Source organism: Lactuca sativa, chromosome 9, assembly GCF_002870075.4.
Source record: "Lactuca sativa cultivar Salinas chromosome 9, Lsat_Salinas_v11, whole genome shotgun sequence".
In the NCBI taxonomy this organism is placed as follows: domain Eukaryota; kingdom Viridiplantae; phylum Streptophyta; class Magnoliopsida; order Asterales; family Asteraceae; genus Lactuca; species Lactuca sativa.
Genome location: NC_056631.2, coordinates 155,009,905 through 155,081,993, shown reverse-complemented (window position 1 = coordinate 155,081,993; position 72,089 = coordinate 155,009,905). Strand labels below are relative to the sequence as shown.

The window sequence follows — 72,089 nt, the reverse complement described above, 5'->3', positions numbered from 1 at the left end:
TTTCTAGAAAGAGGAGGTGGAAGCTTCAATGGCTTTGGCAGCGTTGGAAATAGAGGAGTCATGCTCCTTGACAAAAGTTGCCAACATAGCCTTGATAGCAGTCTCTGAGTAAGTCTCGCTTGGAGTGGAAGAGGAAGAGGAAAGCAACTGGTCAAGCTTCTCGTTAAGATCCTTTAAATGCCGTTTCGTTACAGGAGCATCATCATCATCATCGCTCTGAACTCTGTAGGGGATATAGTAGAAAGAATCAAACTCAACATTCGCTCCAACGAGAACAGTGTCAGATTCGTTTGAGTTATGTGGAGAAAGCGGTTTAGAGGTAATGGAGGTTTCGGTTCTTGAAGTAGGTGCCCCCGTATCAAATACGTTGACACGAACTTGAGGTTCAGTTGTAATTGGTATAGTGGTGGTGGTAATTTCGGTGAATAAGGGGGTTGGTATTGGTATAGAAGTTGTATTTGGAGTGGAGATTGGAGGAGGGCATGGAGCAATTGTGATAGGAACAGAGTGAGTAGGAGAGGAAGGAGGCGAGGTTCGGTTACCCTGATGAGCTGGTGAAGGTGGAGGTGAAGCTCCTCGGAGCAAACCCTCATCTTGAGAATCTTCACTATCACTTGACTCTTGTTCGGGCATATGGTCAGAGGGAACATATTCTTAATCCCTTGAAGACTGAACCCTTTGCTTGTGCGCCTTCTTCTTGATCTTTCACTTCTTAGGAGCGAAAGGAGCCGCTTGTTCTGACTTTCTCTTTTTAGGCACATCAGCTTTAGACGATGGTCCTTCCTTCTCGCCCTTTCATTGATCAACCTTCTTCCCTCGTTTTGTTGGTTTATCAGCAACATCCAACGATCTTTGCATTTCAGGGGTTCACTGCCTCAGTCCCGTAGGATGGATCTTCTTGTATTCTTAGATAACCTTGATTTCCCCAGAAACACATTAATACATCGACTCAGGGATGGAACCAATCAATGCATACTTGGTTCGGTCAGCTACGTTGATTTTCGTCGTGTGAAATGTGGCAATTGAGGACAGTAAAGAGTCCGCCATTACTGGAATGTGAAACTTCTCCATTGCCCATTAAGTAATAGTGGTCCAAAACCTTCCACATGAAATTTCGTAATGACGAGAAGCCAAATTTAGGCTTTGTACCAGTTGAATCCAGAGAATCGACCCATAGTCCATGTCGATTCCATAGTAGAGACCATAGAGAATGGTCATAAATGACTTGCTTGGCCCATATGATCCTGTAACCCTTTCTAATAAGCCCTTGAAGAGAAGGGTAAATAAACCATTCCACTGTGGAGGAAGACATGACTTCTTGAATTTGGTCACAGTAGAAAGAAGGTCATTTTACCCCATATCGTAAAACATGGTGAAAAGTTGAGTCGTGGTGATCGAATCGGAGTTCATCATGGAGTCGTTAACGACAAGCCCTTGCAATGAACAAAACCTAGCCTTTGAAATCGAAGTCTTTAGATTGAAAATCTCAAAGAAAATCCTCTCCTTGGCTTTATCGTATATCGTTTTTGAATAGACTTGAGAAAGGAGAGACATCGGAACAGACTCCACCTTGGTTAGAGCAATAACGAGTGGTGAATATTTGAGGCATTCAACCATCTGAAGCATGTAATGATCGTACTGAAAAGGAGAGAGAGTTCGATGATGAGGTTTTGATTGGGCTTGATAGTGAGTAGCGAGGACTGTGTGCTTTGATCTTGAACGAATGATGAGTTTGCCATTGATGAAGCTTGTAGAAGAAGATGAACAGTAAGAGGAGATAGATCGTTGATGAATGCTCGAGAGGATTTTGGAAGTGGTAAAGAAGTAAAAGCGATGTGAGAGATCCTTTTATACGATTACCATGAGAGAGAAAAATCTGAGTGATGATTGCTCGATCCTCTGAAGCGACGCCTGAAAAAGCGCGATTTGACAACTGTTTCCCCCAATAGTGTGTCAGGCGGCGTGATCTTAGGTAGCCATTTCGAATTCACGCGCCCTTTTTCAACCTTATCTTTTCACCTTCTCTTTAATTTTGAAACGGTTTAAATTCCTGTTGAAATGTTGACTCAACCTTTCACTTCATACATATTAAATAGCTTTCGCTCCCAACATAATGTACCATCACAACATATTGAACCGAACTGTATATCTGAGAAATAGCCATTAGTACCATAATCAAGACTTGTGGAAAATCATAAAGTTCTCTGTGCAAGAGTGTGCCAAAGAAAAAGAAATAAAACGAATTATTTGTGGGATATAAGTGATGTCAATTAAGACACGAAACAATGGATCCCGGGCACGAATCTCTTCCTTCAAAGTCAAGAGAGACTTAGAAGTGTCTGTGTGGTTTCCTGTTAAAATACAATCAAATGCTTATTAAGAAGCATTGAAAGGCATCTTTTTAGTATAAGGCTATTAGGGTGGCTTTCGCTTTAACCACACTACGGAGCTTGATATAAGACCGAAAGTGGGATGAAGTACTTGTAAGACTGATGTAGCCTATAAAACAAGTAGGTTTGAACATATTTCAGTGACTTGGTGATATTGTGGAAATCTTAAAAACAAAATTAAACTGGATCTTTTGTGTAGAAAAGTCTTGTGTTAGACAATTTCATAAAGATCACGCAATAAATAAAAAGAGATTTCTTGGTATCTCCCACTAAAGTGGTTTCGTTTATACTTGGGTGAAAACTAAAACGTTTGATTGTTCACCGTCAATTCATTATAGGTGTTGGATTTTGAGTTTCACTTAGCACGTGGTGAAACGAAACTAAGATCATTAACGCAGATGTTGTGTAACCATAAACCTCAGTGGTAAATTCTGAGAGTCTCAAGGGTTACAAACATGAATTGAAATATGATGGAGAAAGATGTTGAGGTGGTTAAAGAACCAAAAGTACCTTTGCTATGCGAAAGTGACCAAACAGTTAACTCTTGACTCAATATGAGAAGAGTAAGGTAGCTCGTGACTTAAGTGATTTTATCAGCCTGATTGGGAAGAATCGATTTGTATATATCAAATCAGTAAGGCTTCACTTGAAGTCTTTGAGACTTTGGACAACATACAACAACTTGCTTTTAGGGACACGTAGCTAGAGCAAAGAAAGAGAGTTATACCTGCTCCAGCTCCATCATGTGAAGTTGTCCAGGAACCATTTAGTGTGAATAAGTTAAAATTAAAACTAAGCACAAGAAAATAAATAAAACATAAAAGAAAATATTTTTGGATTTTGTGAATTTTCTGAAAAGAAATAAAAAAAAGAAAATATTTTTGGATTTTATGAATTCTTCTGAAAAGAAATAAAAACAGAAAAGAAAATATTTTTGGATGTTATGAATTTTCCTAAAAGAAATAAAAACAAAAAAGAAAATATTTTTGGATTTTATGAATTTTTCTGAAAAGAAATAAAAACAGAAAAGAAAATATTTTTGGATTTTATGAAAATAAATGAAAAACATAGAATTAATTCAGAAAAGATATAGATAATGTACAAAATATACAACCAAAATTTCACCTTAGAAGTGATGAAGCGAAATGGACCGAGCGTTCGGTTCATTTCGGTTCCCGGAAAATCTGGAACCGAAATAGACCGAGTGTTCGCTCTATTTCGCTTGTCCAATTTTAATAAGGCGAAAGTGGTTTTGGTACTGATTCAGCTTCCATTGTTCCCAAGCCTTGGAGTATTTTATTAAAAATTGCTTCAGGTTAGGCTTTTGTGAAAATGTCAGCTAATTGATCAGCAGATCGAACAAAGTGGATTTCAACGTTACCATCTTCTACGTGATCCTTGATGAAGTGGTATCTTAGTGCTATATGTTTCGTTTTCGAGTGTTGCACTTTGTATCCATATGACCTATGAAGTGCAAGACGTTGCAGCGATGTATTCAGCTTCAGCCGTGGAAAGAGACATGCACGTTTGTTTCTTGGATTGCCAGCTAACGAGTTTTCCATCAAGGAATTGACACTCACTAGCTGTGCTCTTTTGGTCTAGACCACATCCTCCAAGATCGACATCTGAGAATGCTTGAACAAAGAAGCCAGATTTCGCCGGGTACCAAAGACCGAGTGACGAGGTTCGCTTCAAATACCTGAAGATATTTTTCACTGCCACCATATGAGGTTCTCGTGGATTAGCTTGGAACCTGGCACAATAGCAGACAGAAAACATAATATCTGGTCTACTAGCTGTTAGATACATTGGAGACCCTATTATTTGAAGATAGAGGGTCATATTAGCAGCTGGTTTCTTTAGAGATGGTGTTAGCTTTGTTCCGAATGCCATTGGAACCTTTACTTTAGAATCTCCCATCATACCGAACTTTGCCAGTAGAGTCTTTGTGTAAGCCTCCTGATTAATGAATATGCCTTCTGGTCCCTGTCTTATGTTCAGTTCAAGGAAAAAGTTAATCGGACCCATTGAGCTCATCTCAAACTTAGTCTTCATTAACGTTTGGAATTCAACTGTTAATCTTGGATTCATAGAGCCGAAGATGATGTCATCGACATAAATTTGGATGATCATTAGGTGTTCACCCTCTTTCTTGCGAAAGAAGGTTGGGTTAACCGAACCTTGTTTGAATTTAGACATTTTTAGAAAGCGAGTTAGTGTTTCATACCAGGCTCTCATGGCTTGCTTCAGACCGTAAACCGCCTTGTCCAGAATATAGCAATGATCAGGATACTTCTCGTTCAAAAATCCAGGTGGTTGCTCAATGTACACAATCTCTTCTAGTTCTCCATTTAAGAACGCACACTTGACGTCCATTTGAAAAACTTCGAAATTCTTGTGAGCAGCGTATGCCAGAAAGATCCGAACTGATTCTAACCTTGCTACAGGATCAAAGGCTTCTTCATAGTCTATCCCTTCTTCCAGACAATATCCCTTAACCACTATCCTTTCCTTATTGCATATCACATTTCCTTCTTTGTCCATGTTGAGCCTGGATTTGTTCGTGTGTTTAGTAGGCAAGATGAGGTTTCAGATTCGTAGATGGGTTCATTTTGGTAAGTATTGTTCTCCATCAGATGTAATAGACCAGAGTGAGTTAGTTCGTTGGTATGGGAAGAACCGCAAAACGCATGGAATCAGTGGTTGGTAGACGACAGAGGTCGAAGGTGAGGCGATTTCAGATAAGTTGTAGTATTCTCTTGGGGTAAAGCAAACTATGTGACTTGTGTGTCGCGATGAGCTGAGATAGCTATTATGAGCAGGAGGTCTGTAAAGTCATTTTATTGGGTGTGCAAGGGGTATCCCTTGGAGGTTCAACCATTGGGTCAGAAGTTGACCTGGTACTCAGAGTTAGGAGTGTGTTATCCGACTCTGTTATTCGATGAGCGATTATCAGGGTGATATTCTGCATGTGCGGTCTGTCGGGGAGACAAACCACTATAGTTTCTAATTATAGAGAGTTAGAGCAGGTACCTTCATGGAAAAAGGGGTCCGTCCTTCTTCGGCTTGGGAAATTTCTATTTGGTTTTGGATGTGTTGGGAGAAGGATCGTTGAATGTTACGAGATTTTCCCGTTGTGCTTCTCGGGTTATTTGTTTCGCTCTACGCGAAGAAAAGGAACGATTTCAAGGGCGAAATATAATTTAATTGGGGGAGAATTGTAACATCCTTGTAACATCTCCCAAGTACTCTATGTTAAGTATTTATATTGAATTTGTGAGAGGGACTCGGCGAGCAGGCGCTCAGACTTGCCGAGTGGGATCGCGCATCTTTTGGTTTGATTTAATGAGGGACTCGACGAGTCCATGCTGTTTAATGAAACCCTAATTTCTTGGGTTTGGGACCTATCTAAGGACCCTTATAGCCACCATTTGTGGCTACCAGACCCTTGAGAGAAACCCTAATAGTGCCGGAGCGTTTGTGAGAGAGAAGAAGCCATTATTTGACGTTTGTGGGTTGGTTTTGCAAGAAGAAGATGATTCCAGCTTAAAGGAGGCCAAGGAGGTTGCATATTTGTGGATTCCAAGCAGAGGGCATCATCTTTGAGGTAGCATATCGATCCTATTTTTGTTTTGCTATAGAATCCATGGATCTAGGGCTTTCTATACCCTTTAGTGGGTTGATTTGTGGGGAATATGGTCCCTTATCATGTTTAGACTTCAGATCTGGATCCATAGTGGTCCAGAGAATGTTATCCATCTTGCTTTATGTTGAGTTATGGAAAAATGGACTTTGGATGTTGTATTTGGGGCTAAATGTCACATCCCAAAACCGGAACGGTGGAAACGTTCGGGGGTGGAGGACGTCATGTCAAGTATCACGAGATATGTATATGGTGAGCAAGTAATGAACAACCATTTCATTTAGAAAGAAAGTGTTTACAATGTATGTGTTCACAAAACATAGAAGTCGTAAACAAATAACAAAACAAGACTTAAATATATAATGCTCCATCTTCTGAAGTCCCAGCACGAGCACCTGTCTAATAGTCTCCTGAGAATACAAGTTATTTGAAAGAGTTGATCATCAATTAAGCTGGTGAGTTCATAAGATTTTAGTGATGTGAGTAAGCTGTAAAAATGTGGTTTAAAATGTATATGTAAAGTACTGTAAGCTGTAAGGTGTTGTTTTTTAAAGTTTCCCTGTTCCTCTAGAAAATCATATATTTCCTACTTAAAATGGGAGTTGAGTAAAATGACACTACAAGCCTTTCTATGCGTAATAAGTGGGTACAAGTTATATATACTTGGAGTAAACAAATAATCGATTATGCGCATCTGCCCTCAACCTACAACCCGATGGGGTACAGTAAGTAAGGCGGATAGCACATATTCCATTGGTTGTTAGATCGTTGTCATATATAACCTTGGGGTATTCACTTGATACTCATGGAGTTATTTGTAATGGTTCCTTTATGTCTAATGGAGAGTTCCTTTTAAGAAAACCTATATTTCTTATAATAAAATATTGACTATGGTGATTACTTTTATAATAGCGTTGTTTATACTGCTATATATAATTTGGTATTGGGTAGATAATAGATTGGGTGACCTCGGTGTAAACCCACATCCAACGGGAACAGGGCGTACAACGAAGAGCACACATCCTATTAGCTGTCGGATATTAGTCTTATATATAAACATGGTGTATAAACTAAGGTATTATAGGGTTAAATCACTTAAAGTCTTTAAAACTGTACAGGCTTAATAAAATGGATTAAGCCCTTAACTGGGAAATCACTACTTTTGTATATCAAAAGTACTGATTTTGAAACGAAAGTTTTGTACTAGAAAAGTTGTGCATTGACTCTGTGTCCTATGACCTGATCCATACCTGGTACCCTTATGATGACTTAATGTATACTAAGCATATATATATATATACATATATATTCAGGTAGATAATAGATTGAGTGACCTCGGTGTAAACCCACATCCAATGGGAACATGACGTACAACGAAGAACACACATCCTATTAGCTATCAGAATCTACTTAACATATATGTATCCTATAGTGTATACATTATGGAATTATAAGGTTAGCATCATGGTTCTAGCTTTTTAAAGTAGCCTCCTACCAAGACTCGATTGTTTGAAAGCAGTCTGATGGGTTTTGGTCATAAGACATCCTATGTGCTCATACAAACCCTAATGCTTGGATCTATGTTTCTCTATTGTACATGCTTTGAATCCAAGACTATAAACACTAATTCTAGCATATGGAAATCAATATTAACATATAATTAGGTTTATGATATTACCTTGATTGTTATGTAGCAACAACAATCCCAATTCCTCCTTGAATTGGCTTTGGAAGGCTTAGAGTCACAAGTGTCACTCCTCTAATGGCTTACAGACACCATAAGCAAGTGGAGAAGGTATATGGAGAGAGGGGAGGTATTGAATTCGTTTCTAGGACCTCTTGGGAAGGCTTAGACGAATTCATGAGCCTTGGGGTCTTTATATAGGGTTAGGATTAGGGTTTCAGTCCTTATCCTTATCTAGTTACTTGCCCATCAAGCAACCATAAGATAAGCCTTGAAAATCCTTATCTTTTGGACCTTGGACGATTTTAAGGATATCCTTATCCTTGAATTATTCCATCGTTTAACAAGGATAACCATTGCCCTATTTTGTAACTATCACATAATTACAATTCAGCCCCTTTAGTTTAATTAATTACACTTGATCACAAAATTAATTCTTAATTAATTATTGACCAATATTAATTAAACAAATATGATTTCTCCTTTAATATATTATTCTTATAACATATTAATAAATCATAATAACCTCTCTCTTTATTTATTTCTCCAATCAAGTTGCTTTGGTGAAGGCAACCCAAAAGGACCATGCACCATCGGGTCAAGTACATACCAAAATAGTTATGGACTTAGACACTAATCCAACAGTCTCCCACTTGGATAAGTCTAATAACTATTCTGCGTATGACTTCAGATCCTAATATGCAATCGTAGCTTTCCAAAGCCGTTGTCAACTCTGATCATATCAGATACGTGTGTCCTTAGATAAGGGATCATATATTCCTCCATTCTAGATATCATATGAGATATGATTTCAAATCATTCTCTTTGTACTATATCTCGATTCCCGATTTATGACGACTGACTAATTGAACAAATCAAATTAGCCCTAGCTCGGCCGAGCATTTACGTTTGTCATCACAAAACCATCGAGGGGCCCAAAGATATCGCTTTTATCCTACTTTGGATAAAAGGAACGGATAAACTTTGATACAATGCTTGCTTGCACTTACTAACCAAATCACACACAACAATATGTTTTATAACACCAAGTTACTAGTTCGTTTACATATTATCAATGTGCAACCGATTTGCAAGATACAACTCACACATCTCAGTTTCAAGAATATAAGATGTTATCGTCTCACCAATTACTCGTGATACAATCCATGGAGTGATCCAAGTGAGCGTGGGTTTAATCCAATGCTCAAATCATATTCATAAGCACTCATGAACGTTGCAGCAAACATTTGCTTATGCCTAATACTCTTTTAGACAATCCACACACCAATTCACGACAGTCTTCATTCATATCTACTTCCAACATATGAAGGACTGTGGCCCGTTTGAATAATTCGATTATTCTTAATAAACTCAATTATTCTGGAAGTCAAAACATGCAAATGTGAAACACAAGAATAATACTAATCCCATATGGCCTCAACCCTTTGAGCATAAATAAAACACTTTTTATTTATCACCATATTGATTACTCATTATTTGTCGTTTCGGGTAATCAACTTCTTACTTGAATTACAACACTTGTCCCATGCTCCTAGCATGCACACAATGTTTATCTATGGTTCTTACTTTGTGAAATAGATCACATTGAACACATTTCCAATTATTCTCATTTCACAACTCCAAATCCTTTTCATAAGTGAAAGAATATCAAATTCTTGCTACTTATAGAATATGCTAGATTCTAACATTTTATGCAATGATCTCTTTTGTAATGTCACTGCACCAAAGTCACAAAGACTATTTCCAATGATATTACAAAGTCTTCTATCGGAGATTGTTACAAGACAATTCCTTAGATATGATGTCTCTCACTCAAAGTACATTCCTTTGAACATCCTTTTGCATAAGAGTTTCTAATCTAGACATAGATTTTCAATATTCAATTCCCTAATATGGACACGCTTCCATATTTTCCATATGACAACTCATTCTTAATAGAATCTTATCTATTCGTAATGATGTCAATATGGTCCATCCGATATGGAAACATTTCCACAATTTCCATATGACAACTCATCCTTAATAGAATCTTTTCTATTCATAATAATGTCGATATGGTCCATCCAATACCATGCTTCCAACTACTCACAAGCGACCAATCCTCGTCGAACTTTGGATTGTCCTTTGATAGTTGTTTAATTATTTTAGCCAAAACCAATTCTTGTCCTTTTTCCTTCTAAATGCGCTAGACATTTGGAAAATTTTAGAATGGTCAAAACATTAAAGCATTCGCAATCGATCCTATACCCGAAGCGTATGAGACACGACACATAATGTTTTATTTGCTATGTTCTCAAAATTCGAATTGTGAAGAGGAATGCCGTAATCATAATCGAAATTTTAAGAACACACTATGTACCTTTGACTAAATTTATTAACATTTCTCAACCTAAACCTTTAGATTTGAAATGAAGCATAATATTGTCTCCCTTAATTATAGCAAAACAACTTTATAACCCTTACTACTTTGCAAGGTATAACTCTTGTTTTCTATAATTAATATTGCCATCTTGCAATACGTGCCTTAATAATCATACAATCATAACATTTATGCTCCCACTATCATGATGATTATTATAAAACATAGCACTTATGCTCCCACTAGCTTCGACATGTATTCATAAACATCTTAACTTTCAGAAAAACAATGCTTATTGAATTTCTTAAGTTCATGTTTCTAATACTTAGTGCTTTGATAATCTTTTATCAAGGTTTCTTGAACTTATACACCTTTGCCTTCGATAGTTCATATGTGTGTCTAAACAATTAAGACTAATTGTCAAACCTCACAATTCAAATTATGGAAAGGGATACCGTAACCATAATCGAATTCGAGAATGCAATTTTACAATCACTATCTTATTAAATCTTTCTTAGTGAAAGCATTTCCTCACAATCATTTTCATGAAGGAGGAAATCTTATGACACTTAGATTTGAGCAGTGTATGTGTTCCTATCCAAGTGAATTTGTTGAAACTAAGGTTTACGACAAATTCAAACTCATATGGACCGATGTTTCTTAATCTTGATTTCTTGCCTTATGGTAGCACAACTGCCCACCATGTCTTCCAAGCAGTTAAGCAGCTCACCTTTTCTTATCAATGTACTTTCCATTGATCAAGGTCCTTGCCTTTTATGCATTCAAATGAGAACTCATAGGACTCACATGCATAATTAACTCGATTGGATTGGCACAGAAACAAAATAATGTCAACACGATAGGTTGTAAACCTCAACTTGTGTGCTAGTGATGATCGATAAGGTTTATTTGATTTGTTCTTGAAACTTTTCAAGACCATTAAGACTCCCACTGACTCCTTGACATATAAGTTTCTCTTGTCAAAAAATTTATTGACAAACAAATATTCAAGAGTTAGTGTAGCTTTTATCAAAACTCTTCATAATTGGGTCCTAGTTGGTCTTTATCTTATCCAAAACATCACAACTTTCCACATTTGATGAATGTTATAAACCTTTTAATACCTGTCACTCATTGTCACAATCTTAACTCTAAGACTTGTTTTGGAACGAAGTATGATTGACTTCTTGATTTAACCATTTCTTCAATTCTTGATTCCTCTTCTTAGACATATAATTGTACTAAGACTCATTTAGAGGATCAATTGAGATATGGTTCTTAATCATTAAGACCTATCATAAAGCATAAAAGGTACTCTCCCTTCTTCTTAGAATGGAGAAACTTTTATGTTTCTGCCTATTTGATTCTTCTTATTCGTTCTGCTATTGATCTAAACCCTTCAATCAATTCAGAATTACACTTAATCTTGTAAGTATAATCATATTTACTAAACCTTTAGTAAATCATGACGAATATCTTTGTTACTCTTATGGTGGACTTGATCAACACGCAACTTTGTGTATTCGATCTCCAAGTCCTTCACTTGACACTTTGTCAATGAATTAGTCTAATTTCCAAATATGAAATTTCTCATTCATCGTGCAACCAAGTTGCATGATTCCAGGTTTCTGTCCAATTGAAACTTGGGCGATGAGAAACTCTCCCTATTTGGTAAATTCTCGACTTTTCCATAAACACCATAAATAAGAATCATATCCATTTGTTGTAGAAATATTCAAACACCAATTTTCATAACGATTTCATTAGAAGGAAATAAACAAATAAATAAATAAGTCAAACGATAATTTATTTTATTTATAAAAGCAGCGGAAAACATTTGTCCTTACAATGCAAAATCCATTGAAAACTATGTATTTCAAAAGAAAAATTTCTAACAACTCTATCATAACTATCTAAGCTCAAAATCTAATCTTCAAGTCCATGCGATCAAGATCCATTCCTTGTGATTAGATTCATCTTGCTCTTTCACCAAGCTTCCTTTCTTTTCACCGATCCTGTAAACATTCAAATGCAATCTTATTACATTATGTACTAAGAATTAATGAATAGGAACTTAATGGAGTTAGTGGATTTTACCTGAAGCGTAGCCATACTCTTTGACTCTCCCATCTTTTGGACTCTTCAGGCTCTTTGGGCAGACTTGTATCCAACGCCCTCTCTTTTGGCAGCAAACACAGGTCGGTTCTCCTAGAATGTCCTCGGAAGCATGGTCGGTTGACTTTCCCAACAAATACGCTCCATTGCTTCGCCAAATCATTTCTGATTCAGCAGCAATGAGCATGTAAGTTAGGTCAATGAGGTTGTCGTCATGATCCATCATATAATACTTTCTTTTGAACTCATTATATGATTCAGGAAGTGACTGCAAAACCCAATTCACAGCCAACTCATCTGGGAATGACACACCCAACATTATCAACCTATCAATGTGTGATTTCATTCCTAGAACGTGGGCACACACGGGTTTACCATCTTCATGTTTCATTTCTAATAGGGCTTTAGTGATATTGAACCTTTCAATTCTTCGATCTTGTGGGTTGGGGAGAACAATAGGAGGAGGAGGAGGAAGTGAAGCATGATTTCTTGTTCCTCGATTGAATCGTGGAATACCATCTTCATGTGGAAAGCTTGTTCCACGGGATTTGGGAAAACCATAGTTGTCGAACTTTGACATCTACAAAACGGGAGAAAAACAAATTCAAGTTAGTTGATAGATTGAGTCCTTAGTAAATCACCCAAATGAGATACTAAGGCTAGGACCCAACACAATATTCTACAACTCGGGAGAGGGATGCCGTAACCCTAATTGCATAATATTTGAAGGTAAGTGAATGACGATTCACTAATTTCCACCATGAGAAACGAAAAAGAAATTTAAGTTTTAAATCTATGAAAACTCCTAGATCCTTTGAGATTCATTGAACTTTCAATGGCATGTTTAAATCTCGATATGCCCCTCTTGTTTATGACTGGGATGCCAAGGATCACAAAGCGGGTGTGAATAACCATGCAAACTTATATGGTGCCCTCACATGTTACAGTCACCTATTCGATGTGCCGGTAAACCACACACGCTCCACCGAACTATGACAAACATTGAGTCACCCTTTGCTACCTTTGCTTAGAACCATTTAGTGTGCCGGTAAACCACACACGCTCCACTAACGTCTTCACAAGGGCACAAAATGTAATTTCATGGAATTGCATCTATTCACTTTTGCCTAAGTAACTTAGATTGGGAATTTTATAAAACATTTAGTTACTTTAATAATTCATTATACTTATAATGGAAGGTTTCGTCCTATCCTACCCGTTCGGCTAACGACCCTCCACTAGTCAAGAGTGGATACCCATTCAATCGCCATTTTATAGGCAATTTCCTTAAACATCCCTTATAGACCAGCTTCGTGAATGAGGCCTACTAACGGTAAGACTGACTTTTACTCATACATATATATAATGTTAGACTTTTAATGTTATATATAGTATAGGGTGTATTTTATACTTTCAAAAATACTTGGTGGTCTAATTTAACAATTATACTTTTAATTCAATTAAATTGTAAACCTAAACTTTTATGGATTTATTAAACCTCTTTTAATTATACATCCTAATTAATTAATAAAACCATAAGGGTGTGATTTGAACCTTTTCAAAACTATACTAGAGTTTTAGAATTTAACATTCCTAATTAAACTTTTAATCAACTTTTAAATTCCAAAACTTGAGGGCAAGTTTTGAAACATTTCAACACATTAGGGTTTAGAATTGAAATATACATCAAAATTAAACTATTAATCAAAATTTAAATTCCAAAACTTGAGGGCAAGTTTTGAAACCTTTTTCAAAACATTAGGGTTTCAACTATTTAAATTTCAAAACAACAAAACTTTTGGGTTCAAATTTAAACTATAAAACCTAAAGGGCAAAATATGCAACTTTTCATAACAACAAGGATCAAATAACAAATAATTTAAATTAACATTTAATCACATAATTATCCATATTTGATTTGTTTAATAATTTCTTGCAAAACAATTTATCAATTTAGTCAAAATAATTAATCAATTATCTTATAAGGAAACAATTATCTTATTAATTGATAAATATCTTCAATTAGATCAAAATTATAGTCAAATATATCATATAATCGGATTAATATTGATCTAACATGATAAGGTAACTATCCCAATGCAAAAACAACAAGAAATCCCGAGACAACCTCCATCTGACGAGTTGACTCGTCGAGTCAAGCCTGGACTCGTCGAGTCACCTTGGACTCGGCGAGTTCAGCTATGGACTCGGCGAGTCTAGCCTCCAGAAACCTAAAAATCGAATTTTTTAAACATGTAATGCATCAATACAATTGAGACCAAGCTAGGCTCTGATACCACTGATGGGTTTTGGTCATAAGACATCCTATGTGCTCATACAAACCCTAATGCTTGGGTCTAGGTTTCTCTATTGTACATGCTTTGAATCCAAGACTATAAACCCTAATTCTAGCATATGGAAATCAATATTAACATATAATTAGGTTTATGATATTACCTTGATTGTTATGTAGCAACAACAATCCCAATTCCTCCTTGAATTGGCTTTGGAAGGCTTAGAGTCACAAGTGTCACTCCTCTAATGGCTTACAAACACCATAAGCAAGTGGAGAAGGTATATGGAGAGAGGGGAGGTATTGAATTCGTTTCTAGGACCTCTTGGGAAGGCTTAGACGAATTCATGAGCCTTAGGGTCTTTATATAGGGTTAGGATTAGGGTTTCAGTCCTTATCCTTATCTAGTTACTTGCCCATCAAGCAACCATAAGATAAGCCTTGAAAATCCCTATCTTTTGGACCTTGGACGATTTTAAGGATATCCTTATCCTTGAATTCTTCCATCCTTTAACAAGGATAACCATTGCCCTATTTTGTAACTATCACATAATTACAATTTAACCCCTCTAGTTTAATTAATTACACTTGATTACAAAATTAATTCTTAATTAATTATTGAACAATAATAATTAAACAAATATGATTTCTCCTTTAATATATTATTCTTATAACATATTAATAAATCATAATAACCTCTCTCTTTATTTATTTCTCCAATCAAGTTGCTTTGGTGAAGGCAACCCAAAAGGACCATGCACCATCGGGTCAAGTACATACCAAAATAGTTATGGACTTAGACACTAATCCAACACAGTCTTCTACCAAGACTCTACTGTTATGAAAGAAATCTTCTACCAAGACTTTACTGTTCCCTTGTCAACTCAAAAGTACATTCTCCCTACTTTATAACCTATCTCGATTAGAGAATAGATCAACCTTCAAGTGGTACCGACACTTTTATGAAAGTAATGGGAGAAATGAGTACCTTGATGTCGTTTATAATGACATACGGAGGTACTAACAACCTAAAAACATATGTGTTTTATTAAGGTCATAATGTGCTAAGAAATTCCCATACTAAACGTTCTCCCTACGAGAGATTCTGGGAATCAAGGTTGACTTTCGCAAGGAGTTGCTAGGCCACGTTATCCACATTAAAGTTATGTGATCACGTATACCCAATATAACTACCACAATGCGTTGTGATTCATTGGTATAGTTAGATCCTGAAATTGTTCCATGCTATAGCACCTTATTATGTTCTGTTCTGTTTTGTGCATGCTTCATTGTACTAGAAGTAATGATTTGTATTCTCTTAAACCGTACCTATAATAGTTTACTAACGCTCTAACTGAACTGTTACTGAAAAGACTCATTTATCTACAAAGTTATGCTTATACTTTAAAAATGGAGTTTTGTATAACTATAAAGTAACATAACCTTTAAAAGAGTTTTGAAATGTAAAGACGACTCATAAATGACATAAGTAACATTTTGAAGAATGTTTAACAACAAATAATTACACAATTATCATTGTGTTCAACTTGTATTCCCCCCCCCCCCCTTAAAATAGTTTAAAATAGTTAAATGATTCATTACGGGGTATGAACTCACCTGATGTGGGTGATTCAAACGGGTATGCGCATACGGATGAGAAGTTCCACGAATGAAGTTCCGAGACACAATAAGTCCTAAATGATATTTAAGGACACATAATGACATGAATATAGTGTTTATAAACAACTATATGAAAGGAAACACCTCCCGGGACTAGGAAACACCTTCCGGGACTAGGAAACACCTTGACCAAGTGTTGGAATCACATGTGATTCAACATAGGAAGGTATAAGGCACACACATGAGTTTACTACCATGAGTTCATGGCCCAAGGGAGTTTACGGCTGTAAACTCATGGCTAAAGCAAGTATGAAAGCTAGGGAATTATTTAGGGACATTAGCTTTAGCCTAGGATGAGAAAGACCACTTCTTTTGGCACTTTTGGGGTGTTCATGGCCCAAATGAATTTACAACCATAAACTCATGGCCAAATATTCTTATGAGGGTCCTAAAGGTCATAAAGAAGCATTCTAAATTCATGCCTAAGCCCTTGGAAGTGTTTGTGGCATCAAAACACCTCTATCTTGAGTTTACGGCCCATGGACAATTTGGTCATGTGTTTGCGGCCATAAACACTTATGGGTGTTGTTATTTTGGTTGTTTTGGCTCCTAGACACATCATGGTAAAAAGCTATGCTAGTATCTTGGCTTAAGGGTGGCATTTAGGGCATTTTGACACCCTAAAATGGAGTTCACGGCCCAAGAACTTCCTTGGCCGTGAACTCACTTTTGGTCCTTGATTTTAAATGATTTTGATGCCTAAACATGTCAAGGTTTGTCCCATGTTTGGTTTCCAAGGTCTAGGGGAGATTGGGCACACTTTGGCCCTTGAAATGGAGTTTACTCCCCAAGGTGTTCTTGGGTGGTAAACTCACAGATCTTGGTGTTTTCCTATGATTTCTAGTGTATTAAGCATATATAAAGCTTTAAAACAACACTAGATAGAAGTACTCACTTTCCAGAACAAAAGTCCGAAGATCCTTGAGAGAGAATTTGGCTTTTCTCTAGTTGGAATTGTAACTAATGAATAATTTGGTTCAGAATTCAATATATAGCCCTGGTATTTTGGCAGAAAATATTTTATTCCCGGAAAAAACTCTAATATCATAGAGTTTTGGAATAACAGAGTTGCACAAGACCCAAGTGCAACCTCTCTCCTGATATTTCCTTAAGTGTAAATCCTGAGTTGCTCAAACTTGTCCCAAAAGTTTGAAAGTTAGCAGAAACAGACTTGGCTTTTATTGAAGTGGATATTATTGGGTTGTCATACTAAATCATCAAGTAGTGTCATTTGGACATTGCATGAGTATCAAGTTCAAACCTTTACGTGTTTATTGAGCTTGGGAAGGTCAGATCTATGGATTGTGGAAGCAGATCTGACCTCAGAAGGCCATTTGAGTAAGAGCATGGAATGAACTCGCCGAGTCCATGAGAGGACTCGACGAGTCGAGTCGGGGTTGCCTCGTGATTCGTGACAGGTATAACTCATCGAGTGGAAGAAAGACTCCATGAACTACGAGAGTCTAGAAGGATTCGGAGGACCCGCTTGGACTCGCCGAGTCACCTTTGTGCACTCGACGAGACGGGTCAAAGTTGACCATTGACTTTTGTTGACTTTAGGTTTTTGGTCAAGACTGATTCAGGAGAGTTCAGGGAAGGGTAGAATGGCCTTCTATCCATTCTATAGAGATGAGATCATGAGAGAGTATTGATCGGAATGTTATTTGAATAATAGGAGGAGGCTAAGTCGGGACGTTGAGCACGAGAGTTTATCCGACTTCATTGAGGTGAGTCTTCTCACTAAACTGTACCTGGAAGGGTACCTATGTGTGACCAAAAGGTCTTGTATGATGTGATGTATGTGCTATATGTGATTATGTGATATGTATGTGCCATGTATGTTATGTATGATAAGGACCGAAAGGTTAAGATGATATTTATGTATGTGCTATGTATGTTATGTATGGTAAGGACCAAAAGGTCAAGATGATATCGACCGGAAGGTCAAGTGGGTACGGATCGAAAGGTCGATATGGGTAGGACCGGAAGGTCTATCAGGATTTGGGACGGAAGTCCCCTGAGACACATGGATTGGAAGATCCTACAGAGTTATGGCCTGGAAAGGCGTATGTGGGGTATGTGGTATTTTGGGGAACTCACTAAGCATTTATGCTTACAGTTGTTGTGTTATGTGTTTCAGGTACTAGCGAGGATCGCGGGAAGGTGCCAGCATGATCCGTACACACTTATAGAGTTTTTGTCATTTAGATTCTGGGGACATGTTTTGTTATGATACAACGATACATTATGTTTTATGATTATCGTGTGAATGAAAGTATAATTTAAAAATGAAAATTTGTTTTGAAAATTTACGTCGTTACAATCTTGTTCCAGATTATTATGTGATTTAAGGCCCACGGGCCTTAATTCGAGTATGAGAAGGTTTTGAGGCTTTGAAGGAGAAAGGTTTATGTCTTTTTGGGTTATGGGTAAGGTAGGTTGTGTGATAAAAGAGTTCCTTTTGTGATTTAGAGCCCAAATGTATTGTTAAAGGAGCTAGTGCGGGCTTTTCATGAATTTTGGATCTGAGTTCGAGTGGGCTTCAGGATGAATAAAGTTGATAGAAGTGTAGGGCTTCTCGTTACCTTTTCGTGGATATAAGGATTGTCGGAAACGGATTTATAACGAAGAAGTTATGGCCTTAAGAAGTTTTGAGGTTTGCAGGATTAGCCGAGTACGCTGGGCGTACACAAAGTGTACGTTTGGCTTAATTTTGGAGTACGCTGGGCGTACTGACCAGGGGTGATCGTGAATGTTCTTCAGAGTACGCTGGGCGTACTATATGAACGTTGGGCGTACACCAATCAGACCTGAATGCTATTTTAAGGTCTTGGACCCTATTTAAGCTCCTTATCTCATAACCTAACCCTAATATCTTCAGCCTCCATCCCTCTAAACCCTATAAATCGACCCTAAGCCTCCATTTGAGTGATTCTTGAACATTTCGGTGATTTGGTGAGTTTTTGGTGCATATTGTGGAAGAAGGAGTTCCTTGAGGAAGCATTGCTTGGCTTGGAGCTTGTGGATCCAAGCCCTAATCATGTAGATCTAGCTCCAGAAAGAAGAAAGTTTGAATCTTAGTGGCTTTCTCATGTGGATCTAGTGGGGTGATCACTTGTTGTGTTTGGCTTTTGAAGAAGAAGGAGCTTTGAAAGAGAATAACTTGAGCACCTAACTTTTGGATCTATGTTCTTCTCTTGTTGGTGCATCTTCCAGAGGTATCAAGTTTTGAACTTGCTTGTTGTTGTGCTAGTTTTTGTTTTGGGTCCATTTTAGGGTTTTTGGTCCCAAAGCTTGAAGCTTTATAAGTTGTTGAACTCCAAAGCATAATATATGTCCCTTTGAGTATATTTAATGGTGTTATGTCATAAAAATCCAATCTTGGTTGTTGGAATCAAGCCATGCATGAGATAGCAGGTTTTTGAGATAAGGAAGTGAGTGTTTTGGGTGTTTGTGACCTTTCCAGCCAAGAAAAGGCTTAAAGTCACTGACTTTATGGAGTAAGTGCCATTAGGGAGTCCAGATTTGGGGATTGAGGTAATGTCTTAACTGTTTAAGACCAAATGAGTAGAAAGAGTGAATCTGGGGAGTACGCTGAGCGTAATTCGTGTACGCCCCGTGTACTGCCCCAGTGTCCCCGATGGCCAATATGGATTCGTGAGTACGCTGAGCGTACCAAGAGAGGTACACCCCGCGTAACCTTACTGTGGACTTTTGGGCTTAGTCTCATTTTAGGCCTTGAGTGTTGGGCCTAGAGTTTGGACTTGTTGCAATAGAGTCTTGGACTAGAGGATTATATATATATGTGCTTTGGGCCCTTGAGTTGGGCTTGCCATTAGATGTGAGAGAGTTGGGCTTCGGGAGAGGCCATTTATTATTGGGCCTTGGTGGGCCCAATGAGTTTTAGGTCATTGATGGGCTGGTTAGTGGACTACCTTTAGACCTAATGAGCGAGAGTTGAGAATTAGTCCCTAATTGGGATAATTGTGCGTTTGGCACAGAGATAGAGGGCGGTGCGTGGCAGCAGCGTTTATAGGGATTGTTCATCATCCGAGGTGAGTCTTCTCGCTATACATTACCTAGACTGGTATCTATGTGCAGACCGGAGGGTCTTATGTGTTATGTGTATGTTTGAGATTATGTGCATTGTGATATACGTATGCTATGTGATATATAGACCGAACCAGAGGGTCCAACGACTTATGAGGCCAAAGGGTCCTTGATCAGACCGGACCGGAGGGTCCAACGAGCTACGGGACTGGAGGGTCCCGCTGAGACACATTGACCGGAGGGTCATACCGAGTTATAGCCTCGAGTGGCTTATGTGTTGTATGTGGTATTTTGGGGAACTCACTAAGCTTCGTGCTTACCGTGTTATGTGTTATGTGTTTCAGGTTCTTATCAGGATCGCAGGAAGGAGACGACTAGATTGTACACACAAGAGAAAAGAGTCATGAATGAGGATCCTGGATTTTGATAATTACTTTTGAAAACTATTTTGAAATATGTTATTGTTGGATTAATTTCTAAGTCCATAACTATAATTGGTAAGACTTGACCCGACCCGGCATGGTCCATTTGGGTTGCATGGCATCATGCACTTGGATAGACTAAAATGAGAGAAATAACACTTAAGGTTTATTAATATATTATAAGTTCTAATATATTAATAAGATTATTTAATTAGTATTGATCAATAATTAATTTAGAATTAATTATGTGATTAAAAGAAGACTAATTAAATATATGGGTTGATTGTGTAAATCATTCATACTTATATAGTGGGCTAATGCTCCATGGATTATCAAGTTGGGCTCAAACCCATTGGATGATCCATGGATGCTCAATGGTGTATTTGAACTCGTGGATCCATGGAAATGGATAGCCATGACAATTAGGGTTTACCCTAATTGTAACACACTATATAATGATCTTTTTCTTGGGAAAATCGACGACTATGATATGCATGGAGGGCAAGCCGATTATTGAAGTGTTCTAATTTCTCTCTAAGTTATTCCAAGTGCTTATGGTGTTGTGTGAACCATTTGAGGTGTCACACGTGGGGCACTAGGCACTCAAGCTTCATGAAGACAAGCACCAACAAAAGGTATGTTATTCTAACTTGTGTTATTCAAAGTTTTGTATGCTAGAATAGAACAATACCTTGGAAAGTTGATATTTGCATGTATAATAGAGAAAACATAGATCCAAGGTATTTAGGGTTGCATGTACACTTAGGAGTGTTAGATTTCTCAAAACCCAACAGTGGTATCAGAGCCTAGGCTTGTTTTCTTGTTGTACTTGCTTAAACTGCTTAAAAATCGACTTTTTGTGCTGTCTGCCCAGCAGACTCGCCGAGTCCATGAAGGGACTCGACGAGTTTGTTCATGCACTCGACGAGTTGGACCCCCAGACAACATATTTTCGAGTTTTGGTGCTGGCATTGGTCTAGAATCATTGCCTTTGATTGTTTTGGGCTTATAAAACTTGTTTTGCATGTGGTAATGATTATGTTAAACCAATTTCAATGCTATAATAAAAGTTTCAAGTTTATATGTGTTCATGTTATTCTTGAAAATTGTTGATTAATTACGAATGATCATGCTTATGAGTTTTGCTAGATCAGAGGAATTGTGTGCAAATTGTTTGGTAATATAATTCATGATCTTGTTGAAAATTGTATGGAGTTCATAACATGTCCTCAAGTTATGAATTTTCAAGAATTTTATGTTTCCTTGATTTATGAGTTAGTTTAGATTGATAATGAAAAAATTATGTTTTAGTTGTTTTCAATCCATATTAGTCTAAAAGAAGTTCATAAAATATGTTTTTGTAACTTGTCTTCAAGTCATGTAAAAAGTCATATTTATGAATCTTAAAAACTCATAAAAGTTTTGTAGGTTACATAAAATGTCACTACAAGAAAAAAGGCCTTTTACGACGCTCATTGCGCGTCGTAAAATGCTTAGACGACGCGCAAATGCGTGTCAAGGAAGGCCCTGTCATAAAGAGAGACGACGCGCAATTACGACGCGCATTTACGACGCGCGGTTACGACACGCAATGCATATCAAGGAAGGCCCTGTCATAAAGGAAGACGACACGCATTCGCGTGTCGTAGCCTTACGACGCGCGTGTTAATGACACGTAATGCGTATCAAGAAAGCCCCTGTCAAGAAAGGCCATGTCATAAATGAAGATGACATACATTTTTGCGTATTGTAAATTTAAATGTTTAAAAAAAATAAATTTATATATTTAGTAATTTTTAAATTAAATTTTCATTTAATTTCTTATAATAGAAATAAAATACCATATACAAAAAATACAAGCCATTGCATAATATAAAATAAATTGCACAAATGATAATGTCATACAAAGAATCATTCAAATGTTAAACAAAAATAATACATTGCTAATATGTGTTATACATTCCTATAAAACTAACAAATAATCATACAACTCTGTTTCTTACTGGAAAGGAATGCCAAACATGATTAAAAATATCACTTAATCTTTGATTAATCACCTGCTTAAGTAGAATGATGTTGTTGAGAAGGTTACCTAGCAACAGAGAAAAACAAAACACCTCTCCCACAATCACAACATCATTTACAGAAAAAGGGTTGTCAATTACTTTCATTAAGACTTTCATTCAATCACAAAAATATTAAGTAAAAGGGTGAAAAAAATAACTTACTTTTGATAAGTTGATCTCCCTAAGAGCAAACACAGCTAAACCATTGAACAAGACCCTCGGGCCTTCTTCTAATGTAAACACAATGCTCGTCTGCAAAATTGAGGCGATAAAATAAAATTTGAATATTGTTTGGGTAGTTTATATATGATTTGATAATTTGATTTAAAATACAATAAAATAAATTATCTTTTTTGTTACCTTATGGGGCTTGTCAATTCCTTGGATTATAGGTTCTCTTGCTAGTATTAGAAAACGAGTTATGTTATCTAAATCATCTTGAACATTCAATATAAAAATTGTAAGACAAAAGGAGAAATGTATATTTGAAAATACTATGAGATGTGATTTTTTTTAATGTTATCAATCCATAAATTAAGCGCAACAAATAGTTACCTATCTTTTTTAAAAACTTTTATGGGGGTATAATGACCAAAATGCCCTTGTATTTATATACATGTTTACAAATATAACTTTAATAACTAGGTGACACCTGGATTGTTTGTGCTAGAATATCAAGCCTAATTTCAGCAGCCTGAGAACTTGCAACTGCTCCAGTGTCTCGTATGGATTCCGAGGCTACAATCTATTAAAAAAAACACTTAACAAATTTTAAACAAAGAAAAAAACACAATATTAAAAGTTTAAACGCAAGAATTAGCAACTAGTTTCATTTACCTATCCATAGTTTCAGTTTATAGTTTATTTCTTTTCATTCTCCTTCTGTTACGAATCTTCTTCTCCTTCTACTACTTTTTTTTTTTAAGATTTGAGTTTCATATATCATCTTACTTTCATTATGTATACATAGTATCTGTTTTCTATGGTATCTATTTCGTGAGAAGGAGATAGCATACAACAGAAGTGTGGTATCTGTTTTTTGTTTCATTTGTTTTTGTTTTTTCATAAAGTATAAAGAAAAAGGCATATTTGTCCTTTTCCCTTTAAAGAAATAATGTTAGGTATCCTTGAATTTTTTAGCATAATTGATGTAATGGTGATTTCATAAATCTAAATCATACTTTTCGGTTGTAACAGTTTTTTTTAAAAAATTTTTGAACATAATGTTTAAATGAAAAACTTAAAGTTTCTATTAAAACTGTATTGATTGTAATCAACATTACAACAATTATTATAAAAAAATGCAAAAAAAAAAAAAATTCACTGTGATTACTTCTTTAGACTTTGATTTATACAAAGGGACCAAATTTCATTAAATTTTATTAACACATGGGCCATTATGTAATTTTTTAAAACAAATGTACTGATTTGAAAATTTAGTTACACAGGGGCTGTTATGTCAATTGAATAACATAAGGATCAGATTTCAATTAATTTATTAAGACATGAGTTGTTTTGTAAATTGGTTAACAGAGGGAGCATTTATGTAATTTTTAGCAAAAATTATATTACTTTCAATCATAAGGATCAGATTTCAATTAATTTAATTACTTTTTTATCTTTAAATAATTATCAAAAATTATATTACTTTGAATCATAAATACTTTTACAACCTTTTTTAACACGATAAATTATTATTATTAAATTTTAGTTTACAAAATTTATGTTTCATCGTATAATCATTTTAACACCCTCCTCCCTCCCCCTATGTGCTATTTAGTGTACAAATTCTTTGACAAAAAAATGATTAAAATGGCCGGATCGGGAAACATATTTCACAAGATTTTTATGAAAAATACATTGGAAAATACATAAATAAATAAATAAATAATAAACGTACCAGCAGAATCCAAATTTGCAAGGCGGAGTACATGTAATATGCATACAGTTGGTAAGCCATCCAAATACTGGGGTGCATGATGCAAGGCCTGACTTATGGGTCCCAAAACCTGTGACAAATGAGGGTATGTAAGTGTAAATATGGATGTGGGATCTGATGCAAGACTATGACCCTTTTCTTTGCATATAACAAGTACCTTTAAAGATGAACGTTCACCAGAAAGTAAAGCAAGATTTGCGAGACCCATCATAAATTCTGGAAGCTGCACAAAAAATCGTGTTTTAAGTACAATTCTTCACAAAGTTATTAGAGAGAGAGAGAGAGAGAGAGAGAGAGAGAGAGAGAGAGAGAGAGAGAATGTATAGGTAGTATTTGAACAGCTCTTAAACAGAAATCATAAGCTTCATCTGCACAAAGGAATGTAAGTTATTGACTGAAACTCAATGATTCAATGGATTCTAATCAGAAAAATCCAATGTGTAACAGGAAAACTGGTTTCATACACAGTATGTTCTTATCCCAAGGGTAAAATAGGGTTTCTTTATTGCATCCTTTAAATCTTAACAAACCTGCAACTCTTTTAAGGGCACTCTTTCTCATATACCTCACTTGCATATTTCCAGTTGATCACCTTCCAAATGTTCTTTAAGTAATCGGGCCTGACATTTTTATACTGCAAATTGTACAAAAACACATATATAAGTTGAAATGTGTACAATTTGTATACCATACAAAAATGAAATTTGTTTAAATGCATGCTCCGAAACATCTATGCCAAGTAGAGGAACCAAACTTGGACCTTTTGTAACCAGTGGGTCCTACAACAGAGATTCATATTTCAATAATTTGAATTCTGAAGTTTAATAGGGATATTAATTTGTTTGAATAAAACTAGTGATAACTTACCTGGTTTGATGTGGTTTCAACCACAAGCCTCTTCAACTCTATGTCAACAGCAAGCCACTGCCAAAATATATCATAAGTTTAAAATAACAAAAAAAAAAGTTGAAAGAAAAAACCAAAATGACAAAATAAAGATTAAGGAACATACCACCCATCCAGAACCTTGCACAGCAGCGCCTTTTGCGTTCTTTTTAGCAATCAATTTTTCCACAGAACTAAAGCTCTGGTTGATAGTCGAGCCCAAAGAAGGAAACAACATGCATTACTCACACAAATATGAAATAGGTATACCTAATATCAGCAGCATACAAAAAAGTATACTGAGATAGATCTTTACCTGATATCCGCTTGACTTTGGATTGACAATGTAATCGTCGAACTCGCCATCAATTGGTGTCCAAAGCCTGCGGAAGATGAGCCAAACAACTTTTATTTATATTACACATCTGTCACTTATTTATAAATTGAGTAAGCATTTTTTTTCTTCTTTTCTGGGCATAATAATTTTTAGCATGTAGTTATCCATTTTATGCTACTTATATAAAGTATAAACTTGTGCATGATATTTAGAAGACTGTAGCAACACTCGACAGCTTGGCCAAACAAACTTATGGTATGTACCACTAATTATATTCTATGATCCATCAGCAAACTTATGGTTACAAATGAAAAATCACTTGATTAACAGTATAATGTAAATAGATGGTCAAAGATTGCTCACAATGGACATTAAGTATATCTGAATCAACTTCTATTAGATTAAGTACTAGTTGTTCAGGCTCCACAATTATCTAGCATTTTATTTTGTTTCACTTTTTAATGATATATGAAAATCATTGTTTGATTAGAAGGTGATAAAGTAATAAAATGTTAAAAAAAATTAACCTAAAAAATGAATTAGTTTAGCCAATTCAGAAAGTTACCAATGTAAATATTGTGTGACTTCTGTTGCTGAGCAAATTAAAATTTGTGGAACAGAATCGACGTGCATTTGCTCTGTGGTACCAAAGATCACAAGAAGATAAGTTACATTCACTAAACAAATAGATCACAGAACAAAAATGTTAACTAACCATGGGTAAAACTCTCATAATATAACCTATAAAATGATTAAATATATGAGTAAAACATAGAATAGACAAACCTTTTCCTGTTGTAATGAGGGAAAAAGCATGGACAGGAGATAACAAAGGTTCCAGCAACCAACAATTATTGTGTACCTTAATTTAGAAATTGTAAGATTTTGATAGAATTAAAACATATAATATTGACGACGAAAAGGCATTCTATATAGAATTATGAATAAAATAGGACAAAACTAACATGCCATCTTGAATAATGATATACATAATATACCTTATGATCCTCCCTCAATCTTAAATTTTGTCTTGTTGAATTCAAAAAATCATTACCAACCTGCAAAAAACATGAAATTTAAAAAAACAATATTACTTAAAAATAAGACTCATGCATCTGTAATAGATGGTCAAGGAACACTAGCATCAAGGTGGTTTCAAAAGTTAAATAAGGTGGCAAGAAATTAATACACATTCAGTATTAAAAAGAGCTGCAAGAGCCTATATGGGTTTTATGATGAACTATAATGATAACATGCTTAGGATCGTACATGTGGAACAGAAATTGATCATTCCAATTTCTTGTGATCGCAGTTGAAGGACTAAACAAAGGAAAAAATGGTGATTTCCTAATATAAAATCTTTTTATTTTCTACCCAAAATCAAAATCGACTTGAGTACCATTTTATCTATTCTAACTGATTCATCATCTTCACCCTGCATATTGATTAAAATATTAACTTTAACTTCAAGTTTTTATCTCTGACATTTCATCAAACAGGTTATGTGCATCAGAAAGACAACCATGGCGGTAGATGGTGCTTGGCGGGGAAATATAAAAGAAGGAGAAGAAAATAATAGGAATTGATACCTTAGGTTGGAGAAAAGTTTGTCTCGAGGTCCTCTTCCCCCTCTTCCCTCGACGGTGACTCATAAATCTGACAGACCCATACAAAAACCTTGAACAATTCCCTCTCTAGCCGCCAAGATGAACGAACAGAAGATTAGGGTTATTTTGCGATGCTAATGGTTTGGTTAGGGGGGATGTATGAACTAAATATGAGCAATCGTCCCTAACAGAAGATCTCAATGGGACCCTGATGTCAATAGAAGGCTTTCATCCCAAGGATACCTGATGTCAAAACGTGGCCGCCAATTAGGGTTTTTTTTCACGTGGAGGATGTAGTTGGAGGTTTTCATGCAGAGAAAGCCCGAGTTGTGTTGGATGAAGGACTAGGGTTGGAGGCGTTGGAGGTGGGTGAAGATGAAGTCGATCCCTAAGGCTTCTTTCTTGCTAATTCAAAGATTAGGGTCGATGGCTAAGAAAGGATCGAACAGGCGGGGGTTTTGATTTTTATGGATTCCATTTCCCCCCTGGTTTTGATTTTTATGGATTCCATTTCCCCCTTAGCTATTAAAACGCGCGTTTCATTAAAATTATAAAGCGACAGCCATAGACGACGCACGTTTAAGATAAAGCACCCTCCGTGTTTTTAATTTTTTTCTTTAGACACTAATTCAAGGGCACGCAATAATGCGTGACCTAAATCCTTAAATTTTTTGAAGAGATGACACTTTTTTAACGTCACTCTCTTTTTCGTAACATAAATCTCCGAGTGTCGTTGTTTGCGCGTCGTAAAAGGCCTTTTTTCTTGTAGTGTGTAAGAGTTTTTTCATTAAATAGTTTAATGACTCCATAACTTGTCCTCAAGTTATGGATGTTGAAGAGACACTTCTTTAAAGTGTTTTTTTTTAAAGAATAAGGGGTTACATTAAAATGAAGAACCATTAAACCCATAAGTTATGATTTAAAGAGTCTTGAAATAGTTTCAAAACTTGCCCTCAAGTTTTGGAATTTGAAAAGTTACTCCTCATGTATACTTTAATTCCAAATTGAACATTGAAAGTTTAAAAAGTTTAAAATTCAACCCTTATACTATTATTATAATTTTAATTATATAGATATGTATAAGAGGAAGTCAATCTTACCGTTAGTAGGCCTCATTCACGAAGCAGGTCTATAAGGGGGGTATAAGGTTACTGCCTATAAAATGACAGTTTAATGGGTGTCCACTCTCACCCACCGCTTCCTTGACTGGTGGAGGGTCGTTAGCCGAACGGGTAGGAATGGACTATAATTCTTCCTTCATTAAAAGTATAATGAAAAATACTAAGTAACTAAACACTTATAAATTCCCAATCTTAGTTACTTAGGAAAATGTGAAAAGGTTCTAGCCCATAAAATTACACTTTGTACCTTACCAAGTCGTTAGTGGAGCGTGTGTGGTTAACCGACACACTAACATGGACTAGTAAGAGTGGCAAAGGGTAACTTGACTTTATTATAGATCGGTGGAGCGTGTGTGGTTAACTAACACATCGATTAGGTAATATTGTTAAGGGTACCAAGTCAATTTGTATGGTTATTCACACCTTGTTTGTGATCCTCGGCATCGCAGTCACAAATTTGAGAGGGCACAATCGAGATTCAAACATGTCATTGAAAAGTTCAATGTATCTCAAAAGATCTAGGAGTTTCAAAACCAATAAAACCTAATAATAAAATATTTTGTTTTCATGGTGGAAATTGGTAAATCGTCATTTACCTACCTTCAACTATTTTATAATTTGGATTACGGCATCCCTCTTCCAGTTATAAATAGGTTGTTGGGTCCTAGCCTTAATATTTCATATTGGGTGTTATATTAAGGACTTTAAATCAACTAACTTGAATTTCTCACATTATAGATGTCTAGTTTAGACAGCTATGGTCTCCCCAAATCTTTAGGAACAAGCTTCCTAATGAAGATGATATCCCAAATGGCAATGAAGGTGAAAGATCAATCCCTTTGTTGGGCATTTGTGGGACTAGAAATCATACTTCACTTCATCCACTTCCTCCAATAAATCTCCCTATCCCACAAGTTTTAAGACTTGATAAGTTCTAAGTCACTCAATCCCTATTGGCAAGCAAAGTCTATATGTGCTTAGATCTTGGGGATTAAGCCACATTTTGACAAGTCGGGAGAGTCGGGTGTCGAAGTCTCGAGGTCGCTGGCTGCTGACTTGGTTCTTCAGTCACTCCCTGATGACAGGTCGCGACAGAACCTTTAATGATCTTACCTATTTGCTTGATGATGCTAAATCAGCAATGATTTGGAGCATTAGTAAAGCAAACTGGATTGGAAGATCTACTTTCCAAACCTATTTGAACATTGAAAATGGTGACATTGGAGGTCCAGGAAAAACTTTCTCTTCCCAATGGAAAGGGATCGGCCATAGTCAACTTGGTTGACCAAATGGTAAAGAGAAAGGTTAAGTCTGTGATAGTCCCATGTACCGTTTCCAAAAGGTCCATATGATTCTGTTGCCAAAGGAAAGACATTGGTTGCGAAGCTGCTAAATTTACATGAAACATATTAAGGATGGTAAAGTCAATAGGTTTGACTCTACTTCAGGTAAAGTCCATTGTCTAACTCTATTAAGTTTCTATTCTGAGATTCTTATTGCATAATGTGACGAGGTCACATGTTGATGTTTTAAGAATCAAAGAAAAGGTGAAGAAACTTAAAGGAAGTATATGCTGATTCTGATCGCGAAGATGGATTTTGATCGCATGGTTCGGTGATCAGAAATTTGAGTTGTTACTTAAGAGTTATGATATATTGCTTAGGAATAGATAACAACAAGTTTTCCATATGGATTGTAAGGATAAATTTTTCCACAAAGTTTTAAAATAAAAGAAAAATGGTTTTGATTTTATTTAATTTAAGTATCCTTACAATGGCATTTGTGAAAAATTGTTGATTATATGTTTCCATTGATAAGCAATATGGGTAAATGGATTTGATTCTTTCATTAGTGGAAGTGTCATAATTTACCAAATAAGAAAAGATTCTCATCACCCAAGTTTTAGTTGGATAGAAACTTGGAATCATGCAACTTGTATTGTATGATCATGAGAATTTTTTTATATATTTGGGAAATTAAGTCTAATTCCTTGTTCACATGTATATGTGAATCAAGTGAAGGACAAAGGGATCGGATACACTTGGGTGTGCGCTGATCAAGTCCACCACAAAGTTGATAAGATTATTCATTATGATTTACTAAAGTTTAGTAAATATGGTTATACTTACAAGTTTAAGTATAGTTCTGGATCATTGGAGAAGTTTCAATGACAGACATAATGAGTAAGAAGAATCAAATAAGGTAGAAAGATAAAAGTTTCTCTAATCTGAAGAGATGGGAGAGTACTTGAGTATCTTGTTTTATGATTATCTCAGTGATTATGAAACCATGTCACAATTGATCCTCTAAGGACACCTTAGTTCATTTTGTTTGGCTAAGGAGAGGAATCGTGAATTGTTGAAATGGTTAGATCAAAAGATAAATTATACTTCGTTCCAAAATTAAATCTTAGAGTCATACTCCAAGATTAAGCCTTGAGTGACATAATCTTAAGAAATGTTTAAAACACTTGTTAAATGTAGAGTAAAATGTTTTCTTACTCTTGTACATTTGAAATTGGTAAGTTGTGATGTTTTGGATAAAACAAAGACCAACTAAGACCAATTATGAGAAGTGTTTAACTTGATAAGAATCAGCACTGACTCTTGAATATTCGTTTTTGTCAAGGAATGGTTCTTGACAAAGAGATTCTTATATGTCAAGAGGCCAGTGGGAGTCTTAAAAGGATCTTAAGATAGATTCAAGAACTAATCAAGAGTTTTGTTAATCACTAAACCACGACTTGAGGTTTGTAACCTGTCGTGTTGACGTATTCTGTGCCCATTCCAGTTAAAGTTGGTTTTGCATTGGAGTTCTGAGAGTTCTCAACTGGTTGCATAACAACTTGGAAGCAATGGCATGCCCTTGTGCTACCAGGTGGCAAGAAATTAAGACTGCACAAGTTCAGTCCATATGAATTTGGATTTGTCATTAACCTTGTCGTGTGATTATGGTTATGTCAAATTCACATGGATAGGAACACATACACCATCAAAATCTAAGTGTCATAAGGTTTCTCTCCGATTCATGAAAATGATAGTGAGGAAACTCTTTCACTATAGATTTAAGTGGATAGCAAGTGTGAAGTTTGCATTCTCATGTCGTTAGTGGAGCGTGCGTGGTTAACCGACACACTAACTAATGAGAATGGCAAAGGTTTAGACTCACATGTGAGCTATCTAAGGAAAGGTTTAGACTCCAGGTGTATGATTTGATAAAGTCTTATCAAGGCAATCTAGTATCAGAAATCTGATTGATTTCTAGGTATATGTCAAAGCTAGTGGGAGCATAAAGTGTTATGCTAGTTAGATAATAATCATTATGCTAGTGGGAGCATGATGATTATGTTGCAAGTTAGCAATGTTAATTATAGAAAACAAAAGTTTCAACTCGCTTTGAAAAAGTTGTTTTACTATAATTAAGGGAGAGAAATTTATACTTCATTCCAATTCTACAAGCTTAGATTGAGATTTTAATCAACTTTAGTCAAGAATATATATGAATGTTATGTTGGAATGGTTCAACATAAGGAATTTCTATATATGTTGCTTTCTCAAAATTCAATTATGATTACGGCATCCCTCTTCATAGTTCGAATTATGAGAACATGGCAAATAAAAATTTTATAGCATGAATCGTATCCCATATGCTTCGGATATAGGATCGATTGCATGTGTTATAATATCCATCCATTCTAAATTTTCCTAATTCTTAGAGCGTTAAGAAGGGAAAAGGGATTAGAACTGGATATGACTAAGATGATTACGCAATTGTCGAGAACAATTTGGGGTTTTCCAAAGTTTGGTTACTCATGGACAATTGGAGGTATAGAGTAAGGATCGTATTGACATATTTTGGAAAGAGGCAACTCTTGTTCAAAAGTGATGGTCAAGATGGGAATATGGAATTGTTTCCATAGGTGGAAGTTATTCTTTGAATCTGTGTAAGATTAAAGAACTTAATGCAAAGAAGGATGTTCAAAGGAATGTACTTTGAATTTGAGACTTCATCTCCATGGAATTGCTTTCCATTGGAATACTTTGTAATGTTTGTTGCCAAGTCTTTGTGACTTGTGTGAATATCATTACAAGAGGATCATTGCATAGATTACGGTAAATGACGAGAACTTGGTATTCTTACATTTACAATAAGGATTGGGATTGTGAAATGAGAATCATTGAAGTCATGTTCAATTGATATACATTTCACAAAGAGATGACCATATATAAACATAGTGTGCATACTTAGAGTATGGCATAGCTATTGTTTAGAGAAACATAGTATGCATGCTTGGAGCATGGCATCACTACTGTTTCAATTCAAGTATTAAGTTGATTAATCGAAACATGAATAATGAGTGATCAATATGGTGCTTAGATAAAAGGTGTTTTATTTATGCTCAAAGTGTTGAGGCCATATAGAACTAGTATTATTTTATGTTTCACTTTGCATGTTTTGACTTCCAGAATAACTAGGTCATTCTCCCGAATGACCAAGTTATTCAAACCATCCACAGTCGGTCATATGTTGGAAGTAGATATGAATCAAGACTGTCGTGAATTTGGATTGTATGATTTGTCTAAAGTGCTTTAGACAATGCAATAGTTGCTACAACATTCATGAGTACTCATAAGGGCTGAGTATTGGATTCAACCCACGCTCATTTGGATTCACTTCATGGATTTTATCACGAGTGAATCATGAGACGATAATATCTTATATTATTCAAACCTAGAGATATGAGTTGTTGCCTATGAGTTGGTTATACATTGATTGTACGAAAACGCATTGGTAACTCGATGCTATAAAACGTGCCTTTGTGTATGATTCAACAAGTAGTCAGTACAAGCATATGAGTCGAACTTTATCCATTCCTTTTACCCTCAAAGGGATAAAAGCGATATCTGTGGGCCCCTCGATGATTTAGTGATGACAAAAGTAAGTGCTCGGCCGGGCCTGGACTGATTTGATTTGTTCAATTAGTCAGTCGTCATAAATCAGAAATCGGGAAACAACAAATGGACAGAGAGAATGATTATAATCCATGTCTCAGTCCATATGATATCTAGAATGGAGGAATATATGATCACTTATCTAAAGGAAAAGTAATTGACAGAGGTCAGAGTTCATCGACAAGGTCAGAGATCGACAGAAGCTTTTGAGAGCTACGGTTGCTAGTCGGGTTCTGAACTCATACTTGCAATAATAGTTTTAGACTTATACAAGTGGTAGAATATTGGATTAATGTCTAAGTCCATAACTATAATTAGTAAGACTTGACCCGACCCGGCATGGTCCATTTGGGTTGCATGGCATCATGCACTTGGATAGACTAAAATGAGAGAAATAACACTTAAGGTTTATTAATATATTATAAGTTCTAATATATTATTAAGATTATTTAATTAGTATTGATCAATAATTAATTTAGGACTAATTATGTGATCAAAAGAAGACTAATTAAATATATGGGTTGATTGTGTAAATCATCCATACTTATATAGTGGGCTAATGATCGATGGATTATCAAGTTGGGCTCAAACCCATTGGATGCTCCATGGTGTATTTGAACCCATGGATCCATGGAAATGGATAGCCATGACAATTAGGGTTTACCCTAATTGTAACACACTATAGAATGATCTTTTTCTTGGGAAAATCGGCGACTATGATATGCATGGAGGGCAAGCCGATTCTTGAAGTGTTCTAATTTCTCTCTAAGTTATTCCAAGTGCTTATGGTGTTGTGTGAACCATTTGAGGTGTCACACTTGGGGCACTAGACACTCAAACTTCATGAAGACAAGCACCAACAAAAGGTATGTTATTCTAACTTGTGTTATTCAAAGTTTTGTATGCTAGAATAGAACAATACCTTGGAAAGTTGATATTTGCATGTATAATAGACAAAACATAGATCCAAGGTATTTAGGGTTGCATGTACACTTAGGAGTGTTAGATTGCTCAAAACCCAACAGTTATGACATTGACACTTGAGATTTTAAGAATTATTATATGTGATGTTGGTAATTTAAAATCGAATATTTTGTTTGAAAATTTGTGGTGTTACAAGTATTCACTGTTTTCGACTCAATATTGGAAACAAATGAGTTAAACATACAAAATTCTATTTGAGAGAAGAAAGTAGTTTGCTTCGCATTCAGTTGAGAGCATGTAAGAACTCCCTCATGCGATTCACCAATTACTTGAGTTTTCGGATGATCTCGTGTCCATTTTGTTAATATATCATAAGTTATAATATATTAATATGAAATCATATTGTTTAATTATTATTGATCAAGAATTAATTTGGAATTAATTTTGTGATCAAAAGGAGACTAATTAAATATATGGGGATTGATTGTGTAAATCATTCATTCTTATATATGTGGGCTTATGATCCATAGTTATTCATGTTGGGCTAAACCCATGGAGTAACCCATGGATACTCCATGGAGGTTTTAACCCATGGAGCATGAAGAATATGGAAAGACATGAGTTACATGGTGTAACCCTAATAGCCATCATATATAAAGGAACCCATGGCTCAAGAAATTGGCACTACTGTGTGTGTACATGAGGGCTAGCCGATTTAAGCATAGGAACCTTTTATCTCAAGTTATTCCAAGATGTTGGTGATGTTGTGTGAACCATTTGAGGTGTCACACTTGAGGCACTAGGCTCTTAAGCTCCATGGAATCAAGCTACAACAAAGAGGTATGTAATTCTACTATAATTTATATTATATGTACTTCATATTATGCTAGTTAGAACAATACCTTGGAAAATTGATATTTGCATGTATAATAGAGAAAACATAGATCCAAGGTATTTAGGGTTGCATGTACACCTTAGGAGTGTTAGAATGCTCAAAACTCATCAATAACGTGCTGAGTGTGGATCGCGTTTCTAATGGGCTACACATGGCATAACTTAGGTTACATAGGGCGTAATCGCGTCAAATCAAAACCCTGATTCTTTGGTTTTGAGCCCTATTTAAAGGCTCTAGCTTCTGGGGAACCCTCTAATAAGCAACCTGCATCACGTAATATCATTCGTTGAGAAACCATGATGTGACAACTTGAAATTTTCATTCGGTCAAACCCTAGCAGTCAATCACTTCATATTATAAGTCAAGTTCACTTTTACTTGTTTTTGGGAAAAATAAGTTCGTTTGATTATTTTAATATTTTCTTTAAACGAACGGGTGAAAGAAAGTGCGTCTCGGGTTTTGAATTTTAAAAACCGCAAACACCTCGTGTTTTAGAAGTTCACGGCCAAACTTTTATGTTTGGGTCGGAAAACTTCCAAAAATCATGAACTCATGCATAAGCATGAGTTTACTCCTCTAGTTAATCACTTTTCACTTTTCACCCTAAAAGAGTAAACTCCAAAAGAGTAAACTCAAGAAAACCTCTCAAGTAGCAAACTAGAAACAATTCAAGATCTTCAAAGTTGTAAGTGTTCTATCCATTCCAAGTTGATTAAACACTTAATCTAGTGTTTGTGCATCTATTCATCCATTCATTTTTGTGTTTTTGATTAGATTTCCAAAAACACCAAGAACACCAAGAACAAACACTAAGTGTTCTTGGACTTTTGCTCAAATCAAGCCTCCTAATAGTAAGTACTCCCATCCTTGAGTGTTATTAAGATAGTATTACATCTAAACATCAAGAAATTATGCCAAGAACACAAGGTTAGAGGTGTTCACGGTCCAAGAAGGTTCTTGGGCCGTAAACACCATAAATGGCACCAAAGTGTGCCTAAGTCCCTTGTTTAGACCTAGTTTGATGTTTAAGACTTACCATGACATGTTTGAACCTTCTCTTGATGGGTTTAAGCCATGAAAAACACCAAAGAATGACATGATCATGTGTTTACGGTTTGGGGAGCTCCAAAAACCGGGAACACCCTTTAGTGTGTTTAAATGGGTCATTTTCCTTCCTTAGGCCTAAAAACTAGCTTAGAAAATTACCTTGATGAGTTAGGGACTTGAAAATATAACAATACCAATTTCCATATGGGTTTAAAGTAGTAAACCCAAAGAGAAATGACCATGAGGCCGTAAACTCCTCAAAGGAGTGTAATGATGCCCTAATCTCTTCCAAAGGCCAAACCACCAAGTAGAAATGCTTCAAAGGACTTGCAAAACCTCAAAACAACTTATGGTAAAAAAGAGAGGAGTTTACGACCATAAACTCATTAGGTCAAAGTCATAAAAACCGTAAACTCCAAGGGAGTTTACCCTTGAACCCCAAACACTATAGCAAGGTCCTTTAGCACTTAGATGCAATCCTTAAGACTTGTAGCACTTATATAAGGTGTTTTACATGCCTTAGGATGTCTTAACTTTGTCAATTAGTGGTTTAAAGTCTAATTGAATACATATATGTGTGATTATATGTTAACTAGGATCTTTGAGTGTGAACAAGTATTCACTTGTCACCTGGCTATCCTACATCATCCAGTTCATCCAAACCACCATCTACAGGTGAGTTCATACCCCTTGATCAATGTTTTAAATGATTTTAAATGCTTTAATGGGGAGGGGGGGGGGGGGGGAATACAAGTAGAAAACAACATGTTATTAAATCAATCATATGCATTTATAACTGTGTTTTCATTCAGCAGATTTCACATACTTCAAAATGTGATGCATGAAATGGTTTTATATCTTAAAAATACCTGGATAGCAAAAGTATTACATTTGAAATGTTTATTAAAATGACATCAAGTCATTGTTAATTATTGTTCAAAACTCTTAGATATCTTACCAAACCATTTTTACCTTCTTGAACAAAACTATACTTATACACTTATGTTCTTATATATGTATTGATGTTATAGTTTTCATCCTTCATTCAGTTTCCCACACTCTTGTGTAACAAGGGTGTATAAACCTACTTGAACAACCAATTACCTTCTAGTTAACTATTATAGGGATAGTTAGAAGATACATAACATCATTCCTCTTACAAGAAATCACACAAGAGTTAGTTCATTCATGAGTCTATACCAGTACATTACATGATACATGAGAACGCTTACATAGATACGCTTACATGAATATGCTTACATGAATACGCTTACATAGATACTCTTACATGAATACGCTTACATAGATACTATTACATGAATATGCTTACATGAATACGCTTACATGAATACGCTTATATAGATACGCTTACATGAATATGCTTACATGAATGCCATACATGAGTACCTTTACGTAGATACATTTTCCTGTATACATTTACATAGATACTTGTACCTCAATTCACTAGGATGATTTATTAGTACCTTCTGTGTAAATTGTCCTGCCTATCCCAGTTCAACAGGATATCTAGACGGGACTAACCATTCCGTAGCCCAGCTGTTAGCACCAGTGGTTGATGAACATCTACAGATGCCTACGGTTATTACTTATACTAGGAGTACCTTTACAGGACTAACCATTCCATGGGCCTACTGTTCGCTACAGAGGTTGATGAACATCTACGGATGCCTACGGTTAATACTTATATTAGGAATACTTTTACGAGACTAACCATTCCTCCCACCTGCTGTAGCTACAGAGGAAAATTGAACAATCTACGGATGTTCAAGAGTTATACATTTCACAAATCGCGATGTCGTGTTAATCCTAATACAAAAGGATAACACCTACATGATTATATTTTCCTATTACTTTATTTTGTGATAGATTCACATAAACGATGAGTTAGACTAAGTACTGTTTGTAATAGTCAAAGAGAAGGAAAAACTATCATTATCATAGTACAACTTTCGGGTCTTGGTAGAAGACTATTATATTCTTTTCCTATTTACTTTATTTTGTGATACATTCACATAAACGATGAGTTAGACTAAGTAGTATTTGTAATAGTCAAAAAGAAGGAAAAACTATCATTATCATAGCAAAACATTCGGGTCTTGGTAGAAGACTACATTTCATACTAGTAGGAAATAAGGGATTTTCTAGGGTTTTCATACTTATTTCAATTGTTTCATTTAAAGATTTACAAGGCATTCATAACAGTTTTCCAAAACAAGACAATGACACTTAAATACTTATGAATTCACCAGCTTTAGGCTGATACTCTCTTTCAAAATAACTTGTATTCTCAGGTCACCAGTTAGACATGTACGATGGCCAGGCCTTGAGAAGACGGAGCACAGACATGACTCGTCTTATTTTGATTATTCATTTTATTGTTGTACATTATGAAAGAACACACATGTATTAAAAATTTACTTTTAATGCAATGGATGATGTTGTTGCTTGTTTACTACTTTACACTGTTATGATACTTCACATGACGTCCTCCACCCCGGAACGTTTCCGCCGTTCTTGGTTTTGGGGTGTGACAGATTGGTATTAGAGCTTTGTTTATAGTGAATTAAGTATATCAACCCATAAAAGATATACTAACTATAAATACATTGAGATTAAAACACTCTGTCCAAGAGTTTATACTTTAAATAGTAACATATTTAATTTAGTATACGTGCCTGCATTCATACTAAAATCCGTATCATAATGACAAGAACAAAAGTATTGCGATTGTTGAATATCACAGGTAAGCTCGGGGATGTATGGTCAGTCTTGGGAGTGGCACAGCCTGATCAACTATGTTGTTCCAAGGAGTGATTAGCACATGCCCAAGAATGGTTGTGATATGGCAACAAGTCTAATAACTTACCAACATTACCACAATAAGAACATTATAACAGAACCTAAGTCTAAAATACCATAGGGGTGTTTTGTGTTACTATAATTACTTTATACCTGAGAACTAAAACGGGATCTTCATTACTAAGTTGATAGTTGCTAAGTGGATACACTAAAGTTATATGTAACTAGGATGTTATAGACTTAGAATCGGTGAAATTTTTGCTTTACCCCTATTCCTTGTGAATTTGGAGTTGAGGTCACTTATTCGAAGGCCTATCCTGTGTTGATTACATATAACTGGTATGCACTTTACAAATAGCGATATAATTGATGAAGATTTTCTAATAATTATCTAGATAGTTCGGCTGATAATTATTTCATTACCCAAATTCTCGCGTAGATAACATGGCTGGACTCCATCCCCACGGCAACTCGTACCTTCCAAACGAAGTCATTGCTGGATGGTTTGGAGAAGAACCGGAGAATGATCATCCTATCCTTTTGAATGATCACCATGACGAAGACCTTTCAGACGGTGCTAACTCCGAACCCGAGGTTGAGAACCTACCCCATGCAGCTCCCTTTCCAATTCCTAACCCTCGTCCGACTTTTCATGGCCCGACGCCTGAGTGGGTGGAATGCTTGGAAACATGGAGCCAAGGACAAGATCAACCCTTGCCATTTAATGGTAACCGAAACTTCTATGACCTAAGCAATGGGGGATCAGCAGACAGAATCTTGCCAATCTTGGTCCATAGAGTGGCCCGAAATGAGATTCAAGGCAGGACAACCCTACATCAGATCACTAAAGTTGTCGCCGATGCGAGAATGCATACCCTCTGCACCATTTGTCTAGAAGATGCTCGTGAGAGATCTGAGAGAAACCATGAAATCCTGCTGCAAGCACTGGCTGAATCACGAGCTGAAGTCATAGAACTTCGAATACGCCAGAGGGTGTATGAAAGACACCTACTTGATGTGGAACGCCAACTGGCTGAACTGAGAGTTCACCAGAGGGATGACCGTCGCCAGTAGTAGATGCCTTATTTTATTTTCCTTGCTAGAAAGGAATCGTTTTTCTATCTATGCCCGATGTGGCATTTTCTATGAAACTATCTTGTACTGTAAGTACTTTTGGTTAGGTCTTTATGCTGTCAAGAACTATCTTCTCTGGATATGATGTAAGACCTTTTTACAAGGTCATTTTCCCGAACTTGTACGTCATGAATATCAAAGATATTGACAGTCGGCTAACTTCTGTGTCATTCTTTATTCAAATACTCTTATCATACTTTCATTAGAGTCTATCTGAAACATGCTTTAGTCAAGTCATTGGACTATAGCAATTTAACTCCGGAGACATCTCCAAGTTTCTTTTAATGGTTGGATCATGTTATTCACCAACCAACAGTACCTCGGCTCGAACGACAAACGTCTTAAGACCACTGTATGAGCTTACTTCCACTTTTTCTAGGACTGCATCATAGGGATGTAGGTTAAACCTTCGTGAACATGCTTCCAGTCCGTACTAGGACTGCATCATAGGGATGTAGGTCGAACCTTAGAGAACATACTTCTATTCTTTACATGAGCGATCGAACTACGTCTAGGTTCAACCATCCTCGCTCACAAATTCATTTTCTTTCAGTGTAACAGAATCATGTCGCCCAAGAAAAACGATCAGCCCATCAACCAAACACCAACTCTTCAGATTGATGCAGCTACCTTTCAAGTTGCAGTCTTGCCTACCGTATCAGCTATTCTGACCCACCTGAACGCTAACAACACAAATGTTAGCGGGATTGTTAACAACAATTCCAATCTGAGTAACAATCAAGCACTTCAACGAGCAGCAACAAACTACCACGATACCCCGAGTCCCAAGACCAAGAGTATCAAACGGAAGTCTTGGGCTAAATCTAAGGACAAATCGCTTCGAAGGGTGAATAGGAAACAACCACCAATAACAACCTTCACCGCCACGACATCAGTACCTCCTACTACCATCCCTTCGGGCATCCTAATTGTCCCTAACCCAGCTAGACAATATGCTGGAAATCTCCCAAAATGCATCCAATGCAGTTATCACCACCATGGACGTTGTCGGGAGATGCAGTGCTCAAACTGTAACAGAAAGGGGCACACCAGACGTTACTGCAAGAGCCTAACAAGGCTGATCAACCAAGTGCCCAGCACCGGTGTGAACCAGGCTTGCTACGGTTGTGGCAAGGTAGGTCACTACAGAAGGAACTGCCCAGCGGCAGAAAATGCTGGCACAAACGAAAGTCTACTACCAACCACCGCCGCAGGAGAGACTACTCCGAACCCACGTTAATGTAATTTAGGCGTTTCGTTGTAACAGACTTATGAACCATCCAAAAACTAGTGTAACTAGAGTTTTATCTTTTGCGAGATCCCGTCCGTTAAGGGATGCTCGTGCTGCGTATACTTATCTTTTGTAGTGTACCTAGTTCGCAGCAATAGTTTTGTAGTAAATCTTAAGTTCAGTAACTCTGTTAAAGGTTGCACTGTTGGGTTTTGTCTGTAATGCCTTTTGTTCAAATCTAATGTCTTTAGTTTTCCATATGATTCCGACTTTATCATACGACTCGAGTAAATTCGATCCTCGCAATACCAGCTCCATACGTACATCTTTTTCTCAGTTAATCGTCTTTTAGCGAAGCCGTCATAGCAGAACATCGAAGTATTCATGCATGAAATACCTTATAGTTCTTTTCCTTTCCGAAGGAATCCCCACAATATCACTCGTACAATACGTCAAGTTCAATCCAAAGATTCATACGGTTGATATATCACTGAAGAATGTATACATGAGAGTAATATATAATCAAGGTTCTACAAGTTTTGAATTGACGATTCCACTTTAACTTCTTTTCCCTCGATGGGATGTGAGCTTAAAGAAGAATCAGTTATTCGACTACCTTTTCAATCTTAATTATATACGACTCGTATACACGAGATTGTGATCGTTGGGCCATGTATGAATTCTAATATGAACTTCAGGACAGAGGCTGCCCAAGACTACGAGTAATTGCATTTGGCATGTGAACAAACTTAGAACCCAGTATGACTCTTATAACCAGATCGCCTTACAGTCTAAACACCTATGGAGATACAAGAACAGCCCGGAAAACTCAGCAAACTAATCAGCAATAGAATTGAAAGACTAGGCTTCTCACCCTTGAGAGCTCTGGTCTTATTCTTACCAGAAGTCGATGGAGTGCATCATATATACCTCGACGATCGGGGACTTCATTAAGATTTCCTTTAGAAATCGTTATCTCTGCCTCGCATAGATGAATTGATTGAACAAACGCAGGGAAAGAGTTACTCTCAGAAATGGACCTGAGATCCGAATATCACTAGTTCGAGTGTTAGGGAAGGATGTCCTGAAGACTACCCCCCGAACTTGATGCAGACACTTCGAGTCCGTAGTGATACCCCTCGGATAGGACCAATACGCCCATAGTATTCATGAGCTAAATGAGTAGGGTACGTCTTTCTTACTGGGATCAGTTCTTCATTTCTCCATGTAATGACTTACTTATCTACCCTCGTAGTAAGAAAGAACCCATGGAAACATTACCCTCGGAGATACTTTTCGCAAAGTTCTCTGAACACGAGTTTTGGAATTAAAGAGTCAAATTTCCTGAGACACACTATTAGTGATGTGGAAATTCTTGAGTACTCTGGCAAATTATCCAAAACCGTTGGGAATTTGTCGGCACCATAGTCACCGACAGAAAATTCGCCAAATTCTAGGTCTTACGGACCTACTATCATAGTCCATTCAGAATTCCTCGCAAATTACAGAAACCCTTTCGACTTTGACCCAGCAAGGGGTGGCCCTTGACTGGGAAGTTAAGCAGGAGAAAGAACCTTTGGAATTCCAAGTGAGAGACCAAATTCTTTAGGAATCTCACTCTGGGAATGGCTTAATACACTTCGTAAAACGTGGAAAGCTAAATCCAATATAGTTAGGACCTCCGAGATTCTTACCAGAATCGGTCCTGTATCTCACAAACTAGACCTACTCCGCGAACTCAGTAAAGTACATTTTACCCTTCGCGTCTCGATTTTCAAACCGTACCTTTCCGTTAGGACTCTCGTAAGCCACTCGACGAGATCGAGATTAACAAGATCCTCGCCTTCGTATTAGAACCGTAGTGACCCTTGACCGAGTGGTCAAGCGAACGAAACAACGTCGTCGCCCGTTAGTGAAGGTTCGTTGGAATACCAACCGAGGACCTGTATTCACTTATGAGCGCAAGAACCAATCGATTAGGAAGTTTCCCACCTCTCGACTTGATCATTCATACCTACTTCCTTACCTAAATTCTAATTTCGGGACGAAATTCCCTTTAACAGGGGGATGATGTGACAACTCGAAATTTTCATTCGGTCAAACCCTAGCAGTCAATCACTTCATATTATAAGTCAAGTTCACTTTTACTTGTTTTTGGGAAAAATAAGTTCGTTTGATTATTTTAATATTATCTTTAAACGAACGGGTGAAAGAAAGTGCGTCTCGGGTTTTGAATTTTAAAAACCGCAAACACCTCGTGTTTTAGAAGTTCACGGCCAAACTTTTATGTTTGGGTCGGAAAAACTTCCAAAAATCATGAACTCATGCATAAGCATGAGTTTACTCCTCTAGTTAATCACTTTTCACTTTTCACCCTAAAAGAGTAAACTCCAAAAGAGTAAACTCAAGAAAACCTCTCAAGTAGCAAACTAGAAACAATTCAAGATCTTCAAAGTTGTAAGTGTTCTATCCATTCCAAGTTGATTAAACACTTAATCTAGTGTTTGTGCATCTATTCATCCATTCATTTTTGTGTTTTTGATTAGATTTCCAAAAACACCAAGAGCACCAAGAACAAACACTAAGTGTTCTTGGACTTTTGCTCAAATCAAGCCTCCTAATAGTAAGTACTCCCATCCTTGAGTGTTATTAAGCTAGTATTACATCTAAACATCAAGAAATTATGCCAAGAACACAAGGTTAGAGGTGTTCACGGTCCAAGAAGGTTCTTGGGCCGTAAACACCATAAATGGCACCAAAGTGTGCCTAAGTCCCTTGTTTAGCCCTAGTTTGATGTTTAAGACTTACCTTGACATGTTTGAACCTTCTCTTGATGGGTTTAAGCCATAAAAAACACCAAAGAATGACATGATCATGTGTTTACGGTTTGGTGAGCTCCAAAAACCGGGAACACCCTTTAGTGTGTTTAAATGGGTCATTTTCCTTCCTTAGGCCTAAAAACTAGCTTAGAAAATTACCTTGATGAGTTAGGGACTTGAAAACATAACAATACCAATTTCCATATGGGTTTATGGTAGTAAACCCAAAGAGAAATGACCATGAGGCCGTAAACTCCTCAAAGGAGTGTAATGATGCCCTAATCTCTTCCAAAGGCCAAACCACCAAGTAGAAATGCTTCAAAGGACTTGCAAAACCTCAAAACAACTTATGGTAAAAAAGAGAGGAGTTTACGACCATAAACTCTTGAGTTTATGACCGTAAACTCATTAGATCAAAGTCATAAAAACCGTAAACTCCAAGGGAGTTTACCCTTGAACCCCAAACACTATAGCAAGGTCCTTTAGCACTTAGATGCAATCCTTAAGACTTGTAGCACTTATATAAGGTGTTTTATGTGACAACCCGAAATTTCCATTCTGTACAAACTATATCACTTCAATAGAAGTTATAGCAGTCACAGTTAACTTTCAGACTTTCTGCGTAAGTTTGAGTAATTCAGGGTTTACACTTCAGGAAATATCAGGAGAGTGGGTGCACTAGGGTTTTGTGCAACACTATTATTCCAACACACTATTATATTAGAGATCAATTCAGGAATAAAAATATTTTCTGCCAAAAGTATTTCAGGACTATAAATAGATTTCTGAACCAAATTCATTCATTATTCATATTTCCAACTAGAGAAAAGCCATTTTCTCTCTCACGGATCTTCGGGTTTTTATACCAAAACGTGAGCAACTCTTTCTAGTAGTGTTAGAATGCTTATTATGTGCTTATAACATGATTTAGATGGCTAAATCATTAGATCTAGGAGTTTACTCCCCAAGGTGTTCTTGGGCGGTAAACTCCCAAAACAAAGCCAAAACCGACCCTTGTGTTATACAACTGCCTTAGACTCAATTGTAGGTGTATTAAGGACAAGAAAACAACCAAAATCCACCCAAGTTTGGGAGTTTACGGCCCAAGAATATCATAGGCCGTAAACTCCAATTTCAAACTCAAAATGGTACTTTTAAGGCTCCTAAAGCCTTAGACAATTACCTAGACTTGTTCCCATTTAATCAAGGGCTTGAACCACATCAAAATCACTTAACAAAGTGAGTTTATGGCCAAGACATGGTTCTTGGGCCGTAAACTCCTTAAAGGGGCACCAAAGTGTGCCTAATGCCTTCATATGCTTGGAATTAAAGTCTAGAACCTATACCACAAGTGCAAGAGACTTGAAAGCATAAAAAACACACCATACTTAGAGTTTACGGCCGTAAACTCTAAGGGGAATGGCCTTAGGGCCGTAAACTCCTAAATGGAGTGTTTCTAGACCTTAAACCCTTCCAAGACTTTAACCACCAAGATAGAATAATTCTAGGAATCATTTGGGACTTCAAAACACACAAAACACCCATGGTTGGGAGTTTACGACCATAAAATCAAGAGTTTACAACCGCAAACTCCATGTGTGATGGTATATGGGGAGTAAACTCACATATAGGGTCCTTTGGAACCCTAAACAAAAATACCTTGTCCCACAATAGCTTAGATGCAATCCTTAAGGCTTAAAACACTTATGTAAAGTGTTTATTATGTCTAGGATGTCTTAACATTATCAATTAGTGATTTGAGTCTAATCGAGTGCATATATGTGTGATTATATGTTTATTAGGATCGTAGTGCGTGTACAAGTCCTCGCTTGACACCTAGCCATCCTATACCGTTCAGTTCATCCCAATCACCAACTACAGGTGAGTTCATACCCCTAATCAATGTTTTAAATGATTTTAAATGCTTTAAAGGGGGGAATACAAGTAGAAACAAACATGTTATTAAATCATTGATATGTATTTTATAACTGTGTTTGTCATTTAACAGATTTCACATACTACAAAATGTGACGCAAGAAATGGTTTTAAATCTTAAAAACACATTGTTATCAAATGTTTTACCTTTGAAATGTATATTAAATTGACATCAAGTCATTGTTAATTATTGTTTCAAAATCCATAAGATGTCTTACAAAACCATTTTTACACTCTTGAACTAATGCATGTACACTTATATTCATATATATATATATATATATATATACATATATATATATATATATATATATATATATATATATATATATATATATATATATATATATATTGATGTTATAGTTTACAACTTTCATTTAGTTTTTCACACTCTTGAGTAGTAAGAGTGTATAAACATACTTGAACAACCAATTACCTTCCAGTAAATTATCATAGGGATAATTTGGAGATTTCAAACATAATTCCTATTACAAGGAATCACATAAGAGTCAGTTCATTCATGAGTCTATACTAGTACATTACCTGATACATGAGTACCTTTACGATTGATTACATGATACATGAGTACGCTTACATAAACGCATTACATGAGTGCCTTTACGTAGATACACTTAACGGTGTACATTAACATGAATACTTGTATCTCGAATTGCGAGGATGATTTATTAGTACCTTCTGTGTAAATCTTCCTGCATATCCCTAGTACCTCGGGATATCTAGACAGGACCCTATCCCTAGTACCTCGGGATACCTAGATGGGCCTCTATCCCTCAGTACCTCGGGATATACGTACGGGACTAACCATTCCGGAACTCATCTGTTAGCAACAGTGGGTGATGAACATCTACGGATGCCTACGGTTATTACTTATACTAGGAGTACCTTTACAGGGACTAACCATTCCTCCGCCCTGCTGCTGCTACAGAGGACAAGTGGACAAGCTTCGGATGTTCATTAGGTTATATGTATTATGTTAGCCCTAGTACCTCGGGATAACATTTACATTCGTCGTGTTAACCTCAGTACCTCGGGATAACACGTACATAAGTGATTTTTCCTGTTTAATTTATGTTGTGATACCTTCACATAAACGATGAGTTAGACTAAGTACTTTAGTACTAAAAAACCAAAGGAAAATTATCATTTTACTTACAAAACATTCGGGTCTTTGTAGAAGACTACATTGTTATAACAAAACATTCGGGTCTTGGTAGGAGACTACATTTCATACTTATAGAAAATAAGGGTTTTTCTAGGGATTTCATACTTACCTCAACATTTTCATGTAAAGGTTTACATGGCCTTCATAGCAGATTTTCATAAGCAAGACAACGACACTTAATTTCTTATGAATTCACCAGCTTTAAAGCTGATACTCGCTTTCAAAATAACTTGTATTCTCAGGTCAGCAGTAGATAGGTACGATGGCCAGGTTTTGAGAAGACGGAGCGGACAAGTCTCATATTTTATTTTGATTGTATATTTTTGGTGTCTTACCACAATGAAAGAACACACATGTATTAAAACTTTACTTATAATGCAATGGATGATGTTGTTGCTTGTTTATTATATTACATTGTTGTGATACTGTACATGACGTCCTCCACCCCTGAACGTTTCCGCCATTCGTGGTTTTGTGGTGTGACATTTTACATGCCTTAGGATGTCTTAACTTTGTCAATTAGTGGTTTAAAGTCTAATTGAATACATATATGTGTGATTATATGTTAACTAGGATCTTTGAGTGTGAACAAGTCATCACTTGTCACCTGGCAATCCTACATCATCCAGTTCATCCAAACGACCATCTACAAGTGAGTTCATACCCCTTAATCAATGTTTTAAATGATTTTAAATGCTTTAATGTTGGGGGGGGGGGGGGGGAATACAAGTAGAAAACAGCATGTTATTAAATCAATCATATGTATTTATAACTGTGTTTTCATTCAGCAGATTTCACATACTTCAAAATGTGATGCATGAAATGGTTTTATATCTTAAAAATACATGGATAGCAAAAGTATTACATTTGAAATGTTTATTAAAATGACATCAAGTCATTGTTAATTATTGTTCAAAACTCTTAGATATCTTACCAAACCATTTTTACCTTCTTGAACAAAACTATACTTATACACTTATGTTCTTATATATGTATTGATGTTATAGTTTTCATCCTTCATTCAGTTTCCCACACTCTTGTGTAACAAGGGTGTATAAACCTACTTGAACAACCAATTACCTTCTAGTTAACTATTATAGGGATAGTTAGAAGATACATAACATCATTCCTCTTACGAGAAATCACACAAGAGTCAGTTCATTCATGAGTCTATACCAATACATTACATGATACATGAGTACGCTTACATAGATACGCTTACATGAATATGCTTACATGAATACGCTTACATAGATACGCTTACATGAATATGCTTACATGAATACGCTTATATAGATACGCTTACATGAATACGCTTACATGAATGCCATACATGAGTACCTTTACGTAGATACATTTTCCTGTATACATTTACATGGATACTTGTACCTCGATTCACTAGGATGATTTATTAGTACCTTCTGTGTAAATTGTCCTGCCTATCCCAGTTCAACGGGATATCTAGACGGGACTAACCATTCCGAAGCCCAGCTGTTAGCACCAGTGATTGATGAACATCTACGGATGCCTACGGTGATTACTTATACTAGGAGTACCTTTACGGGACTAACCATTCCTTGGGCCTACTGTTCGCTACAGAGGTTGATGAACATCTACGGATGCCTACGGTTAATACTTATATTATGAATACTTTTACGGGACTAACCCTTCCTCCCACCTGTTGTAGCTACAGAGGAAAATTGAACAATCTACGGATGTTCAAGAGTTATACATTTCGCAAATCGCGATGTCGTGTTAATCCTAATACAAAAGGATAACACTTACATGATTATATTTTCCTATTACTTTATTTTGTGATACATTCACATAAACGATGAGTTAGACTAAGTACTGTTTGTAATAGTCAAAGAGAAGGAAAAACTATCATTATCATAGTACAACTTTCGGGTCTTGGTAGAAGACTATTATATTCTTTTCCTATTTACTTTATTTTGTGATACATTCACATAAACGATGAGTTAGACTAAGTACTGTTTGTAATAGTCAAAAAGAAGGAAAAACTATCATCATCATAGCAAAACATTCGGGTCTTGGTAGAAGACTACATTTCATACTAGTAGGAAATAAGGGATTTTCTAGGGTTTTCATACTTATTTCAATTGTTTCATTTAAAGATTTACAAGGCATTCATAACATCTTTCCAAAACAAGACAATGACACTTAAATACTTATGAATTCACCAGCTTTAGGCGGATACTCGCTTTCAAAATAACTTGTATTCTCAGGTCACCAGTTAGACAGGTACGATGGCCAGGCCTTGAGAAGACGGAGCACAGACATGACTCGTCTTATTTTGATTATTCATTTTATTGTTGTACATTATGAAAGAACACACATGTATTAAAACTTTACTTTTAATGCAATAGATGATGTTGTTGCTTGTTTACTACTTTACACTGTTATGATACTTCACATGACGTCCTCCACCCTAGAACGTTTCCGCCGTTCTTGGTTTTGGGGTGTGACACATAGCCTCCTCTCACTTGATTTGAGCTTTAGCATCATTTATGAGCTCGTTTCTCCATTGGAAGGTGGAATCTTGAAGAACAAGATGGTAACAAAGTGTATAGAAGAAGGGTTTAAGTATATATCCAACAAGGTTACTTCATTCTTAGACCATTGTGAGTAAAATAGCTTCAAACTTGCTATAGGATCTTGATAATTTTCATATTTGTCACTTTTTGGTCCCTTAAGCTTGTGTTTTGGGAGGTGAGGCAACTCCATCACATTTTGAGTTATATGGAACACTCTTGGGACTTGTTGGACTTGGAAAGTTGTGCTTTGGTGCTTGTTCATTAAGCCATGCAAGTTGTGTTAGTGTTTTTGGGTCATTTTAGTGCATAAATTTTGGATCTTGAAAGTTTGTGACCTTGTTATGGATAAAGTTGGAGACTTTATCCATCTAAACATCATATTGATTTAGATTTGAAGGTTGGAGACTTGGACTTACTGGAGTATGTTGAGAAAGATGCATTTTGGTCCCTTTTAAGGCTTAAAGACTAGATCTTGGTTGTTTGAACCATCCTAATGGCTAAAGTTGGAAATTTTAACCATTATAGAGCTATTAGGAACTAGATATAGGATTTGAGTGCAAGGTCTTTATGTATTAAGTGCTTAAAATAAAGTGTGGCAAGGGACGCCATATACGGGGCATAATCTGGGCTACGCGTAACGTAGCCTGATTCTTGCCTGTTTTCTGCATAAGACTCTATGCCCTGCGTAGAGTAAGACGTATGTAGCGCGTAAGTCAACGAAATGTTGACCGTTGACTTTTTTTACTAGTTTGACTTTTGGTCAACGGTGAGGGGTTGAGGACTTATAAAAGGAAAAATGGTCTTTTGACCAAATGAGGATTTATCTTGGTATTTGAAATTACTAAGTTGGAGTATTAACTTTAATTGATAATTATGGTTTAGTTTTGGATATGTTTAGTGAGAGAGACTTTAGCACCAACAGTTCGTGTATGAGATATTTTTGTTGACCGATTGAGGTGAGTCTTCCCACTATTCTCATAGGTCGAAGACACTAATGTCGGCCCATTGGATTGTGTTAGTTTTCTTTGTGACTCTTGCATGTTTATGTTGGGTTGGGCCAATTTGTATGTTGGGTTGGGCCCACTTGTATGTTGGGTTGGGCCCACTTGTATGTTGGGCTGGGCTTATTTGTATGTTAGACTAGGCCCATTATTAGTTATATTGGGATGAGCCCATTTATATGTTGGGTTGGGCCATTATTATAGATGTTGGGTTGGGATCATTATAATGTATGTTGGGTTGGGCCCATTATTATGTTGGGATGGGCCCATTTATGTATGTTGAGTTAGGCCCATTTAGTTATGTGCTGGGTTGGGCCCATTTATTTTGGATATGGTATTTTGGAGAACTCACTTAGCTTTGTGCTTATGGTTTAGTTTTAATATTTTCAGGTACTTTTGGTTTCAAAATGAAGGGACCAACTTGATCGCACTACATCCTGTAAAGATTTATTTTTGCATTGAGTGTTATGACTTTACTCTGATGTTTTGAGAATACTTTGACTCTGATCGTCTTTTGGAACAACGAATGAATGGTTTTGACGTATTTAAAAAAATTACTTAGTAGGTTTGGGATGCTACATTTTTATCCCCGCTTATATCCATATACTGGCTCTGCCCCTAAGAACACCGAGCTCCATCAGAGAATAAATGGGCGAAAAGCTTGGAAGAAGAAACGATGGAGAAGAGAGGGGTGGGTTGTCGAATGGTGAGAAGAAAGGAGGGAAGAAGAGAGTAAGAATAAAAAGACTCCGCTTGCCATTGTTGAGCTGCCATTCCGATCTTGACATGTCGAGTTTAGGGGTCGGTGTTCCCCAAGTTCACTATGTGCAATCGTAGAAGAAAAGCACGTTTCCACCATTTCCCGTCTCAACCTTTTTTTGGAAACCTCAACATTCTTATCTCTCTCTGTGTGTGTGTGTGTATGTTAAACCCGTAATCTTTCACTACAATCGTCGTTATCCCACCACCAGCACTTACGTTAACTGCCATGTTATGCCTTCTACACCGATCTATGCTATATGCCTATGTTTTTGTGGTGTGAAGGAACAAAGATGTAAGAGAAACGACACAAAGAACTTCTAGAAAGGATGATTTTTTTTAATATTTAGATCTAATTGATAAAGATGAACTTTTTCACATGATGGATTCGATTTACAATTATTGGTGGTATGGGTAAAAAACACACGTATATGGAAGAACACGAACTAAACCCGCACATGTATGTGATAATGTGTGTGGTATAACATTTTCTTTATTCTAAATCAGAGACAAACCAGGTATGTATAAAATGGTAACATATAAATAACTTATCTTTATTTTACATTTGTATTTAGTTTGATGTTTGATTTTAGTTTGATATTATTTGCCTATTGTGACTCAGTAATTATTTGTAGTTTGATTTTTCTATGGAACATAAAAATAAGGTTTCTTGATTTAATTATTACAAAGATGACTTAATAATATTTGTAAAATGATCAACTCATGCATGACTTTATGAAGAAACCCTAATTTTAGGGTTTTACCCTATATAAGCATAATGTTAACCCTTTTCCTTCATTTCTAGGTCAGCCTCCACCATCTCAAAACCCCAAACCGTCCTTTAGCCTTCATGGTGACATTTTGAGCTCATGGTGTCCTTTTTTGGTGTGTTTGGTCAATCTCCAAGAAGATGGAGTTTGGTGCAAGGATGGGAATCAAGGAAGAGCTTATGGATCTTGCTTATGTGTCTCATTTCCAGCTTGTTGGAGGTAAAAAGCTTTGAGCTTGATTATTGATGTCTTAGATCTATCATTTATGCGTTTTGGTTCATTTTGCTCCTAAAAATGAGATATAGTGGTATTGATCCCATTTCAGGAGCTTTGATTTTCCCCACTTAGTGTTTCTGAGGTTCAAGGTCCATAAAGTTGGCACCTTTAGAGTTTAAAACCATCCATGTTTGATTTTGGGTCCTTTTCATGAAAGTAGAATGCTACACTTTGATATTGGGTCTTCTTGGGGCATGCAAATCACCAAGTCAGTGACTTTATGGTTCTAGACGTTCATCTAGTAGTAGACCTATGGTTTGGGCTTATGGGGTCAAGCATTAAGAGCTTAATGAAGGTTTTGGCTCAATGGAGGAGTACGATGGGCGTACAAGTCTGTACGCGCAGCGTACAAGCCAAACAACTAGTACACTTAGTGTACAGCTGAGTACGCCCCGCGTACTCAGTCAAGGGAACTTTTTCTTATTGGGCTTTAGTGTAGGCCATTTGTTGGGCTTATTTGTCATGGGTCCTATTGGGCCATCAGGTTTTGGTCTGATAGTGATGTTGAGAAGGACCACGAAGGGGTTTGGGCCCAATTTGGAAAATTAGGCCATGATTTGGGCCACAAGTGGTTTTTGATATTTTGAGTTTGAGTGTGTGAGTATTTAATGGGCCATCGGAATACAAAGTGTTTTGGACTAGAACTAATGGTTAGGCCTTAAGGTAAGACCCATGTAAGGGGTTGGGACCAATTTGGAAAATTGGGCCATTGGTTGATTAATTGGCCTTTAGGCCTTTCAGATTGTAAGTTTGGGTCTTAGATTTGGACGAGGCTAGGTTTGGGGTAAAATGGTCTTTTTACCCCAGGTATGGAGTTGTGGTTATGGATTGGAACCCAATTGGTAATTAGGTGTTTTTTTTTGTTATTGATAGTCCCGGGATCTGCCATCCAATAGCCAAGGGTGTTTCTGTATGGTTCAACAGTGCGAGGTGAGTCCTCTCACTATATCCATGGGTCGAAGGCACCAATGCCAACCCATTACGTGTTATGTGGTATGCTAGTTGTCTTTGTAATACTTGCATGGAAGACCGCAGAGGGAGCCCGTGGCAATTGGATGTCAGACCATGGGGGGAGTCCATGTCACTTGGTTATCAGATAGTGGGAGGAGCCCAAGGCATTCCAAGTAAATACCATGGAGGGTGCCCATGGCAATTCATGTATGCCTTTCTCTTGCATGGTTTTCATGTGATTGTATGTTGTATGGTATTTTGGGGGACTCGCTAATCTTTGTGCTTACAGTTTTCAGTTTATGTTTTTGGTACTCCAGTTTTCAAATGGAAGAGTTCGGGACGATTGCAGTGCACACAACACATGTTTCAGCATTCTGTGAATTACTCTGATTTAATGATGTTTTGTTAAATATTGGTTACTCTGGTTTTATGGAAACAATATGTATTATCAATTTATTAAACTAAAAGAAAAAAAAATTTATGTCCTGATTTTCGGGATGTTACTTATTTTTTAAGCTATTTGTTTGAAATTCTTAATGATTACAAAAAATTGTTTCATGATTTTTTTTTTTGTTAATTTATGATTGTAATTTAGGTTTAACATTATAGTTTATAACTTTTAGCTATTTTTAAAATATTCTCAATATTTTTTCAAGTTTAACTGAAATTTTGATTTAAGTTAACCGTTTAACACTGTATTGAAATTAATAATTTAACTATTTTGCGTAAAATCATAAAGTATACAAAAATTATGACTTTAAAATGACAATTGCTCACATATGATACGACAACATATCTAAACCAATATGTTAATTAGTATAATATGTTAAAAAGTTAAAGTCATAATTTTATAAATAGAAGTAAAATATGATATATTTAGTTTTTGCATTAATTTAACATTATTAACCAATTTAAAATACGTATTAAAAAGAAATTGAAAAGTCATGTAGGTTTGAAATGCATAAGGTGCAAGTAAAAATATTATATATATATATATATATATATATATATATATATATATATATATATATATATATATATATATATATATATATATATATATATAAAAATCATAGTCAAAAGAAGAGTTTGATCTGGCTTAGAAGGAGCGCTAACAATATGCTTATTCGATTGGGATTACCAACCGACTTGTACGTTACCTATTTCAACTAGGGAAGTTTCCAAACTCAAATTTGAATATATATATATATATATATATATATATATATATATATATATATATATATATATATATATATATATATATATATATATATATATATATATTGGTTGAGAACTCATAATTTCCCGAGAACTAAAAGCGGGGAGTTAAATCAAAGTTAATTCATTAAATGCATGATTTTCGTCTAATTTGTTTGTGTCATTGGAAATATTAATATAAATGTCTAAAAATTTACATAATAAATCAAAATTTTGGATTTAAAAAAAAAATAGTATTTTTTTAATTTTTTTTAAAAGTGCAGATTTTTTTTATTTTTATAGAAAACATGATTTTTTTAAAAAAAAATTGAAAAAAATATTTTTTTTAAAAAAACTTGCAATGTTTTTAAAAGCATTTAAAAATCAATAAAAAAATGGAATATTTAAAAATTGCTGTAACTTTTTAACCAAATAAATCAACATTTTAGGTAAATATATGTATATATGTTTACAAATGCATATATGCATCTCTCATATACTATAATATTTGTATGGAAATCATAAGAAAACTCATTTTATTTACTAATATATAAACATAGTACAATAAGTATTTTATTCGATATAATATAAAATATAAAAAACAAAAAGTTGCTAAAAAATATCAAATCGTTTTCATGTTTTCTTGTCAATATTTCCATATTTCCTTCAATATATCATTTTTCACCTCTTTAATATTCACCACAATTTCTTCCAAATCTATAAGAAAGTTAAAAAAGAAATGATTAATGCAAAAACACTCACAAAAATACATATGTGACTTACATGTGATTAACATATGAATCACATGAGATTCACATATTAATCACATGCGATTTACATATGAATCACATTTACATATGACATCATATGTGAATTACATTTGATTTTCATATGAATCACATGTGATTTACATGTGAATCAAATATAATTAATATGTGAATCACATGTGATTCATATGTGAATCACATGTGATTTACATGTGAATCACATGTGGTTTACATGTGATTAATATGTGAATAAAATGTGATTCACATTTGACTCACATGTGATTTACATGTGAATCACATGTGATTTACATGTGAATCACATGTATAAATCCTTCTTGGGCATTTAATCAAACAACTAGTGTGCAAATATTTGATCTACTTCATGCATGGGGCAACTATTCATGAACAAAAACGGACTAAACCATCAGTGATTGAGGAAAGTTTTGCATCAAATTAGAAATGAAGCGAGTTGAATATATCATATATATATATATATATATATATATATATATATATATATATATATATATATATATAGGCTGTTCTTCAATATTCTCAAACCTAAAACAGAAAACCGTAAGTCACTATCTTTAATATTTTAATTTATGTGCTTAAAAATGATTATACACAAAATGTTATACAATTTTAAATTCTCATACTTGATATTCTTAAAAGGTGAAGCTTGTCTCAAGATATAGGATGTATCTTGATAATCTTCTTTTCCTGATTTAGCAGTTAAAATCTACACAAAATGGTTGATTAGTTAACAAATTTTAGCATTAAAATGGTAGAAGAAGTGAAAAACATAGATTTGACATAAAAAAGAATTGCACACCAATGACATTCTCTTATTTATTTCCAAGAAATCATACAAGTATTTAGTCAACCGTCAACAATGAAGGAGAATGGTTGTGTTATAAGTTATAAAATGGATACAAAGAATTGAATTGAAGCGGTAAAAACAAATGAGGGAAAAAACCATATAAATCACACCACCTCAAACACATTGTCCCAAAAAACCCTTACGTTTAGGTTATGATTCCACAACTCAGACACATTGATCAATGATCATCATCCGGTGAAATAACACATTAACATGGTGAATTGAGAAATAGAAACTATACTCACCCGTGGATTTTGTTTATCTCAAATTCAATTACGTCTCTGATTATGATGACCATGTTGTAAACGAATGCCACCGACATCCTGTGGATGTATAGTTGAGCGTTTAGGGCAATAAATCAGATTATTGACCTCCTTCAAATCCAACGATTAGGTTTTTCGATTTTATTGATAGGCGGAGGGAGGCAATCATAGAGGAGAGTATCGGTGGAGAACACATAAGCAAGAGAGAGATAGATAGACTAATTTGGGGATTTTTCCATTAACTGATAGTGGTGTTAGATAGAACGGTACCTTTAGTTTCAATCGAGATGTTCTAACTTTGAGGAATTTGTGGTTTGAACTGAATCATATTGTCCACAATGAATCCAATCGAGTTTGTGCTTTCTTCATGAATTGTTCGAGTATCGTTGGTGGCGGCGGGGGTTACTGCGTTATGCTCGTGAATGATTAGGTTATCGACATAAGGTTGGAGGCGAGGGTTTGGAATGGGAATGATGGCGATCAGAGGAGATGGAGGCAGTTGGTATGATGATATGATACACAGACACCAAGAAGACGATGGAAGCCGATATATTTAGGGCCAGTTTCATCGGGATAGAGCAGGCATTTGTGTTTCCCATATAATACCCTTGTCCTTTTAAGTTAAGATACCCCGCCCCTTTAAGTTTCTTTTTATTTACAAAAATGGTACAAATAATCTTGATCATCCGTTTTTCAATCTAAAGTTCCACATTTAGTTCTCGGGTTCTCGGGAAATTATGAGTTCTCAAATGGTACTTCCTCTCTCTCTCTCTCTCTCTCTCTCTCTCTATATATATATATATATATATATATATATATATATATATATATATATATATATATATATATATATATATATATATATATATATATATATATATATATATATATATATATATATATATATATATATATATATATATATATGGGTGAGATCGGTTGAGAACTTATAGTTTTCCGAGAACCCGAAAACTAAAAGTGGAACGTTAGATCAAAACTAATTCATTAAGGACATGATCATAATCTTACCAATCTTATTTAATGTTTAATTTTTCGTATTATTGGAAATATTAATAGAAACGTCTAGAAAATTACATAATAAATCAAAATTTCAGATTTAAAAAAAATAGTATTTTTCAATTTTTTTTTATAAAAAGTGCAGATTTTTTAATTTTTTATAGAAAACATGAATTTTTGAAAAACAAAATTGCATTTTTTTTAGAAAACTGCAATTTTTTAAAAAACATTTGAAAATCAATAAAATTAAAAAAAAAACTGGAATATTTAAAAATACTATAATTTTCAAAAAAAAACTGATTTTTTTTTCATTAAAATCTGCAATTTTTTCAAAAAAAAAAAACTGAATTTTTTTAAATGAAAACTGCATATTTAAAAAAAAACTATTATATTTTTAAAAAACAACATTTTTAAATAAAAAACTGCAACTTAAAAAAACTACAATTTTTTATTAAAGAAAACTGCATTTTTTTCAATATATATATATATATATATATATATATATATATATATATATATATATATATATATATATATATATATATTAAAAACTGCAATTTTAAAAAGTACAACCGCCAAGTGAGTCAAGTGGGGACTCAAGGTGAACGAAGGGATGGCCCGGAAAGAAGAAACGACAAGGATGGGCGAATGTACAATAATTTATTGAGTGCGAAACCACCAAGTCTCTCAGGAAGCCCAAAGCCTGTTGAGATTATGGATTGGATCTCCGAGATGGAGATCGTGTTTGAGAGCTGTGACTATAGCGAGAAACAGAAGACCGTCTTCGCTGTAAGACAACTGAAAACTAGAGTCTTGAGCTGGTGGAAGCTATTGGCAGATACGATGCCACGAGGATAAGCCTTAAGGATGTCATGGGAAGAGTTCTTGGAACAATTGAAAATGCAGAACTGCTCAGAGATAGATCTGATAGACCTAAACAATGAGTTTTAGAACCTGAAGAAAGGAAAGATGAGTATGCCACCGCATTCACCGAGAGGACGAAGCTATTTCCCTACTTGGTTCCTACTGAACTTTCCAAAATTGATAGGTTTGCTAATGGATTGCCCACTGACTTTGGCCCAATGGTCAAAATGGCAACTACCTTGAAAACAGTTGTTAGGGCAGCTAAGAATGTAGAGACCCAGATAAGAGAAAAAAGTATAGAAAAAGATAAGGCAGGAGAAAAGCGGAAGTTTGAAGGATCTTCAAGATCCAACAAGGAGAGAAAATTCTCAAAGCTTGGAGGAGGAGAATGAGGTGAAGCGAGATGGTGTGATAAATGCAAGAAGAAGCATTATGGGAAGTGCAACGAAGAAGTAACTTGTTACAAGTGTGGAAGGACTGGTCACTATTCCAAGGATTGTACACATAATGATAAGGTATGCTACGAATGTGGAGGCAAGGGGCACATGTCTATAAATTTCCCAAAGAAAAACGAAGCAGCAAAGCCAAACACACCACCAAGGCTAAGGGCATTCCATGTGATCCTCGATGAAGCGGAAAACAACGCAAGGAGCCAAGGATGAGGAATCCATACCCGAAGATTGAGTTATGAGGTAGCCTAAGAGATAAAACAATATGATGTAGCCTATTAGAGGCATAGTCTAGGGTGAACTTGAACACCTATGTAATAGTTTCAAGAAATAATAAAGCCTTCATTTTGTTATCTGATGTGTTAATTTGATTTTCTTGCATGGTGACTTGGAAAACTGCGAGACAATACTTGGGACAAGTATGAGTAGGTGTGAAAGGTAGTAGATGCATATACTAACGGAAGCACAGGACTCACACTTGGATCGTGGAAAGTCACAAGGTTATCAAGAAGCCAATAATTGATTCCATTTTATTCAAGCATGTCGTTACCATCGTTTCGGTAATGACTAAGAAGATTGTTGTTATTCCGACCCTAGTGGTCATATCAAATTGAGTTCGACTAACGATGAGTATGATACGTGGTTCATAGAACCAAGTTCGATGTAGCATCTGACTTAAACCAGAAGATTGAAATGTGATTGTATCACATTAGAACATAAAGGATTGTATAGTCTATTATGGAATTTGACTTTAAGAGACCTGAGTCTGAGCGTTGCAACATATGATGAGAAGTCATTAGAATATGAAACACCGACCCATGATAGTAATAAAATAACTTATCTTAAGTTCGTATCCAGTGAGGATTAAGATTGTGACTTGAAGTTCATAATTTGGAGTCTAACGTGAGATAGGGAGCAAGTGCAAAATCGAGCACCGCCTGCAATCAGAAAGTCGTAGAGCTAGATACTCGTTCGAAGAAACATCAAAGTTACAATTATGACTTAGGATGAAGAGATAACGTATGGAGTCATCATGTGATCCCTGTTTCATTGATGATTCCGGGACGTAATCATCCTAAGGGGGAGATAATTGTAACGCCCGTAGATCTGGGCTAGTCAATTTAGAGATAATAGGGGTCAAAAACGACTTTTCAACAAACAATTATTTAGAATAAATAATATTAACCAATTTGTAGAATATGTCTCAAGGGTTCCGTACATATAAAGAACGCCGGAATCCGAGTTATAACGAAGAAGTTATGACCCGTCGAAGTTTCGCGATAGAACCGACACGATACCGGGAAGCATAGATAGTGAATTTACGATAGAGCAAGATTTAGCCTTAGCGATCTAAAAGGAAGTCGTAGAATACGTTAAATCGAGAGCGTCCATAAAAAGAACGCCCAAATCTGACTTCGTATGAGGAAGTTATGATTTTCCGAAGTTTCGGATTACCAGTGTACAACCCGAAATTCGAATAATAGATCGAGCGGTTTCTAGCCGACACGACCTAAACGAGAATCGAAGATCTCATTAAGAGTAGCGTAACGAGAAAAAGATAGGCGAAAACAGACGTCGGATGAAGAAGTTATGAGAATTTAACGGACCAATCCTATCCCAGCCTGTTAATAATATAACTTTTAAAATAAAGTCAAAATTAGCCGACAGAGTCTAAACGAAAGTTGTAGAGTGTGTTCCCGCCTACACGTGGATATAAATAACGTCGAAAACGGAGCTCCTATGCAAAAATTATGATTTCTAGAAGTTAAGTGTGTAATTTGCGAAACTGTGATGACGTGGCACGATCCTAGCCTTCCCTTGCTCCCCACGGTCTCGCATCCGATAAGGACACGTCGCCTCGCATTACGCTCTGCGTCCAACGTTGGTTACGCTCGGTGTACTTGATTGTCACACCCCAAAACCAAGAACGGCGGAAACGTTCTGGGGCGGAGGACGTCATGTTTAATATCAACAACAATGTAAAGTAGTAAACAAGCAACAACATCATCCATTGCATTAATAAAATAATTATTATACAATTGTATTCGGTCAAATTTTGATAAAAACTAAAGCATAAATCAAAATAAAAGATAAGTCTTGAATAAGCTTCATCTTCCTTTCTCCTTGCATCGGTACCTGTCTATGATGACCTGAGGATACAAGAAATTTTGAAAGCGAGTATCAGCTATAAAGCTGGTGAGATCATAAGTATTAATGTGTCTTAATTTGCGAAAACTTAAAATTTCTAAGACTTGACATTGCTATGAAAGAAAACTCGTATAAGTATGAAAATGTTTGCAGCTCAACTGTAAATGTTTGGAAATCCCTAGAAATCCCTATGATTCCTATTAGTAACAAAAGGAGTCTTCTACCAAGACTTAACTGTTCTGTGTGTGTGTCTCTTGTAAGAGTAAGTATTTTTCCAAAGTATAACTATCATTATCCAAAAATATAGTTTGTACATTTATGTTTAAGTGAGGTTATCACTAAAAATATGTACCGGAAAATATTAACGTAGTACTAAAACGTAGTTCTAAAAGGGCTACTACCGTACTAACTACCTCAGGCCGGGTCTTGGGCAAAGGCATTACGTGATAAATTGCGCCATACTATTGTGACAACCCCAAATCTAATTCCGTTACAATCCCATTTTCACTAACGGAATGTGTCGCTATACGTTATTTATGTAATATTTGGAACCGTCAAAATCCGAATATCTAAGTCTATGCATGACTTAATATTATCATAAGTAATACGACTCGTATGTGTTAACCCCGTTTAACCTAATAGAGTTGTTTTACCTTTCCAACCACTTCACCCGGGTAAAAAGTTTTAACCCAGTTAAATTTAAAACATCGGGTAGCCGTGTATCGGGTGCGTTTCCCAAGGCATAAGCAATGGGTGTGCCCAACATTTGAACACTCATTCACTACACACCCACTCTCTCTCTCTACTTTCTCTCTCTAGACTCAAAAACGACCCCGATTCCGCTAATTTCCGACTTCCAAACGTAAGTACTCATCCCCTATCTTATTCTAGACATGCTTCATTGAATTTGTGGGCCAAAAACCATAGGAATCAAGATTCAAAGAGGAGTTTACGGCCTAAGAAGCTCCTTAGGCCGTAAACCCCCAAAATCCAAGCCAAAGACCATGTTTCTCCTTCTTGTATGTTAGTATACTAATTAAGGCATATAACTAGAAGAGTGTGGACCTTAGAACACAAGAGAATGATGCTTGAAAAGGAGTTTACGGCCCAAGCATGTGCTTAGGCCGTAAACCCCTCAAACACCCCACAAATCCATGTTTTAAGCCCCAAAAACACTTCTAGGGTGTTTGGTGAATTAGACTTGACTCCAAGGAAGGCTTGAGTGCATTAAACATCAACATTTGAGGCCAAAAAGAGGAGTTTACGGCCTAGCATAAGCTTGGGCCGTAAACACCCAAGAAATTGTGTCAAACAAGTCCCTAAACTACCCTAGTACATGAAAGGAAATTATCTAAGGCCTATGGAAGTGTGTTGTACAATTAAACTTCACATTTGGATACCAAATGAAGAGTTTACGGCCAAGGATGTTCTTGGGCCGTAAACTCCCCATAAATATGTGCCAAATTGCTCCAAACTCACTATAGGACCTTCTAGGATTTTTCTAAGCCATTTGGGACCATGTTGTACAAGTAAAACCATCACCTTAAAGGACTTATAGGAGTTTACGGCCCAAGAACAAGTCTTGGCCGTAAACTCCCCTAAAATATCACAAATTTAGATGTTTAATCCTTCCCTCTTGGTCCAAAACACACACCACTAAATCAAGGAAGTGAGATAAGGCCTTAAACACACATTTTGGAGTGTCACAAGAGTTTACGGCCAAGCCTAGGGGGCTTACGGCCGTAAACTCCCAATGAATGGCTTTTAGGCCATAAACTCTAAGAGAATAAACTCTAGGACCCTCCCGTAAATCATCCATGGACTTGTACCACTCCCGGGAACCCTTTCTAGGCCTTAAAACCCCGAAAACGACACTAGAATGTCCAAATACTATAATGAGAAGCATAAGATGATTAACTTCTTGCAAAATACATATTTCATATGCCATTAGGGTCCTAAAAGGTGCTCAAGTGGTTATTTGGTACCAAACGCTCAATCGACACTATTACCCGATTTACCCGATTCACCCGATTTCCGCGAATTCAGGTGAGTTCATACCCCTTAATGAACCTTTCAAATGTTTTAAATGTTTTAGGGGGGAGATACAAGTTTCTTATAAATATTTATACAAAGTTTTACAGAACGATTTCCGAGTTACAAGGATTAATCACATGTGATTCACTACCCTTAGTTCAAATCACATGTGATTTGTTCCTATGCCTTAAAAACGGGTTTTACCCTTTTCAAACTATTTTTAAACCATGATTCAGAATTTAAATGTTCTTTTGGAAAGTACTTTTATTAAATCAATTTGCTTATAAAATGTAACTACTCTGATATATTTATATAAATAAGACTTGGAGGACTTAGGACCGATATATCGCCTTATTTCCTGTTCTTGTTTGATTGTGGGCTTAGGGTAGTAGTTATCCGTCCGACTGTCGTCGATTTCTTACTTATATAATCTGTATATCAGTATGGTATACGAATATTACTGCTCTCACTAAATGCTAAAGTCACTAACGTGCTAAGAAACACCCCCACTAAGATAACCATAATAGGTATGGTTAGGGTCGCTACCGCTACTACTCACTAAAGTTATTACTATCTACACTATAATACTCACTAATACTAGACGATACACTAGTAAGAGAATACACTATGATCAATACTAACAGATTATTACACTATAACAATGGAGAAAACACTAAACAAACAATAATACACTAACCCGCTATGAGATACTCTATTCGCTATTTACTACGCCCGGAGTGTTCCAGCAGGAGACGACTCTACATGTATAGATCTATACGGGGCAGACGCTATTACATCCCGACTGTTAACTCAGTCCGTGCCGTACAAGCCCAGGGATGCCACTACTTCACTACACTGTGCATGACCGGGAAGGTCATGGGATCCCCTATTATCCACACTATTGGTAATATACAAGGAATACCCTACAACTACACTAAAATACTACACTAAATGTTGAACCACATCCCGAAGTAAGTAAGTATCTATCACTAAAGGAAGCTCGCACCTCTATCATGAATCACGGGCTTAACTTATCCTATCACATTGTTATTTGGAGATTTGCCAAAGTATTTTTACAATAAATTGTTTTCAAAGAGATAAAGAATGCATACTTTTCACAGATTGACACTTACAATGTATTTCCTGGAAAATATGGGATTTTCTAAGTTCTACTGCTTATGAACATAAATGATACATTTTTAACGCTAATGCTTTGTATACAAAAACTCACACTAAACTCTTATGAACTCACCAGCTTTATGCTGATAATTGCTTTCAAAATAACTTGTATCTTCAGGTCAAAGATAGACAGTTTCAGACGCAGCATTTTTGGAGAAGATGGAGTACACAAGAACCATCTCTTATTTTTGAATTACTTTTGGGTGATTGTTAAACATTACCGCACACGCATGTAATTAAATTCACTATGTTATACTATGGTTGTATGTTTCTTGTTTCTACTATTATGCAATTGTGATGATACTGTTCACTACGTCATCCACCCCGAAATGTATTCCGCCGTTATCGGTTTTGGGGTGTGACAACTATCGACTGTAACAACGACATACGAATGGTCGAAATAAAGATATGACATTTGGCACCCGCAGACCTGCAGGTCCGACTGTAGCTAACAGCAAGGTGTAGGATTGTCAATCCAGCATAGATCTATACACAAACTCATACTAAGGACTGATTATATCGACATAAGGATGTCGAACTCAGTATATGACGTTTAGCACCCGCAGACCTGCAGGTCCAGCTGTAGCTAGCAGCAAGGTGTAGGATTGTTAATCCATTATAGAATCTATACGCAAACTCAACGCTCCCCCTTCAAGAGACTCTGGCCGCAACTCAAGTCATGAGGTTTTAAGTCATGCTCCGATTTAAATCAACGTAATCAACGTATTCTCGTATATGTAAGCGTTCTAGTATAATTGTATATGTTCTCGTTTCTAGTATAACTATATATGTATTGTTTCTAGTATATCTGTATATGTATTGTTTCTAGTATATCTGTATATGTATTGTTTCTAGTATATCTGTATATGTATTGTTTCTAGTATATCTGTATATGTATTGTTTCTAGTATATCTGTATATGCATTGTTTCTAGTATATCTGTATGTGTGTTGTTTCTAGTATATCTGTATATGTATTGTTTCTAGAAAGTATTGACTCATGAATGAACTGACTCATTGTATGATATCGCGTTCTAGTAATGGTTCTAGTATCTTCTCAAACTACCCATATGGTAGCTTACTAGTGATCTAAGTAGTACGTATGGACGTGGATGTATACCCTTGCTACCCAAGGGCATAGGATGAATTGGAAGGACCTTTTATGACTTTATATGTACACATGATATATAACAAATATTTAAACGACCTTCGGACGAGTATCCGATATCCCACCAGACCACATCTCAAGCGCGAAAAGGAAATAGGGTGGATAGCCTTCCTAAGCCTTTTAAACATTCCTTGTATAACTATACATATAGAGGCATGCAATTTTATAATATCAAAGCATAAATAAATTTAGTAACATTTGAAATATAAATATTAGTCTAAAGAAAGATCGACTTGATGCGAATCTATAAAACAATTTGAAGGCATGAGTTTGATAAAACAGTATAAATACAAAGAACATTTGTTTGAAAACACAGTTGTAAATGAGTTTGAAATATGATGACAGAGTAAGAAGTACAGTGTAATAAGTAGTTGAAAACATATAAAATGTTTATAAAAATCTTTTGAAGGAAAACTATTTGGTAAAACGGCTAATGAGTAGCCAAATCTTTCGAATGTTGTATATTAATCACATGTGATTGATGTAATAAGTAATATAATCCAACTTACTAATCACATGTGATTGACATAATAAGTAGCATGATTCTACTTGTATCCCCCCCATAAAACATTTGAAATAGTTTAAAACATTAGTTAAGGGGTATGAACTCACCTGCAGTATGTGACTGAAAATGAACGGGCTGTTATCGCTCGGAAGGATCGGACAAGTGCTTAGTGTCAAGTGATGACTTAGACACACACAATGATCCTAATTACATATGAAGACATATGTATATAAATAATTAGAGATTTAATCACTAACTATGCAAGTATAAACATTTACGCGCGAGGTCAACACTTTTGGTCAAGTGCTAGGAGGCAAATGGGTTGCAATAAAGGAGTGCAATGCCCCTAATGGAAGTTTAAGGTCAAAAGACCATAATCATTAGAGTTTACGGCCCAGGGGAGTAGGCTCCTGGCCGTAAACTCTCAAACAAGCCATGAAATGGAGTTTAGAAGTACTACAACTTTAGAGGGGAATTGTTTCAAGGCTAGGCAAGAGTTTAAGGCACCATATTGACTCCTAAGGGGAGTTTACGGCCCAAAGACCCTTTTCCCTTGGAGTTTATGGCCGTAAACTCCCTTGGGAGGGTTCTTATTGTCTTTTCAAGTGTCTAACAATTCTAGGAACAAGTCTAGGCTTCAATACTTGGATTAAGGGAGGTTTAAGGCACTAAATGGGACCATTTGATGGAGTTTACGGCCATAGAACTCTTTGGGCCGTAAACTCCCTCACACATGAGGTCCTAAGAATTTTAACTAGTCCATATCTCCTCTAAGTACTTGCCCTAAAAGTTTCTTGGCCTATGGAAGTGTTTAGGGTGTCCTTTGACCCCATTAAAGGAGTTTACGGCCCAAGAAATACTCTTGGCCGTAAACTCTCAAACACTTATGATTTTCATGATTTTCCTTGGTCCTAAACCCATTAAGGTGCATGCTAAAAATGAAGACTAAGCCCTAGGAAGAGTTTGAAGGGGGTTTTGGCCCTAAAACTTGGAGTTTACGGCCCAAGGAGTTTCTTGGCCGTAAACTCCCTTATAGAAATGATTTCTAAGGGTTTTGATGGCATAAATCATGAGTGTAAAGCTTCTAGGTGTTTGTTCTAAGGCTAGGGATCACAAGGCACTCATTTGTGCCCTTTACTTGGAGTTTACGGCCCAAGAGGTGGTTCCTTGGCCGTAAACTCCTCAAACTAAGTGATTTTGATTTGTTTCTAGCCTCCAATGATCATACACTAGGTCCTTAGTTAGTTGCCTAACACGGAAATGGGACTATGTGGCCTTTAGGCTTGATCTTGGAGTTTACTCCCCAAGAACGTTCTTGGGCGGTAAACTCCCGGATCTTGTGTTTTGGACATGTAATCAATGTTATAAAGCACATAACAATCATTAAAACACATTAAGGGAAGTAGACTCACAATCTGGGATGAAAACCCGAAGATCCGTGAGAGAGTATTTGGCTTTTCTCTAAATGGAAATCAAATAATGAACCAATTTGGTTCAGAATTCTATTTATAGTCCAGAGATTTTTGGCAGAAAATATTTCTATTCTCGGAATGGTTTCTAATGACCTAGAGTAATGGATTTACAGTGTTGCACAAAATCCTAGTGCAATCACTCTCCTAATAACTCCTTAGGTGTAAAAACCCTAAAACTGCCAAACTTATTCCAAAAGTTTGAATTATCACTGAAACAGCTCTACTTCTATTGGATTGATGTGGTTTGATTTGAATGGAAAATTTCGGGTTGTCACATCATCCCCCTGTTAAAGGGAATTTCGTCCCGAAATTAGACTTTAGGCAAGGAAGTATGCACGAATGATCGAGTCGTGAGAAGGAAACTTTCTAATCGATTGGTTCTAGCGCACTTAAGTGAAATCAGGCTCTCGGTTGGTATCCCAACGAACCTTCACTAATTGGCGATGGCGTTTGCTTCGTCCGCTTGACCTCTCGGTCGAGGGTCACTACGGTTCTGATATGAAGGCACGGATCTCGACGAATGGACTTGTAAGAGTCCTAACGGAAAGGTATGGTTTCACGGTCGAGATGCGAAGAGTAGAAAGTACGCTACTAAGTTCACGGAGTAGGTCTAGTTTGCGCGAGGCACAGGACAGATTCTGATAAGAATCCCGGAGGTCCTGTCAAATTGGGATTTTTGCTTTTCACGCTTTATGCAGCGTATTAAGCCATTCTCAGAGTGAGTTATCCTAAAGAACTTGGTCACTCACTCGGAAACTCAAAGGTTCCTTTTCTTGCGTAACTTCCCAGTCAAAGGCCATCCCTTGCTGGGTCAAAGTCGTACGAGTTTCTGAAGCTTGTGAGGAGTTCTGAATGAACTAAGGCGGTAGGTCGGTAAGACCTAGAATTTGACGAAAAACTGTCGGCGTCTCTGGCGTTGATAAATGCTCAATGGTTTTTGACAAATTGAAAGAGTACTCAAAATTTCCCACATTACTAACAGTGTGTCCTAGAAATTTGACTCTTCAATTTCCAAACCTCGTGCCTAGAGAACTTTGCTAAAAGTTCCTCTGTAGGAAATGTTTTCATCGGTTTTCTTCTTACTACGAGGGTAGATAAGTAAGTCATTTCATGGAGAAATGACGAATCGATCCTAAGTAAGAAAGATGTAACCCTATTCATGTAGCTCATGAAAACCATGGGCGTACTGGTCCTATCCGAAAGGTATCACTACGGACTCGAGGCGTCCGCATCGAATTCGGAAGATAGTCTTCCAGCCATCCTTCCCTAACACATCGAACTGGTGATATTCGGATCTTAGGTCTATTCCTAGAAGTAGTTTCTTTCCTTACGTGTGCTCAACCATTTTGTCTATGTGAGGCAGAGATAATGATTTCTATAAAAATCTTGACGGATTCCTCGATAACCGAGGCACATACGATGCGATCCATCGATCTCTGGAAGAATCTGACCGGGGTTCTCTAGGGTGAGAAACCTAGTCTTCTAATTCTATTTCTGTGAAATTCGCCAAGTTGCTCGTGCTGTTCTTGTATCTCCGGGGGTGTTTAAACTATAGGGTGATCTGTTTTCAGGGGTTGTACTGGGTTCTATGTTTATTCACATGACGATGTGATTACTTGTATACTTAGGCAGTTTCTCCGTCCTGAAGTCCTTTTTAGAATTCATACATGGATTTACGATCACAATTTCGTGTATACGAGTCGTATATAATTAAGATTGAAAAGGTAGTCGAATAACTGATTCTTCCTTACCCTCATATCCCAAGGAGGAAATGAGTTAAGGCGGAATCATCAATTCTAAACCTGTAGAACCTTGATTATATAACACTCTTATGTATACCTTCCTCAGTGATAGATCATCCGCATGAATCCCTGTATTGAACTTTGACGTACTGCACGAGTGGCACTTCGGGGATTTCTTCGGAAAGAAATTAACTTAGAGGTACTCCGGGAATGAGTACTTCGGCGTTCTGTTATGACGGCTTCGCTGGAAAAGTGATCTAGAAGATAGTGACGTACGTATGAAGTTGTTTTCGCGTCGGTCAAATGGAATCTGATTTTATGATAATGTCGGAATCATACAGAAACTTTAAAGACATTAGAATTTAAACATAAGACGTTTACAGACAAAACACATCTATGCAACCATGAACAGAGTTACAATACTTTTAGGTTTACCACAAGACTATTGCTGCGAATAAGATATACTACCAAAGACAAGTATATGCAGCACGAGAATTCCTATACAGACAGGATCTCGCAAAAGGGTAAGACTCTGGTTGCACTAGTTCTAGATAGTTTATAAGTCTGTTACAACGAAACGCCTTAAACACATTAACGTGGTTCCTGAGCAGGCTCTCCTGCAGCTGTGATCCTGAGAATTTTCCCATCTGCGCCAGAATCCTGCCTTATCGGGCAATCCTTCTGGAGGTGTCCAATTTCACCGCATTGGTGACATATACGGACAGTACCCACATTGGTGGTGGAAGTGAAGTGTCGGGTAGGAGTTATGGGAACACAGGTTCTTTCCTTGTTTTCCTTCTTTGGGCAATCTCTTTTATAGTGCCCAAACTCACCACAGTTATAGCAATTTAGGCTGGCCCTAGTGGTGGAGGTAGCTCTACAGAAACGGGCGATGTGCCCTTTCTTGTTGCAGTTCACGCACTGCAATACTCGACACATTCCCTCGTGGTGGAAATCGCACCGGTCGCACTTCGGGAGTGTTCCCTTATATGGTCTGCTCGGTACTGGGATGGCAGAGGTTTGTGGCTGCTTCCTGGCCATTTTCTGAAACCGTTTGCATTCCACTTTGGCTTGACGTTTTCTTTTCTTGTTCTCTGTTTTCTGGCTTTGCGAGCCTGTGGCTGTTACTGTTGGACGACTTCCTGGGTGGATATCGCGATTGGAAACTTTATTTCCATCAGCAGCATTGACCGTGCTGTTAGCGCTACGGTGCGCCATGACCGCGGTTACGGCAGCCACTACGGCAGCTGTAACTGCCGTTTGAAAGGTGGCGGCGTCCATCGGAAAAGTAGAGGTCTCGCTGCTTGGCTGGTTGTTTCCGGATGACGACATGATTCTGTAACACGAAAGAGTAAAGATTTGTAAGCGATTCTGGTTGACCCTGATGTACTTAGATTGTTCATGAAAAGAGTAAGAGTATGATCTCGAAAGTTTGACCTACATCCCTATGATGCAGTCATGGTTAAAGAATGAAAGTATGTTCGCGAAGGTTTGACCTACATCCCTATGATGTAGTCCTAGTACGGAATGGAAGTATGTTCATAGAATGGTCTCAGGACGTTTGTCGTTCGAACTGAGGTATCGTGGGTTGGTGAATAACAAGATCCAACCACTGAAAGAGACTTGGAAATGCCTCTGGAGATAAATCACCATAGTCCAATGACTTGACTAAAGTATGATTCAGATAGGCTCCAATGAAAGTAAGATAAAAGTACTTGAATGAAGAATGACACAAAAGTTAGCCGGCTGTCAATACCTTTGATATTCACGATGTAAAGTTTTAGGAAAATGACCTTGTAAAGGTCTTACATCATATCCACATAAGATAGTTCCTGACAGCATAAAGACCTAACTAAAGTACTTACGGAACAAGATAATTTCATAGAAAATACCACATCGGGCATAGACAGAAAAACACGATTTCTTTTTATAAGGGAAAATAAAGTAAAGCATCCACTACGGCGACGGTCATCCCTCTGGTGAACTCTTAGTTCAACCAATTGACGTTCCACGTCAAGTAGGTGTCTTTCACACACCATCTGGCGTACCTGGAGCTCTTAGCCTTCGGCTCGTGATTCAGCCAGTGTTTGCAACAGGATTTCATGGTTTCTCTCTGATCTCTCGTGAGCATCCTCTAGATGAATGGTGTGGAGGGTATGCATTCCAGCATAGGCGACTACATCTGTAGTCTGACGTAGGGCTGTCCTGCCTTGAATCTCATTTCTGGCCTTTCTGCGGACCAAGATTGGCAAGACTATATCTGCTAAGCCCTCGTTGCTCAAGTCGTAGAAACTTCGGTCGTCGTTAAATAGCATAAACTGATCTTGTCCTTGGCTCCCTGTTTCCAAGCATTCCATTCACTCAGGGTCAGGCCATGAAAAGCCGGAAGAGGGTTAGGAATTGAAACGGGAGTTACTCGAGGTAGGTTCTCAACCTCTGGCTCGGGGTTAGCATCATAAGAAAAGTCTTCATCACGGTGATCATCCAAGGGGATAGGATGATCATTCTCTGGTTCTTCTCCAAACCAACCAGCTAT

General features: G+C 36.5%; 1 protein-coding gene across 9 annotated transcripts; it reads right to left on the bottom strand.

Annotated features, from left to right (window-relative positions):
- Nucleotides 1–23,205: 23,205 nt before the first annotated feature.
- On the bottom strand, nucleotides 23,206–57,688 carry LOC111889816 (uncharacterized). 9 transcript variants are annotated; one of them, XM_052767178.1, is made up of 12 exons: nucleotides 27,474–34,023; nucleotides 26,883–26,942; nucleotides 26,671–26,746; nucleotides 26,450–26,522; nucleotides 25,864–25,930; nucleotides 25,675–25,749; nucleotides 25,530–25,586; nucleotides 25,423–25,441; nucleotides 25,193–25,296; nucleotides 24,820–25,030; nucleotides 24,624–24,732; nucleotides 23,206–23,468 (listed from the first exon to the last, which is right to left on the bottom strand). In XM_052767178.1, the coding sequence occupies exons 1-9, from the start codon at nucleotides 27,534–27,536 to the stop codon at nucleotides 25,292–25,294; spliced, it is 495 nt and encodes a 164-aa protein (XP_052623138.1). In that variant the 5' UTR covers nucleotides 27,537–34,023; the 3' UTR covers nucleotides 23,206–23,468; nucleotides 24,624–24,732; nucleotides 24,820–25,030; nucleotides 25,193–25,291. The 9 variants fall into 9 exon arrangements, 6 of the variants coding, with proteins under 6 accessions (XP_052623138.1, XP_052623137.1, XP_052623136.1 ...); XM_052767177.1 differs by having other exon boundaries at nucleotides 24,820–25,296; XM_052767176.1 differs by lacking the exon at nucleotides 25,423–25,441 and having other exon boundaries at nucleotides 24,820–25,296; nucleotides 27,474–34,025.
- Between the last annotated feature and the right edge of the window lie 14,401 nt (nucleotides 57,689–72,089).

What these genes read in the sequence shown, in the direction of transcription:
- LOC111889816 (XM_052767175.1), bottom strand. Translation starts at nt 27,536, where the DNA reads ATGAGTCACCGTCGAGGGAAGAGGGGGAAGAGGACCTCGAGACAAACT. An exon ending in GATTGAGGGAGGATCATAAG is followed by an intron (nt 26,747 to 26,882) that starts GTATATTATGTA and finishes TTCTAAATTAAG; the next exon opens with GTACACAATAATTGTTGGTT. An exon ending in TTGAAACCACATCAAACCAG is followed by an intron (nt 25,442 to 25,529) that starts GTAAGTTATCAC and finishes TCTCTGTTGTAG; the next exon opens with GACCCACTGGTTACAAAAGG.